The sequence below is a fragment of the Symphodus melops genome (genome assembly GCF_947650265.1).
Source record: "Symphodus melops genome assembly, chromosome: 3".
In the NCBI taxonomy this organism is placed as follows: Eukaryota; Metazoa; Chordata; class Actinopteri; order Labriformes; family Labridae; genus Symphodus; species Symphodus melops.
Window position 1 is genome coordinate 1,126,718 of NC_136693.1, and position 72,089 is coordinate 1,198,806.

At 41.5% G+C, this 72,089-nt stretch overlaps 1 protein-coding gene across 1 annotated transcript; it reads left to right on the forward strand.

Moving 5' to 3' along the window:
- Positions 1–33,263: 33,263 nt before the first annotated feature.
- LOC306821755 (uncharacterized protein) lies at positions 33,264–52,389 on the forward strand (the record flags this gene model as incomplete). Its single annotated transcript, XM_079340329.1, has 6 exons — positions 33,264–33,333; positions 33,638–33,694; positions 33,837–33,905; positions 51,951–52,019; positions 52,144–52,188; positions 52,313–52,389. Exons 1-6 carry the CDS (start codon positions 33,297–33,299, stop codon positions 52,387–52,389), a joined length of 354 nt encoding a protein of 117 aa, XP_079196455.1. The 5' UTR covers positions 33,264–33,296.
- Positions 52,390–72,089: the final 19,700 nt, after the last annotated feature.

Below are 72,089 nucleotides of genomic sequence, written 5' to 3' on the forward strand. Positions count from 1 at the left end.
AATTTCAGATTCCGATCTAGAAAGGGCATTGGCGGTTCCTCAGATTGCATTGGGAAGCAGGACATAATTTCAGGTCTGTCCATTTGGGCTCCCACTGGCTCCCCACACCTTACCTGGTGCATGGAAGTAAAGTAAATTATTTGGATGACTGGCTCGGGGGTGCATATTGTGACGACCCTGTGGCCATGGCCACTGGTCTCTGTCAGGTTGCTGTCTGTCTGTTGCAGGAGGTGTGTCCTGGCTGTCATCAGCGGGATCAGAGGCACCTGGGTCTGGTTCACTCTGGCCTACAAAGAGCTGCTGCAGCCTTCATTCACTCTCTCTCTGATCTCTCAGCTGGACCGATGCTTGTTTATGATCTAGTTTTCTTTGTTAGTACATTTCAACATCTCCCACCACATAACCCTCTCACACACCCACATTCTCACTACTGATTATACAGATTAACACACATCATAACTTTGGTCCTTTGTTAATTAGCACGTTTTTGTCAATAAATTATTCATTTTCTTTGGCAAAACTGATTGTCATCTGTTGTTTGTCACTTCCTATGAGCCGGGTTGTGACAAATGGGGGCTCGTTCAGCCGTTTTGTTCCTGTTGAGTGACATAGGTTTGAAATTTGTTTGCTTGGTAAGTTTTTTTCTTTTGTTAAATTATTTGAACTCATCAAGTTGTTTGTCTGGCTGCTGTTTGAAGTCAAAATTAGTAATTTGGTGTGTCTGTGCTCAGGTGAGTGCTTCAAGTTTTTAGGCAGACATCAGTTCTCTGTTTTTGGGATGGCTGTTTGTGGTCATCTTTTGTTCACTCTTGCTTGAGTGGTTCAAATTAATTTGTTCTGTTTTGTGGAAGAATTGTTTGTTTATTCCTAGTGGCGGTGTTGTCTTTTGTATTCGGTCTTGTTTGAGCTCGTATCAGGTGAGTCAGGTAACAAGCAGAAGGTGCTTGTGCGCATAAGTTTATCTGTGAGGTGTGGCATTTTCCCTTGTAGGCGGTAGTGACGTACTCCTTTGGGTGCGTTGAGCTGGGATTTCTGTAGTGCTGGGGTGAAAGTGGTTAAAGCTTTGCTTGGGAGCATGTCCGTGGTTCTGGGAAGGTTGCTAGCCTGCTAGTCGCTCAACCAGGCCAGCGGTCTCTAGTGCGTAAATACCCACCACCAGTAACCACATGAAGACTAGGGGGAGTTAGATCAGGGGATTTCTTTTGAGTAGGTAGCGGGGAATCTTCACACTGACAGGGTTTGTCCTTAGGGTGCGCACAATAAATCTTTATCTGCTTGATCCTGTTTGTGCAAAAAGTGTTTGCATATGTTAAAATGTCTGAAGTTGAAGCATTTGTTGCTGCTCCATCCGAGGAAGCTTTGGAGAAGTTCACAAAAGAACAATTAATTAAACTCGCTGAACATTATTCTGTAACTTTGGGTGAGAAACGTCTGAAAGATCACGTTAAGTTTGCTTTGAAAGCAAAGTTAATTGAGTTGGGAGTAATGACTGCATGCCATGATGAGCGTCCTCCAGTTGCTGCTACCTTTACTGTACAAACACAGGGTCTTACATTTGAGCAACAGAAAGAGCTTCTCTGTTTGCAGATGGAACATCAGAAGATGAAACATGAATTGGAGCTTCAGATGCAAATTGAAGTTGAGCGTATCCGTCAACAAACAGAAACTGCTAAATTAGAGTTTAAAAGATATCAACTGTCTTTTGGTCATGATGGTATGGAAGAGGGGTCTCGGTCTGTTCGTCCCTTTGACATTAACAATCTGTGTTTGTTGCCACCGTTTAATGAGAGAGACCCTGATTCATTTTTTGTCTTGTTTGATCGGGTTGCTAAAGCTAGGGACTGGCCTGATGCAGACTGTGCTGTCCTGCTGCAGTGTGTCCTTACAGGGAAAGCGCAGGCAGTCTATTCGTCTTTGAGTATGGAAGACAGTTCTAGCTATGCAAAAGTTAAAGCTGCAGTACTGAAAGCATATGAACTTGTTCCAGAGGCTTATCGGCAGCGTTTCAGGTCTTGGGAGAGGGGTCAAAGCCAAACGTACGTTGAATTTGTCCGAGATTTGTCTACACATTTTAAATGTTGGTTGACAGCACTGAATGTGACCCATTTTGAAAGCTTGTGTGATTTAATCATTTTGGAGCAGTTTAAGAATGTGCTTCCAAGTCGTGTGGCTAAATTTTTGAATGAAAAGAAGGTAACAACTGCGGGTGAAGCTGCTGCATCAGCAGATGAATATGAGTTGCTCCATAAGAGTAATTTCAGGGAGTGTGTGGCTGTGCATGAGGATGTTGGCTGGAGAGAAGAACATTTCGAGGCAGTTTCGGATGATGCGAGGCGTTCAGGTGAAGTTGGTACATTCAAGTCTCGAGGTCACTTGGACAAAGCAAGCATTTGTAACTACTGTCATGAATCAGGCCACTGGAAGGAAGATTGTCCTGTGTTACAGGCAAGAAATAAATGGGTAAGACCAAATGTCAAGCCTGCTGCTACTGTAACTCCTGTTGTTGCTGTCGATGGCTCTGATGCTTTTGTCCCTGGTGTTTGTGATCCAGAGGTTATGGCTGCTTACCTGCCATTCATTCGTGGTGGTTTTGTCTCTGTACCAGGAAGTGTTATTAGGGTGCCTGTGAAAATCCTGAGGGATACTGGGGCACTGGACTCGTACGTTCTGAGTTCTGTTCTGCCGTTTTCTAAGTTTACGGACACTGGTAGTTTGACCCTGATGCGGGGAATGGGCTTAAAAGTGTTGCCTGTTCCACTGCACAAACTCCACATTGAATGTGAATTGGTTCAGGGAGAGGTCAAAATGGCTGTGCGTCCTGCACTACCAATCCAAGGTGTGCACATTGTTCTGGGGAATGACTTGACTGGTGGTAGGGTTTGGGTTGATTATCCTCCAGTTGTTTCTCCATCTGTTTCAGTGATGTTAGGAGTGCAGAGTGTCTCTGCGGGTTCTGTCCCTCAGACTTTGGGTACTGTTAAGTCAGGGCCTGAACCTGAGCAGTTACGTTCCGGACAGTGTGGAAATATTGCTTTGGCTATACCTGAACCTTGTCATGTGTCTCACAGTGAGCTGATGGATGTGCAGCGAATTGATCCCATGCTTGGTAAGCTGGTTGATGGGGTGCACAGGCAGAACTTTGTTGGTGGTCCTGTGTTTTTGCTTGGAAATCAGCGTTTTAACAGTGAACCAATGAAACGGCATAAAGTAAAAAAGAAAAAGGTTAACTTGATGCAAATTTCTGGCTGCAAGTCTCCTTTCGTAGACAGATTTGTATGCTAATCCATGTTTTGTTTTTACCTGGTCTTCTTAATACTCATCCTATACTCTTAAAAGTGCTTCTCCAGACACCAGGGGTTGCTGAGTAGACTGTGGAAAGTATGAGATGATTTGGTGTGTGACTCGGATTTGGTGAGTATGATTGGAAATGACGGCAACATGGAATATGAATCGGATTAACGGTAAAAATGTGTAATTGTTCATATTTTGTACTAAAGTCACTTTTTGATTGAAGTATTTTGTGGTTTGTCATTGGGACTCCAAAGGGAGAGCCCAATTCTTTATGGGGGGGAGTGTGACGACCCTGTGGCCATGGCCACTGGTCTCTGTCAGGTTGCTGTCTGTCTGTTGCAGGAGGTGTGTCCTGGCTGTCATCAGCGGGATCAGAGGCACCTGGGTCTGGTTCACTCTGGCCTACAAAGAGCTGCTGCAGCCTTCATTCACTCTCTCTCTGATCTCTCAGCTGGACCGATGCTTGTTTATGATCTAGTTTTCTTTGTTAGTACATTTCAACATCTCCCACCACATAGCCCTCTCACACACCCACATTCTCACTACTGATTATACAGATTAACACACATCATAACTTTGGTCCTTTGTTAATTAGCACGTTTTTGTCAATAAATTATTCATTTTCTTTGGCAAAACTGATTGTCATCTGTTGTTTGTCACTTCCTATGAGCCGGGTTGTGACAATATTCAGTGGAGCAATATCAGGCTCCTTTGTCCTCACTCCGGGATCACATACAGTACCCAGGTCTGCATCTTAACTGGAGAATTAGAGCAGACTGAAGCCATCTCACATAATGCAGTTCTGGGCCTAATGGTGGTTCCCCAGACTGCATAACTAACATTGACTCAGGAGAGAGAGGTGACCCTCGGGGGAATGTTTCTCACTTTTCAGACCGGGAGCCGGGGTCATGTGGGTGTCCCCGCCTCCTGGGGTTTATGACATCGTCGGTCAGGCTGTGCTATTGGCCCTTTTTCCTAGGTGCCCAGTGCAGCGGTGTCTCCTGGTGCTAGGATTGAGCCCAGGAGGCTGTCTGCAAAGCCCCGTGCTTATCATCAGATGGCTGCAGGTGGTCCTCCAATGGTCAGCATGTGCTGCTGAGGACAGACAGTGTGACCACAGCCACCTACATCAACCGACAGAGGAAACTTTGTCCCCACGCCTGTGCATACTTGCACACTGGCTGTGGCTTTGGGCGTACCCCAGGGGTCAGTCCCTGGGGGGCAGCTCATGTGCCAGGGGTAACACTCTGGCAGGGGATCGGCTGTCCCAGGGTGTGGCCTCCAGCCTCCGGACCGAAAAGAAGAGAAGCCGGAGGCTGGAGGCTACACCCTCTCGTGGTGGCAGTATCTGGCACCACTTCGGACAAGCAGCAGTCGATCTGTTAGATCGGCCCACTATCTCCTGTTCTTCTCGGTTGGGAAGACAGGCCTCCCCTCAAAGTGGACGCCCAGGCTCATACATGGCCAAGGGCCCTGCTTTAGGCTTTCCCCTCGTCTTTATGCTCCTTCCACCTCTGAGTGTGAATGGAGGAGATGAGGCTTGGCCTAGTGGCCCCCTTAGTGGCCCTACATGACATGGTTCGCGGATATCCCTCCACTGCAGGACGGGACTCCGTGGGAGGTTCCAGTGCGACAGGATTTGCTGTCACAGGCACAGAGAACTCTGTTCCATCCCTGAGAGGACCAAGCTGTTTGCCATGGGGCTGTCACAGTCGACGGTCCAAAGTCTGCAGGGTGCTCGTGCGCCATCATCTAGGACACTCTATCGTAACAGAGGGGTCCTTATGGCAGGGTGCAGGGGACAGCAGGTGGATCCTCAGGCATGCTCGGCACCAGTGAGTCTGCAGTTTGCAGGAGTTCCTGGAGGCAGGGAAGTCGCCCTCCACCCTAGCGAGGAATGGTGGCGGCTATCAAGACAACCCGTATAGGTTGATGCCAATTGGAGGAAGCTGGTGGCTTTGTCCCAATTCCTCATTGGGGCCGGAAGTCATATGGGCTGTTATTGTAGACCGGCTCTCCCGGCTTGGGTTAGAGCTGGTTGTAAAGGCTCTGGAACGGACTCCGTTCAAGGCCCTTGATTCGATCAACTGAGGTGGCTAGCCCTTCAGACTGCTCTGTCATGGCGCTGGCCACCGACGGGCGAAGTGAGGAGCTTCAGGCTCTCTCCCTTCTTGCGGACTTCGGCAGGTCCAGATGGTGCAGGCAGTATCCAGCATTTCTTCCCAAGGTTCTTTCTGACTCTCTGTCGAGTCAATGGTTTGAGCTCCGGCTCTCTACTCCAAAAGAAGAGGGGGCAGAGAGGAAAAGAGGAGCACAGAAACTCGCTGGTGTGTACTGTGCTGGCACTATAGGTGTTGTGCACAGGGCACAGAGGAACCGATGGGCAGCTAATTTGTTTACGGCAGAGTATTCGGTAAACCCTTGTCAAATGCCGGTCTTCCCACTGGATTGTAGAGGCTATCCAGCAGACATATGTGGGCACAGGGGATCCCTGTGGGTGCCGGCACACTTTACCAGGGGCATGGCAGCTTCCTGGGCATTGTGGCAGGGAGCATCTCTGAGTGAGATCAGCACAACTGCTACTTGGTCCGGTCCGTCTACATTTGCTTGGTTCTACCAGATTAATGAGGCTGCAAGCAGTCATTCAGCGGACAGATGCTGGTCAAGCCCAGCGATAGCGTCATGTTTTACTTTCCCTTCTCCGTTAGCCTGGCATGGCTGTTCGGAGTGGCGACTTCACCTCTCTAATCGAGCCTCAGCATCTTGCAGGGCAGGCTAGCCTTGGTGGCATTAGGCACCTTGGCATCAGGCAATGACTGGCAGTCAGCGGTGCTTGCTGGCCTGGGGGGTGTGTATATTTGAATATTTTTATATAGTTCATTGACATCCACGTGGTGGTTCTTTTGCTTGGAGCACTGGTAGTGGCTACGTCTCGTTCAATGGACACACAGTTCATGTTTTGGGCGGGTGCTGCTCTATCCCCTTGTGGTGTGTCTTACAGAGCCCCATACATATGAAATATGTAGTGGAGAGATAGTCTCGATACGATAGAGAACGTAGGTTACAAGGTGTAACCATGGTTCTCTGAGTGAAGAGACTATCTCTCCAGCTCGAGGCCACACATGGGATATGTTCCATCAAAAATGTAATCAGTGACAGTGTGGTGCACAGGTGCTCTTATACTGTCATTAGCCACCTCACAGGTGGAGTGTCTTAAAGTTAATTGTCCACAACGTCACCTGACCCTGTGGGTCAGCCCCATACATATGAAATATGTAGTGGAGAGATAGTCTCTCACTCAGAGAACCATGGTTACACCTTGTAACCTACGTTCTCTGTGCGTTTACTTGCTGCGGCTCGATGTGCTCGTGAAATTTTCTGTTGCGCATGAAGTCCCAGTTTGTCCTTAACCCTCTATGGCATGGTGTTGCCCTCAGGCAACAAACCACTATTTTTGCTCACAAACTGCCCCTTTGATTTTTTAAATAAAAGATCACATAACAACCCTAATGACAAGTCTGTGACCAATGAAATTTGAGGTGGGCGAGGGTTTGACCTTCCGTCTGGGGTCTGGATAGTCCTTTTGGGACCATAGCCAGCTTGGACACACTGCTACCAGAAGGTAAGATAAAGTTAGCTTTTTAACATGTAGCAGTATACAGACAGGCGTGACACAAGACATTAGTTACAATACTAATGAAGATAAAAATGAAAGAATTAGCAAGAATTAAACCATTAAAAATAACTTATGATAGGGGGCATTAAGATAACTTCACTTAATGTGAATGGTTTGAACAATCCAATAAAAAGGAAAAAAGTGTTAACAAAGATGAAGAGAGAGGGAGGAAATGTTATGTTCCTCCAGGAAACTCACCTCTCTAGAGAAGAACACAAGAAACTAGAAAGATTGGTAAATGCTCAAGTACACTCATCCTCCTTTTACTCACTCTGCAAGGAGGGGAGTAGCGATACTGATTACGAACAACACCCTCTTCCATACTGAGAAAACGGTAGCAGATAAAGATGGGAGATATACACTGGTTAATGGAAGAATAGACAATGCAGAAATAACATTTTTAAATGTATACAAGCCACCGGAACAAGGACCAGACTTTATATCCAAAATAATTGACTTGATCACCTTAGAGGCAAAAGGAACAGTGGTTCTGGGGGGTGATCTAAACCTTGTCATGAACCCCAACCCAGACAGCCAATACAATGTAAAGCATAGAGCAGAAAAGGCTTCACAAATACTAAAAGCAGCAGAGACTGAGACTGGTTTTATAGACATCTGGAGAAAATTAAATCCATACAAGAGAGACTACACTTACTACTCCGCAGCCCACAACAAAAATTCAAGACTGGAAAAAATAGAAAAAGCATGAACTTTCACCAAACAAAGGTACTATGATAGCGGACCAAAAGCTCAAAAGCTACTGGCATTCCGGCTGAAAAAACAACATTTTTCCAGGAACAGGAAAAACTCCAGCTGAAGTCTGAGTGAAAAATGTGTCTATTTGCGTTCACACATGCAGCTCCTTCTGGAAATTTCTCCATCATGAAACAATTTATCGATATGAATACTGAAGTTATCTGATCGTATTAAGACTGTTTGAATATAGACTTTTTGTCAACCATCTTAACTTTCCACATGATTTCACAGATCAAGATAAAGAGGCAGTCAATGCTCTATATCCTCAACTTCATTCTGCCCATCCTGTTCTTCTTGTGTCTGGACTTGGCCTCCTTCCTGATCTCAGAAAACGGAGGCGAGAAGCTCAGCTTCAAGGTGACTGTGCTGCTGGCTGTCACAGTGATGCAGCTGATTCTGAATGACATCCTGCCTTCCTCCTCAGACAGGATCCCCCTCATAGGTAAAGACATTCAATGGCTGCCTTTGTTGATTAATCATTTAACAGCAACTTCTTAATCAATGTGTCGTCATCTTTAGACTTTAGATCTTTCGTAATGCTGCTTTCTCCTCAGCGGTCTTTTGTATCGGGACTTTCATTTTGATGATGATGAGCCTCTTGGAGACTATTTTGGTGATGTATCTGATGGAAAGAGATTCTGTATCACAAGACAAAGAGGCAGAAAAAGACCAAAGCCTGAAAGAGGACTGCACTGACAAGCATGGGAAACTCCAAAACTGCTTTAGAGGTGACAATTTAAAAAATGTGTAAATATACATCATTAAAAAAGGGTCACAGCTGGTTACTTTGAGGAGCTGCAAAGATGTTACTCCAGATATTCAGCATGTTCAATACGTTTGATCCAATGAAGTAGTCCTGATGTCAAACATTCCCTAACCTGTCTCATATATCTTCACAGACATTAACAAATGGGTTCACTCGACCTGTGTCAGTGATGTTTCCCTCAGTGAGACGCCATCTGAACTGCTGCCGGTGGCAAAAGAGGTAAAGATGAAGCTGTATGTTAACATTAACAGAGATTGTTCCATGGTGTATGTACTCCACAGGAGATGAGAAACTCTGTTGTTAAAATCATATTTGGTGGTTACCATAGTTAATTTGAGGCTGACTTTGTAATTTGTAGTTCTCTGATATCATAGTGGTGCCCCTGGGTTTAGTAAGCCCAGGTTAATAATAGTGTTGATTTATATCATTAATTAATTAAGAATAATTATTGATGTTAATTTGATAACCACATTTTAAAACCCAATGTGATGATAATTCCGCACTTTCGTTACTGTATTACGAGTTGGTCACAGGCATGTAAAACAGCACTAAGGCCCCTGGAATCATTATACAAAAGCTCTCTTAAGGTCCATGACAAGAAATCGCGGCTATATCACCACTGTCATATTCTTAAAAAATATAGTATGTGTAGTTTTGAAAATATAATCATATATTCAAATCTTTGCCTGTTGTTCAAGATAGTTAATGGTATGGTAGCTCCTCCGTTAAAAAAGTTTATCTCACTCCGCTCAGAAATCACATCTCGAACCACTCGGTCGACGGTTCGAGGCCAGTGTAGGATTCCTTAGTGTAAAACAGCATTCGGCAGCTCAGCTTTCTCCAGTGTGGCCATCAGACAGTGGAATAAGTTGCCAACAGAGCTGACCACATGTGCACATTTCAACACTTTTTCACACCAGGCCAAAAAATGGCTTCTTTTAAAACAAGCCTGCTCTCACAATGTAGTGTAATTAGTGTGTATGTGAAAGTTAGTTCCTCTTTTTATCCAGTATGTAATTAGTGTGTATGTAATAGTTTTAAATGCAATGTAATGCTTTGGAGTGTACATACTTTGTATGTTAACAACAGCCTGCCCAGAGACTGCAGGTGGAAATTAGCTACAACCTGGTACAATGCATCTCTCCTTTTTGAGGTTATTGTAAATTGTACACTGCCCCTGTTCAAATAAAAAAATAAGTTAAAAAAATAAAAATAAAATAAAAACATATTGACCGCATATTGGCTCTGCAAAATCTCAACATTATTGTGCCCCGTGTGAGGCCCTAAATAAACCCGCTTTGCTGCGTTGTTTATACACAGTAATCCAATTTTTGATCCTTAAAGGGATTTTTCTGAGAGAAATTCTTTTTTCTTTGGGAGAAAACTAAAGCCTGTAGAACCATGTTCAAACCCTGCAGGATGAGGTCCAATCCCTGCAGGCAGAAATCAGATTTATACAAAACTACAGCTAATTTTAGCTAGGTTTTATGCCTAGCGTTGGATATTTAGACAGTCTGTCCAGTCTTTGTCTCACTATCATGATGTCTATAAATGTTTTTAACTTTTAGGGTAGCAGCAGCCGATTGAGCGAGGAATGCCAGGAGAAGCTATCTGAAGAACTGCTGAAGCTGCTGCTCAACATCAGGAAGGATGAAGACAAGCCCGGCTACTGGACCAGAATGACTAAAACGATCAACAGAATCTATATGATTGTTTATGTCATAACTGCCAGTTTGTTTTTAGGTGTTCTGTTTTCACGTTGGGTCGATGAGGAAAACAATTAGTGTGATCAATAAAGTCAAGTAACCAAGAATGTGCTGAGAAGTAGGCACTCACAAAAAGTAAAGAGCTGGGATAATTCCTTTGTTAAGATATGATGTGGTAAGTGTTTATATGCATGCAGGATGCATGATGGGACAGTAGTTAGCGTTGATACCTCACAGGGAGGTTCAATTCCCCCGTCTGTCAGGAGCCTCTCTGTGTGGAGTCTGCATGTTCTCCACGTATATCCGTGGGTTCTCTCCGGCTTCCTCCCACAGTCTAAACACATGCTCTTTAGGTTAACTGGTGACTCTAAATGACCAGTAGGTGTGAATGTGGCTGGTTTTCTGTCTCTATATGTCAGCTCTGTGATTGACTGGGGAACCGTCCAATGAGAGCTAGGATGGGCTCCTGGCCCCTGCAGCCCTTAACAGCAAGAAGCTGTATAGATAATGCATGGATGGATATAGGCATGCATATAAATGTGTCTTAACACCCATCCATATAATATAACAAAAAAACACAGGGGTTTTAAATAAATGTGAAATGTAAAAACAAAATATATGTAGCGTGCCATTAAGTGCATGAAAGGTTTTAGCATGCATCTTCATAAGGCTTTGTTTTGTTCAACCAGAAATCTGACTCAAGCAATCAAATGAGCAGAGAAAACATTAACCCATGCAGTTTATGATGCAAACGTTTTGGATTGTTTTGTCTATAATCATGTATGAAATGAATCTTGATATCTTCTGTCACTACAGGCTCTGTAGACGTGTATCAAACTCTTCATAAAGCAAAACAAACATGACAAGTAAAATATTCTCTGGTGCTCATTTCAGTGTTCTTGAGAGCGGTACCTCCTTACTTCCATCAGGTGTGTGTTTGATCCTTCACCACTCCGCCAAGGCAGTGGAGCAGAGGTTTTCAATTTAGTCGATGTGTGTGCTTCCTGTGTTAGGCTTCTATTGCTGCCGGATGCCGGAGAACGATTCATCAATTTACCAAAGAGCAGATTGAGCTGGACAGGAAGTCAAACACTGGGTTTATTTTCTAAATAAAACCCATTTCTGTCGTTTGTCGGTTGACAACAAGAAGTTTGTTGTCGTGTTTGTACAAGTTTTTTTCTACGGTTTCATACCAAATATAAGGTATTATCTCAGGATGTCATGAGTGATTCAGTAATCACCACAGGAACTCCTTGGTCTCGTGACTCCAGCTGTCCACTGCTCTGTATTGCACACTCAGAACACAGCCTGTGGGTGTTGACGGATGATGGAGAAAAATGTCCTATAATAAACATTCTCCAGAGATTTGACTTTTAATATATTAAAGTTGGAAGATTTATTTTTACAGTTGAAGGATAAAAGTTGCTATTTAATCCTTTTCCTATGTTGTTCATAGAAATCTGACTCCTCTAAAAAATTACCTCAAATCTCTGCGCATTCTTTTGATGGGATGAGAGGAATGACTGGAGGCGTCTCTCAACACTACATGTCCCTGACAACAGACAGATACCTGGTCAGTTCATGAAGTCTGAGCCCCGACTATCTTTCCCTGAACCCTTTTATAGATCAGATCAACCCAGGTCACAGAGTCAACAAGCACACAGACCAGAGCCCCACTCTTCCAATCAACAGCCAAAACCCAAAACAAATCTTCTCGCAGTTAAAAAGGAACAACTCCTCATAACTATGCAAATGTATAGTTCATCTATTATAAACCTTAAGAAGAATTTTAAAAGATCTACTCCTCTCCTTCAGGAAATGTTCCACTATTATTGCCTAACACTAAAATTCTATTTATCAATCACACTCAAACAAAATAATTACACAGGCCTTCACACACATGATTTACCACACAGCACACAAACCAACACATCAACAGACATCAACAGCACACACACACACACACACACACACACACACACACATCTACTCAGGCTGTACAGCACTCACTCACACATCCAAAGACTCCACCAGCACACACACAGCTCCTCACAAGTTTACCAGGTAGAGCTAAAGGTGTTGCTCAAAATACCGGTAACAGGGTAGAAGAAAAAACAACTACTTTTCCCCTTTCCACTCTCTGAACCAGTGAGATAAAAGAGAAAGGAGGTGCGATGGACGAAAAAATATATATATTTCTAAATATTTATACTTAAGGAGCAGAACTTAAGTTCAAATTAACACACAACAGAAAACACTATATACACGTGAACAGTAGAAAATGTATGGACGCAATGCCCTATTTGAAGTCCTGACTGGCAAGCTTCTACGGCAGTCCTAATGACAACTGCGGCCAGTCACTGGGGGTTCTATCCCAGACTCACAAACAGTTTTAATACACTTCTGCTGATTCACCGCCTCCCCAATGATCCCACACACAGTTCTCTGTCGACTGAAATGACCAGCGCTCAACCTGTTGCCTTCTTTACATTGTCATTCAGCGTCAGAAGAAAAGACCCAGCCCAACATTTATCCCAGCCAGTCTCTCGCCCCTGGCTTTCTAACCAGTCTCTCGCCCCTGGCTTTCTAACCAGTCTCTCGCCCCTGGTTTCCTAGTCAGTCTCTCGCCCCTGGTTTCACAGCCAGTCTCTCACCCCTGACTTCTCTTCGTACGGCCTTCTGTTCGATCGCTTACTTGTATTCTTGATTCAATTTTCTAAATGTAGACATTAACACCATCTATACCCAAAAGAGACAACGATAATTTAGATTTTCCAATGTGCACAATTTTATGGAAAAGGTTTGTGTTCACCTTTGGTTTTTGTGAGGCCTCTCGATGTCTGGATAGGTCTGGACGTTGTACCATAGACTTCAATGCAGTCGTTCTACCACCTCAAGAAATTAATAAATTTGAATCAAACATATTTCAAAAAATTTTCATAAATTAATCAATACTTACGTCCTCCATCAAACCTCATCCCCCATCGTCGGGGGCACCAAGTGAAGGATAAAAGTTGCTATTTAATCCTTTTCCTATGTTGTTAATAGAAATCTGACTCCTCTAAATAATTACCTCAAATCTCTGTGCATTCTTTTGATGGGATGAGAGGAATGACTGGAGGTCAACAGAGTTTATTAACCCGATGAATCAAGAATAGAAGTTACAGAGTCTCTGGGTTCAACACTATGTGTCCCTGACAACAGACAGATACCTGGTCAGTTCATGAAGTCTGAGCCCCGACTATCTTTCCCTGAACCCTTTTATACATTAGACAGAGATTATCTAACCAAATTATGCATTTGAGAATATGCGGTGTCCTTCCTCCGATTGGGCAGCTTTCCAAATTATGCGCCTCCTGATGTTTGGTTCCGCTTCTCTCATTGGTGCATCATACTCCCGAATCCTTTCACCTTCTGTAGGGGAAGACACTTCCTACCTGGCCTGTTTCTAATCACAAGAAGGCATCTAGTCTAGTAATCATTTCCTTTTAAGCAACAAACCATTTAGGTGATTAACTATCAAGGCCCACTGAACCTATCAATGTGGATGAGTGATTAACTGTTCAGGGCCTTAAACTGAACCTATGTTTCATTTGGTGAGTGATTCAGTTTAAAGGGCCACATCAAACACATGTTGGAATGTGCACTCACTCCTGCACATCCTCTTCACAGAATACCTTTAACCTCTGAACTAAAATCTCAATCAATTAGATTAAAACACTTAGAGTAAAACATGATATAACATAAATGTGAACAACAATGATTCATACAATGGATATCTAATCATTCCTTTGTATTTGGTGAGCAAACCTTTATTCAACAATACATTATTGCATTAAACACTTTGATTATAAGTAGAAAGAGGCCTATTATTCTAATACAGTACTGAATATTGTAGGCGCTGCCAGTCCAAAAGAATGGAGCTGTTGTCAGAAAGGATCCCTGCAGGGCCAGGTGTGTCTGTGGGCCGACGCATTGCTAGTTACACAACAGATTTCTGTCTTTAGAAGATTTACTTCATTGATCCCCGAAGGGAAACTTTACACTCTATGAATCATGCAACATGCACATAATGTGATATATACAGCACATATGCACAATCAGGATCCGGACATGCATTAATGGAGAGATGTCAGAGTGAGTGAGCGGCCCCCGACAGGCGCTCCTGAGCTGGTTGGTGCAAGGACATCTCAGCAAAGTGTATAAAGTGATGTTGTCTGGCATCTCTGCAGCTATCAGACCAATTTCCAGATTTTTGATCCGCACCGGGACTTGAACCGGCGACCCTCCCAACCAAAACCCTCTTAAATAGACACAAGGCAACGTTTCAATGTGAAGGAGCAGCAGCTCTACTCTGAGCGCCCCATGAATGTCTGAGCTCCTCACCCTATCGTCCAGCCACCCTACAGAGGAAACTAATTTATCTATTAAGCAGCAAATGCTAAGAAATATATTTAACTGAGCAGTCCTTTATGAACTAAAGTATGTATGTCAGTCCTTCTACTTTACTCTGAATAGCAGGGACTTTCTGTGCTGTTGACTTTAAACCAAGTTTTTATGTGGTCTGAGGTGCAGTCGATTTGCATGTCCTCCAGGCTGACCTCACATCATTTTAAGACCAACACACCTGTAGGTGCTAACAGTGACATTTGCCTTCAAACAATGTGAGCACTGAGCTTAAATAAGTCAGCTGCATCAGGTGGAATATAGGAGAGACACCTGCACCAAGACCCTTTGAGCTGGGCGTAGGACAAAGTGTTGTGCTGAAGTTCTGAGTTCTTTCTAAATGGGGAACAAAACTTGAAGAAGAAGCAGCTCTTTTAACACTGCAGCTAATTGTTTCTTGGACGTGTTGGGTTAAAGCTCTTATATGTTAAAGTGCTTTTTTCCAGGAAATCTTACCAGCCTCAATGGATGAAGTGAGACGTAAACATGTTTTTGTTTCATAAAACAGTTGAGGTTAAAACCACTTCCCTGTTGGATTAGTCGAGTTTCTATCATTAGGCAAATGAGAGATGAAATAAAGTGTCCTGCCCTCTTTCAGCACAGAGCACTGATGTATAAAGTCCAACAAACATTTACAGACAACATAAAGGAGAGGGATTGTTACAGGCTGTGCAGACGCTGCTCAGTCAGGATGCTCGCAGGTTTCCTCCTGTTGCTCCTCCTCACAGGTAAGCCGGGACATTTCTTTTAGATGCATGCGATTGCAAAGGTCTGATATGAAGGAGAAGAATACAGTTTGGTTTGTGTTTCAGCTTGGAAAACAAAAGTCAAATATCTACCATCTGTCTGCTCCTTAAAAGACGTGCCACTGTTGTAGTGGTTTTTAAAATTGTTTCTTTGTATCAAACTAATGTTGTCGCCTTCTTGACTGGTACTCTGTAGAAGGAGAACGTGTCTCTCAGTGGGATTTTGCAAGTAGTTCTTCATTTTATTTATTTTCTATTTTACCGTGACGGTGGCTCAGTTGGTATAGTCAGTCATCTCTCAAACAGAATGTCAGGGTTTCCGAAGTGTCCCTTGGCAAGGCACTTAACTCGAAGTTGCTCCTGCAGCTTTGGTGCTTTTATTGAATCAGTTTTTGAACGTTTACTTTCTTTCGTTATTTCTGTACACAACCTATTTTGACATTGCCTTAAAGAGCATATTGCAGGTTAAAAAAAGTTTAAATGAACACTTCATGTTGTCTGATAAGGGCTGTAGAATAAGTACATCAATGTTCTGTATGTTCTTCAACACATAAGAGCTCTAATTTAATTTAGAGGAGAAAGTGGCTGTTTTTAGCGTAGCTGTTTAGAACTCGCTTTTTTTCAACAATGCGTCACATGACGTTCTGCTACTCTGCTTTGATGGGCTTTATGCGTACGTGCATGAATGAATGAATGAAGCCTTTATTGCCCCTGGGGGAACTTGTCTTGCACCGAGAGCATGAAACACTTTACAAACAAGAAGGCAGCACAAAAGAATTAAACTCACATCGCTGTGAACTCACATCAGGAGAATCCTGCACCATACACTGTATTTTCTATAACAGCATCAGGAATAAACAATAAAGACATAGTGCTGCATTTCCACAGGCCGTGTAATCGGGTTTTATGTCTCTCTCTCTCTCTCTCTCTCTCTCTCTGTCTCTCTCTCTCTCTCTCTCTCTCTCGCACAGCGCGGCACCGTAATACGTTGTACAGATTTGTTTTTACGAGTAACTCCCATACAATGTAAAGGTGAATGATCGGCACTTGCCCCTTCTACAAATTGTTTTTTAATTGATTGAATGGGATTCAAACTTTACATATGCTGATGTGTACACAGCACTCGCCCATATATGGCGAGCTGACACCTGTCACTCAGCAGGACGCCTGCTCCGGGTCTCTCCTCACACCACAGCTTCTCTCCTGAGGCCGTTATTCCTCTAATCCTGTCTGTTTCTGCTCTCTATCACATCTAACAGGTTCACAATAATAAGCCAGTGGACCATCATATGTAAAGGAATACATATTTTCTTCCTCTATATTGACGGGAGTGACACTCAGATCCATGATTTCTATGTTAAACAAATGGGGATTCAGCGGGACTCCCTTATGTTACGTCACAGCTGAATGTGGAAGTAAAGAGCAAAGACTAAAACATCTCCAGGAGACCCTGTGGGTTATTCATTTCAGAATTTCTTTAAAAACAGTATTGTTAACGTATTTTCCTATGATTAGTTAAGTTTTGTCTTTAACCTGCAATATGCTCTTTAAGACATTATTTAGTTGTGGATTAAATTGAATGAAATTATTGATTAAGCTTCCACTCAGATTGGTTGAACCTTAATCAATGTGATTATTTCTGTGATTATTTTTTTCGGTTTTTACCATGTTTTAGTGGGTTAAATAGTAGTCCCTTTTCTTGTGTTTTCTAATGTTGTAGTATTGGAAATATTTAAGTTAAGTTTAATAACAATTGTTTATTTATATTAATAATGAACAATTATTCTTTTAACTTTTTTTAACCACATTTTAAAACACAACATAAATGTTGACCACGTATTAGCTCTGCGAAACCCCAACGTAATTGGTGCCCCCTGTGAGGCCCTTAATAAACCAGCTTTGTCGCATTGTTTATACACAGTAATTCAAAAATGTTAATCCCTAAAGGAATTCTGCTGAAGGAAATTATCTTTTCTTTTGGAGAAAACTAAAGCCTGCAGAACCATATCCAAACCCTGAAGGATGAGGTCCAATCTTTGCAGGCAGAAAACACATATATCCTTCAGCACTACAAAACTAGCAAGCAGCTAATGCAGGTTTTATGCCTAGTGTTAGACATTTAGACAGTCTGTCCAAACTTTGCCTTAGTTTATCCCCAGACCAAATGCCTACTGATATTGTAATATTTGGTTGTTCTCTAATATCAGAGTGGTGCCCTTGGTATATTAAACTCAGTTAAATAATTATGTTGATTTATATTAAGAATTAAATACAGATATTTATTACTGTTAATTAGATTTGCCAAATTGTACTTTATTTTAAAGATTTATTTTTGGCCTTTATGCCTTTATCACAGAGAGGAAAGTGGATAGAGGCGGAAATCAGGGCGAGAGAGTGGGGAGAGACATGTGGGAAATGAGCCACAGGCCGGACACGAACCCGGGCCGCCCGCGCGAGGACTGAGCATCAACGCATCAACGCGTGCGCTACCGCTGCGTCACCAGCGCGCCCTTAAATTGTACTTTATAAAATAAAAATGCTTTTCATTTGTAGAGAACTTTACATTTGAGAATCTCAAAGTGCTTCAGAGTTTAAAGGAATAAACCCAACATAAATGTTGTGCTGTGTTGGCCGTATATTGGCTTCTGCAAAACCCAAACATTATGGTGCCCCGTGTGAGACCTTCAACACCATCATGACATTGAGTCAACTTTTTGAGGTCTCAGTTGAGCTCAGCACTGATTTTTCCACATGATTACTTTGATTTGATTTGAAAATAACAATTTTACTGACACCCCACGGTTTCAGAGACAACCTTTCCAGTGTCACAGTCTAAATGAGACATGACTGCTACCCAAGATGGTGATTTTTAATTGATATTTACGGTCTTGGTTTTGTCTCTATCACTAAATTTCGTTGTCTGGTTTGTTTGGGTTCTCGGTTAGTGTTTTTTTGACAACAACACTAGTGATGTCCCTTGTTGTTACACCTGTTTTGTAATCTGTGTCATGATGGATGTCGATCTTGCCGGGTGCAAACAAATCTATGGTCATAAATGAAGTCATGAAGATATATTACTTAGATATAAACTTGGGCAATAAAATAGTGAAATTAGAAAGATCTATATTCTTTTGTGTCAGGTGGAAGTTCCTCTGATGTCACAGAGCCTCCTGGTGATCAACAGACGTACAATGAGAGCTCTACAGGAGGTACGTAAAAATGCACCAGTGCTTTGTTTTAAAACTATATCAGAGGTCTTTGTTGGTGGGAGTAATTGGAGTGAATTTGCAAGAAAATATTGTAATTAGAAACATGTATATTCTTTTGTGTCAGATGGAAGTACCTATAATGATCCAACACCTGATTACAATCGGAGAGGTATGTAAAAATGCACCAGCCCTTTGTTTTAAAACTATTTCAGAGGTTCTTGCTGGGGGGAGGTACTGCAGTACATTTGCAAGAAAATATTAAAATTAGAAAGACGTATAATCTTTTGTGTCAGGTGGAAATTCCTCTGGTGTCACAGACCCTCCTGGTGATCAACAAACGTACAATGAGAGCTCTACAGGAGGTATGTAAAAATTCACCAGCCCAATGTTTTAAAACTCCTGGTTGTTCCAAAGTCGAGACTAAAATCTAAAGGTGACCTTTAGATTGACCTTTTCAGTCACTCCGGACCTTCAGGCATACGGCCTAAATGCTGTTCGGGAGGACGGCCCAAAGACCGACCAGACATGGGAATCAGTTCAGGGGGACGGCCAAGTGGCAGACCAACAAGGGGGATAAGTTCAGAGGGGCAGCCAGGTGGGCAGCCGGGAGGCCAATCAGCGAAAGGCAGGACCTCCGCCAAAGGGCCAGCCGGACCATTGACGTGGGGGCAGGAGCCGCCGGAAAATCCGACAAGAATGTAGCAGCTGCTGGAACTCCAAATGAGAGCCCTGGAGTGGCCGGTGGTGCCACCCATGGAGATACAATAGTGTGCAGGACGTCCAGCCAGGAAACGGGAGCTGGCAGAACCTCCCACGGAGAGACAGTGGGCAAATACTCCTACAAAGAAACAGAAGGGGACAGATCCACCAACGGAGACACTGAAGTGGGCAGAATCTCCCACGGAGGATCCCAAGAGTCGGCCGGACCGCTAACAGAGAAACAGGATGGACCTTCCAATCCAAAACAAGGGGTCGAAGGTTCTCAGCAAGCCAGGAACACAGACGCAGCTAAAGGTTGGTTCACACGGCAGGATTTTCAAATTGCCGGCCGATTTCCCAAACCTTAGAGACCACACACATGGCGATAAATAATCCGAGATTTTACAGTTTTGGTCGTACAGTGTGTGGTAACACGGCAACATCAACACACACGAACCACTTGCGAACGTCAGACGGGAAATCTCGCAAAACCTCTCGAGATCAAACGTGATTCCAGAGTCCACAAACGGGTGATGTAATAGGGATCGTTTGTGCTGTTTTTATCTGAAAAACACGTTTTAAAAAGAGGCATCGGTCAAAGGAGAGGAGACAACGGGAGCATGAGCTGTACTTGCTACATGATGATATGGAGGTGAGTTGTTGTTGTTTTGCTACCAGTGTTTTCGCTACACTGTCACCTCGCTGTCTGATTGGCTACGCGTCACAGTCAACAGCCCCGTGCTTGTTTCCTCTTGGGGGGGAACACCACACATGATGAAAACAATCCAACATGTTGAATATCCCTGATTTGAGATCGGAGCGGTCCCGACATTCTTCCGACCAGAGGAGAGTAGTCTGAACACACCACACACGGCAGGATGATCTTATAAGATTATTTTATGATGATCGGGGCGTCCTTACGATTTTTAGAAGGGTAGAATTGAGGCCAAAATCGGCATAATTATCCTGCCGTATGAACCAGGCTTAAGCAGTCCCAGGAACAGGGACAGAGTGCTCTGCAGGTACAAAAACAGGATGCAGTTGACGCTCTGCTGGAACTAGGGGCAGACAGCGCTCTGTTTGACCAGGATCAGGAAGCAGGAGGCACTCTGAAGGATCAGGAAGCAGGAGGCACTCTGAAGGATCAGGAAGCAGGAGGCACTCTGAAGGATCAGGAAGCAGGGGGCGCTCAGTGGGACCAGGAAGCAGGAAGCTCTGAGGCTTGAATTGAGGCGTGGGCTGCAGCATAAGCCGAGGCCTTAGTTGTGGCCTGGGTTAAGGCTTGAGTTCAGGTCTTTGTTAAGGCTTGAGTTCAGGCCTGGGCTCCGAAGCCTGAGGTGAAGCTTTGTGGAGCCTTTACTCCAAATAAAGGTCCATCAGAAAATCTACTAAGGAGCTTGAGGAGATTGAATCTGGACATCTTGAGGAATTTTGGCGTCTTCTCCTTCCTTGTGTGCCGAAAATAGAACCACTGCAAGGGAGACGGCTCTGAGTAACAACAAAAATAATCTGCTGGGTCTATACTTGGTCAGTTCATTTTGTCACGATCACTGGTTGAAAAACAGGTAGGAGGACCCAAAACGATTTATTTACACAAAAGGTTTAACACGAGGAAACATCTGACTGGTACAACACACACACGCAAAACTAAATCATGACAGTTCCTGCTGTTGTTTATGTTTTTGTATATTTGATTTTTTCATGTATTGATGATTGTAAAGCACTTTGTAAATCTGGTTTTTTAAAGGTGCTATATAAATAAAGTTATTAATATTATTTCCTCATGTCCTCCTGAGGACGAGAAACCTGTCTAACAAAGTGACGTGTCTTTATGTTTCCTCTGAAGCTCAACGGCCTCCTGAGTGCAGTCATGCGACTCTTGTGAACCACTTGAATTTGACCGACAAAGTCAAGTTTGCTATGACCCGGCCAGTTTACAACCATACAAAGGAGACAAAAGTACTGATGATTCTTCAAATAAAAGCCATTCTAGATGTGGTAAGTGAATTTAATGAGTTCTGTCTTCTGTCAAAGAGCGTGTGATGGTTAAACTTTTCATTTTGTTTATGAAAGGAACTCTTAAAACTTCTGAATGTTCATTTAAAGACTTTTCTTCATGTTAGAAAGAATGTATTCAGAAACCACTTTAATACGACCCCCCCCCCCCCCCGCACACACACACACACACACACACACACACACACACTACTAATGACTGCACTCTACTCACCTTCAGTGTTGTGTTTTTAAATGTATTTCTTCACAATATGTGGAATTTAATGTAAATGATGTGCATGTATCAGTATCTGACCTGTTGCTTGTTGAAAGCTTGTACTTAAAAGACATTTTAAAACACCTTAAATCTTTTTACTTTTCCCTAGATTGAGAAGGAGCAGAAACTTGTTTCTTATGTTGTTTTAGTAAGGGTGAGTTCTCTTTGAGGAGCACATTTTGATTGGCCGAATGCTCATCTCTTCTTCTGTTGTTTCAATGCTGTTCTCCCCTTTGTTCATTTTAGTCCTGGCAAAATGATTTCATCAAATGGGATCCATCTGAGTTCTGTGATATGCGTTTCATTTCTCTTCCAAGAGAACTCTTGTGGAGGCCGGATATATTCATCCAAGAAATGTTAGTTTGACTTCATGTGCATGGTCTTCAGTGTTGGGGTTGTTACTCGTAAAAGTAATACATCACTTAGTTTGTCATTGCTGAACATAATTAGTTACACTTCACTGGCAATTAAATATATAAAGTGAACCCTTACATAATCCCACATTTTTATAATGAGCACAAACATAAAAACCCACCTTAATGCTCTTTAATATAAAAAAGGCTACAGCACTGGCAGCATGCTAAATGTCTGAAAACAACATTGTGATGGAAACTTTCAGTGTGTGGCATGGAGGGGGGATTTTGGTTTGGTGGAAACTAATTATGTTAAACAATAGCCGACAATGCCACCTAGGGGCGTGCACCCCAGGAAATACACAACAGGTAAATACTAAGGACACTCAGGTTCGAAGCTGAAGAGACGTGTTTCACAAGAATGTAAAAGAATTTATAGAAATACTGTTAATCAAAGAAGAACAAATGCAAGACAAAAAGTAAGGTGAATTATTTGGAGAAGGAAAACTGCTTAGACAGCAGAATGCAAATACTATTAGGGGAATTAAAATATAAATATAATAATATAGTACTTTATTTTATTACAGAATCTAAAATAGTCTAAAAGAGATCAAATGTAAAGTTGGGCTTTAAAATACTAACAAACCAGAAATTAACTACGGGTGTATTCACACCAGGAAAGTCCTTTAGTCCGCTTTCTTTGGTTCGGACCAAATACAATGTTTCTTTTTTGGTTTGGTGCGGTTTGTATGAGGCCCAGAATTCATAAACAAAACCACGTGTGTGAAGATCGTTCAATCATTGGATAAAAAGGTTGAGGGCGGGGTAAAGCCGTAATCGCAAGATGAAAGTAAACATGGAGAATAATGGAGAACTTGCATGCTGCACTCACTCTCCTGGTATTAAACATTTTAGCAACAATTTCATCCATTTAGTACAGGTACGAAAATATTTAATTGTGTAAAAAATGTAGATCTATGTGTGGGCAATCAACCGGTGTTATGATGAATGTGGCCGAGGTTATAAATGACGTATGTGGCGCAGGGAAAGGAGGAGGATCAGACTGCTGCTGTTCTGTTCATAGTCTGTGTGATTTAAATGTTTTGGATAATAAAAGAACAGAGTGATGAAACACTAGTGAAAGTGTCTGAAAGATAGACTAAAGATTACCTCCGCGTCTTATATCAAAGAAGTAGGCAATAGAAACCAAACAATGATTTCCCTTAATGCGCGAGGCTACGGGAACCTGTTATGTCCAAAATGCAATGCACACCTGAAGGGAGGGGGGAGAGAAAACTGTCCCTCTGCTACTTTTTGTAGCAGTGTTGGAAATACGTTGATTCTACTGCTGAAACAGGCATCATTTCTCTCATGATGTACAAGGCTATTAATCTCTGCTTTTGTCGACACTTGTTGAAAGTGAAGCATCGGCTGCTGTGTAATCTTTTCTTGAGCGTCTCTCAGGGGTCAGGGGTCTCCTTGAGCTACTAGCTTGTGTTAGCATGTTGCCTTTGCAGGTGCCTGGAAAGATTTGATGTTGAGTTCGCAGCAGTTAAGAGTTGTTTCTGGCCGTGATACACTTCACACTTTACTCACATGTTTTTTTTTACACAGGACAGGAAAGGGCAGGAGCTCTATAATCTCTAGCATCTTTGTTGGTTCCAGTGGTCTTGCAACTATATATGATCCCATGGTTCTGGAAAGCACCTGCAGGATGAGATTTTACAAATTTCCTCTGGACACTCAAATCTGCAACTTCACCTTCATGGCAGTCTCACCCTATGGTAAGCTTTTATAGTGTATGTATAGTTCCTATCATTTATTTTCCCTCCTGTCTCAGTTTAAATGCATGCGTGCACTTCAATGACTTTGTCACCTGAAATAAAATACTTGACTTTTCCATCTGATTAAATCTGGAGAAAACCCTGATGAGTTTATATTTTTCTCAAATTGTAGGTGGAGATATTGAACTTCAAGGATTTCAAGGTCTTCGTGACTTGGATGAGAGCATGTCTGAGTGGCATCTGATGAACGTAAAAATAGATCACTACAGTGATGGCTTTTCAATAATCGTTTACTCAGTAAGTACCGTCTGTGACTGAATATTCATGACTTTAGTTGGTAAACGTTTCTGTGGCTTCAAATTAAACCATCAATAATACACAGAATGATTATACATAAGACATTCATGACTTTGAGTAGTCAGAAAACTAGAAAATAAAAATATGATCATGATGATAAATGATCTTAAAAATAATCAAACACAAAATCACTGCATGAAGCAGGAAGGAAGACTAAGAGAAACACACACTTATCAATAAGCTATTACTTTTCAAAATAAAACATGAAATTCACAAGACAGACAAAACATGACAAGACACCCCCCACCGCTGTGTGACAGAAACAGAATAACGTCTTCATAGATGTCTATTCAGTCTTTTCCAAACACCTTGAGCCTTGCTGGGTAGATGATGTGGGATTTCACCTGTGTTTTCTAAGTGGGTGCACTTGGTTTCGTTCCTGTTGGATTTTAGATGTAAAGTCTTGCTCAAACAAGATTCTTGATCCCTGCAGAAGGATTTCTCTTTTCCCCCATGCCGATTTCAGAACTTGCTGTCTCATGCCCCAATCAACAAAAGAAACAATATCAAACGTGGTCGAGGGCTCTTGTTCTCTGCGCGTTTACTTGCTGCGGCTCGGTGTGCTCGTGAAATTTTCTGTTGCGCATGAAGTCCCAGTTTGTCCTTAACCCTCAGGCAACAAACCACTATTTTGGCTCACAAACTGCCCCCTTGATTTTAAAAAAAATAAAAGATCACATAACAACCCTAATGACAAGTCTGTGACCAATGAAATTTGAGGTGGGCGAGGGTTTGACCTTCCGTCTGGGGTCTAGATAGTCCTTTTGGGACCATAGCCGGCTTGGACACACTGCTACCAGAAGGTAAGATAAAGTTAGCTTTTTAACATGTAGCAGTATACAGACAGACAGGACACAAGACATTAGTTACAATACTAATGAAGATAAAAATGAAAGAATTAGCAAGAATTAAACCATTAAAAATAACTTATGATAGGGGGCATTAAGATAACTTCATTTAATGTGAATGGTTTGAACAATCCAATAAAAAGGAATAAAGTGTTAACAAAGATGAAGAGAGAGGGAGGAAATGTTATGTTCCTCCAGGAAACTCACCTCTCTAGAGAAGAACACAAGAAACTAGAAAGATTGGTAAATGCTCAAGTACACTCATCCTCCTTTCACTCACTCTGCAAGGAGGGGAGTAGCGATACTGATTACGAACAACACCCTCTTCCATACTGAGAAAACGGTAGCAGATAAAGATGGGAGATGTACACTGGTTAATGGAAGAATAGACAATGCAGATATAACATTTTTAAATGTATACAAGCCACCGGAACAAGGACCAGACTTTATATCCAAAATAATTGACTTGATCACCTTAGAGGCAAAAGGAACAGTGGTTCTGGGGGATGATCTAAACCTTGTCACGAACCCCAACCCAGACAGCCAATACAATGTAAAGCATAGAGCAGAAAAGGCTTCACAAATACTAAAAGCAGCAGAGACTGAGTTTGGTTTTATAGACATCTGGAGAAAATTAAATCCATACAAGAGAGACTACACTTACTACTCCGCATCCCACAACAAAAATTCAAGACTGAAAAAAATAGAAAAAGCATGAACTTTCACCAAACAAAGGTACTATGATAGCAGACCAAAAGCTCAAAAGCTACTGGCATTCCGGCTGAAAAAACAACATTTTTCCAGGAACAGGAAAAACTCCAGCTGAAGTCCGAGTGAAAAATGTGTCTATTTGCGTTCACACATGCAGCTCCTTCTGGAAATTTCTCCATCATGAAACAATTTATTGATATGAAATCTGAAGTTATATGATCGTATATAGACTGTTTGAATAAAGCCTTTTTGTCAACCATCTTAACTTTCCACATGATTTCACAGCTCAAGATAAAGAGGCAGTCAATGCTCTATATCCTCAACTTCATTCTGCCCATCCTGTTCTTCTTGTGTCTGGACTTGGCCTCCTTCCTGATCTCAGAAAACGGAGGCGAGAAGCTCAGCTTCAAGGTGACTGTGCTGCTGGCTGTCACAGTGATGCAGCTGATTCTGAATGACATCCTGCCTTCCTCCTCAGACAGGATCCCCCTCATAGGTAAAGACATTCAATGGCTGCCTTTGTTGATTAATCATTTAACAGCAACTTCTTAATCAATGTGTCGTCATCTTTAGACTTTAGATCTTTCGTAATGCTGCTTTCTCCTCAGCGGTCTTTTGTATCGGGACTTTCATTTTGATGATGATGAGCCTCTTGGAGACTATTTTGGTGATGTATCTGATGGAAAGAGATTCTGTATCACAAGACAAAGAGGCAGAAAAAGACCAAAGCCTGAAAGAGGACTGCACTGACAAGCATGGGAAACTCCAAAACTGCTTTAGAGGTGACAATTTAAAAAATGTGTAAATATACATCATTAAAAAAGGGTCACAGCTGGTTACTTTGAGGAGCTGCAAAGATGTTACTCCAGATATTCAGCATGTTCAATACGTTTGATCCAATGAAGTCTAACCTGTCTCATATATCTTCACAGACATTAACAAATGGGTTCACTCGACCTGTGTCAGTGATGTTTCCCTCAGTGAGACGGCATCTGAACTGCTGCCGGTGGCAAAAGAGGTAAAGATGAAGCTGTATGTTAACATTAACAGAGATTGTTCCATGGTGTATATACTCCACAGGAGATGAGAAACTCTGTTGTTAAAATCATATTTGGTGGTTACCATAGTTAATTTGAGGCTGACTTTGTAATTTGTAGTTCTCTGATATCATAGTGGTGCCCCTGGGTTTAGTAAGCCCAGTTTATTAATAGTGTTGATTTATATTATTAATTAATTAAGAATAATTATTGATGTTAATTTGATAACCACATTTTAAAACCCAATGCGATGATAATTCCGCACTTTCGTTACTGTATTACGAGTTGGTCACAGGCAAGTAAAACAGCACTAAGGCCCCTGGAATCATTATACAAAAGCTCTCTTAAAGTCCATGACAAGAAATCGCGGCTATATCACCACTGTCATATTCTTAAAAAATATAGTATGTGTAGTTTTGAAAATATAATCATATATTCAGATCTTTGCCTGTTGTTCAAGATAGTTAATGGTATGGTATTTCCTCCGTTAAAAAAGTTTATCTCACTCAGCTCAGAAATCACATCTCGAACCACTCGGTCGACGGTTCGAGGCCAGTGTAGGATTCCTCAGTGTAAGACAGCATTCGGCAGCTCAGCTTTCTCCAGTGTGGCCATCAGACAGTGGAATAAGTTGCCAACAGAGCTGACCACATGTGTACATTTCAACACTTTTTCACACCAGGCCAAAAAATGGCTTCTTTTAAAACAAGCCTGCTCCCACAATGTAATGTAATTAGTGTGTATGTGAAAGTTAGTTCCTCTTTTTATCCAGTATGTAACTGGTGTGTATGTGAAAGTTTTAAATGCGATGTAATGCTTTGGAGTGTACATACTTTGTATGTTAACAACAGCCTGCCCAGGGACTGCAGGTGGAAATTAGCACAAGTGCTACAACCTGGTACAATGCATCTCTCCTTTCTGAGGTTAATGTATAGTGTACACTGACCCTGTTCAAATAAAAAAATAAGTAAAAAAAATAAAAATAAAATAAAATATAAAAATATTGACCGCATATTGGCTTAACATTGGGGAGCCCCGTGTGAGGCCCTAAATAAACCCGCTTTGCTGCATTGTTTATACACAGTAATCCAATTTTTGATCCTTAAAGGGATTCTTCTGACAGAAATTCTTTTTTCTTTGGGAGAAAACTAAAGCCTGTAGAACCATGTTCAAACCCTGCAGGATGAGGTCCAATCCCTGCAGTCAGAAATCAGATTTATTCATCAGCACTACAAAACTACCAAACAGCTAATTTTAGCAAGGTTTTTCAGCTAGGTTTTATGCCTAGCATTGGACATTTAGACAGTCTGTCCAGTCTTTGCCTCACTATCATGATGTCTATAAATGTTTATAAACTTTTAGGGTAGCAGCAGCCGAGTGAGCGAGGAATGCCAGCTGGAGAAGCTATCTGAAGAACTGAGGGAGGTGAAGCTGCTGCTCAGCATCAGGAAGGATGAAGACAAGCCCGGCTACTGGACCAGAATGACTAAAACGATCAACAGAATCTATATGATTGTTTATGTCATAACTGCCAGTTTGTTTTTCGGTGTTCTGTTTTCACGTTGGTTCGCTGAGGAAAACAATTAGTGTGATCAATAAAGTCAAGTAACCAAGAATGTGCTGAGAAGTAGGCACTCACAAAAAGTAAAGAGCTGGGATAATGCCTTTGTTAAGATATGATGTGGTAAGTGTTTATATGCATGCAGGATGCATGATGGGACAGTAGTTAGCGTTGATACCTCACAGGGAGGTTCAATTCCCCCGTCTGTCAGGAGCCTCTCTGTGTGGAGTCTGCATGTTCTCCACGTATATCCGTGGGTTCTCTCTGGCTTCCTCCCACAGTCTAAACACATGCTCTTTAGGTTAACTGGTGACTCTAAATGACCAGTAGGTGTGAATGTGGCTGGTTTTCTGTCTCTATATGTCAGCTCTGTGATTGACTGGGGAACCGTCCAATGAGAGCTAGGATGGGCTCCTGGCCCCTGCAGCCCTTAACAGCAAGAAGCTGTATAGATAATGCATGGATGGATATATGCATGCATATAAATGTGTCTTAACACCCATCCATATAATATAACAAAAAAACACAGGGGTTTTAAATAAATGTGAAATGTAAAAACAAAATATATGTAGCGTGCCATTAAGTGCATGAAAGGTTTTAGCATGCATCTTCATAAGGCTTTGTTTTGTTCAACCAGAAATCTGACTCAAGCAATCAAATGAGCAGAGAAAACATTAACCCATGCAGTTTATGATGCAAACGTTTTGGATTGTTTTGTGTATAATCATGTATGAAATGAATCTTGATATCTTCTGTCACTACAGGCTCTGTAGACGTGTATCAAACTCTTTATAAAGCAAAACAAACATGACAAGTAAAATATTCTCTGGTGCTCATTTCAGTGTTCTTGAGAGTGGTACCTCCTTACTTCCATCAGGTGTGTGTTTGATCTGTTACCACTCCGCCAAGGCAGTGGAGCAGAGGTTTTCAATTTAGTCGATGTGTGTGCTTCCTGTGTTAGGCTTCTATTGCTGCCGGATGCCGGAGAACGATTCATCAATTTACCAAAGAGCAGATTGAGCTGGACAGGAAGTCAGACACTGGGTTTATTTTCAAAATTAAACCCATTTCTGTCGTTTGTCGGTTGACAACAAGAAGTTTGTTGTCGTGTTTGTACAAGTTTTTTTCTACGGTTTCATACCAAATATAAGGTGTTATCTCAGGATGTCATGAGTGATTCAGTAATCACCACAGGAACTCCTTGGTCTCGTGACTCCAGCTGTCCACTGCTCTGTACTGCACACTCAGAACACAGCCTGTGGGTGTTGACGGATGATGGAGAAAAATGTCCTATAATAAACATTCTCCAGAGATTTGACTTTTAATATATTAAAGTTGGAAGATTTATTTTTACAGTTGAAGGATAAAAGTTGCTATTTAATCCTTTTCCTATGTTGTTCATAGAAATCTGACTCCTCTAAAAAATTACCTCAAATCTCTGCGCATTCTTTTGATGGGATGAGAGGAATGACTGGAGGCGTCTCTCAACACTACATGTCCCTGACAACAGACAGATACCTGGTCAGTTCATGAAGTCTGAGCCCCGACTATCTTTCCCTGAACCCTTTTATAGATCAGATCAACCCAGGTCACAGAGTCAACAAGCACACAGACCAGAGCCCCACTCTTCCAATCAACAGCCAAAACCCAAAACAAATCTTCTCGCAGTTAAAAAGGAACAACTCCTCATAACTATGCAAATGTATAGTTCATCTATTATAAACCTTAAGAAGAATTTTAAAAGATCTACTCCTCTCCTTCAGGAAATGTTCCACTATTATTGCCTAACACTAAAATTCTATTTATCAATCACACGCAAACAAAATAATTACACATTTACCACACAGCACACAAACAAACACATCAACAGACATCAACAGCACACACACACACACACACACACACATCTACTCAGGCTGTACAGCACTCACTCACACATCCAAAGACTCCACCAGCACACACACAGCTCCTCACAAGTTTACCAGGTAGAGCTAAAGGTGTTGCTCAAAATACCGGTAACAGGGTAGAAGAAAAAACAACTACTTTTCCCCTTTCCACTCTCTGAACCAGTGAGATAAAAGAGAAAGGAGGTGCGATGGACGAAAAAATAAATATATTTCTAAATATTTATACTTAAGGAGCAGAACTTAAGTTCAAATTAACACACAACAGAAAACACTATATACACGTGAACAGTAGAAAATGTATGGACGCAATGCCCTATTTGAAGTCCTGACTGGCAAGCTTCTACGGCAGTCCTAATGACAACTGCGGCCAGTCACTGGGGGTTCTATCCCAGACTCACAAACAGTTTTAATACACTTCTGCTGATTCACCGCCTCCCCAATGATCCCACACACAGTTCTCTGTCGACTGAAATGACCAGCGCTCAACCTGTTGCCTTCTTTACATTGTCATTCAGCGTCAGAAGAAAAGACCCAGCCCAACATTTATCCCAGCCAGTCTCTCGCCCCTGGCTTTCTAACCAGTCTCTCGCCCCTGGCTTTCTAACCAGTCTCTCGCCCCTGGTTTCCTAGTCAGTCTCTCGCCCCTGGTTTCACAGCCAGTCTCTCACCCCTGACTTCTCTTCGTACGGCCTTCTGTTCGATCGCTTACTTGTATTCTTGATTCAATTTTCTAAATGTAGACATTAACACCATCTATACCCAAAAGAGACAACGATAATTTAGATTTTCCAATGTGCACAATTTTATGGAAAAGGTTTGTGTTCACCTTTGGTTTTTGTGAGGCCTCTCGATGTCTGGATAGGTCTGGACGTTGTACCATAGACTTCAATGCAGTCGTTCTACCACCTCAAGAAATTAATAAATTTGAATCAAACATATTTCAAAACATTTTCATAAATTAATCAATACTTACGTCCTCCATCAAACCTCATCCCCCATCGTCGGGGGCACCAAGTGAAGGATAAAAGTTGCTATTTAATCCTTTTCCTATGTTGTTAATAGAAATCTGACTCCTCTAAATAATTACCTCAAATCTCTGTGCATTCTTTTGATGGGATGAGAGGAATGACTGGAGGCGTCTCTTTCAGGTCAACAGAGTTTATTAACCCGATGAATCAAGAATAGAAGTTACAGAGTCTCTGGGTTCAACACTATGTGTCCCTGACAACAGACAGATACCTGGTCAGTTCATGAAGTCTGAGCCCCGACTATCTTTCCCTGAACCCTTTTATACATTAGACAGAGATTATCTAACCAAATTATGCATTTGAGAATGTGCGGTGTCCTTCCTCCGATTGGGCAGCTTTCCAAATTATGCGCCTCCTGATGTTTGGTTCCGCTTCTCTCATTGGTGCATCATACTCCCGAATCCTTTCACCTTCTGTAGGGGAAGACACATCCTACCTGTTTCTTATCACAAGAAGGCATCTAGTCTAGTAATCATTTCCTTTTAAGCAACAAACCATTTAGGTGATTAACTATCAAGGCCCACTGAACCTATCAATGTGGATGAGTGATTAACTGTTCAGGGCCTTAAACTGAACCTATGTTTCATTTGGTGAGTGATTCAGTTTAAAGGGCCACATCAAACACATGTTGGAATGTGCACTCACTCCTGCACATCCTCTTCACAGAATACCTTTAACCTCTGAACTAAAATCTCAATCAATTAGATTAAAACACTTAGAGTAAAACATGATATAATATAAATGTGAACAACAATGATTCATACAATGGATATCTAATCATTCCTTTGTATTTGGTGAGCAAACCTTTATTAAACAATACATTATTGCATTAAACACTTTGATTATAAGTAGAAAGAGGCCTATTATTCTAATACAGTACTGAATATTGTAGGCGCTGCCAGTCCAAAAGAATGGAGCTGTTGTCAGAAAGGATCCCTGCAGGGCCAGGTGTGTCTGTGGGCCGACGCATTGCTAGTTACACAACAGATTTCTGTCTTTAGAAGATTTACTTCATTGATCCCCGAAGGGAAACTTTACACTCTATGAATCATGCAACATGCACATAATGTGATATATACAGCACATATGCACAATCAGGATCCGGACATGCATTAATGGAGAGATGTCAGAGTGAGTGAGCGGCGACCGACAGGCGCTCCTGAGCTGGTTGGTGCAAGGACATCTCAGCAAAGTGTATAAAGTGATGTTGTCTGGCATCTCTGCAGCTATCAGACCAATTTCCAGATTATTGATCCGCACCGGGACTTGAACCGGTGACCCTCCCAACCAAAACCCTCTTAAATAGACACAAGGCAATATTTCAATGTGAAGGAGCAGCAGCTCTACTCTGAGCGCCCCACGAATGTCTGAGCTCCTCACCCTATCGTCCAGCCTCCCTACAGAGGAAACTAATTTATCTATTATGCAGCAAGTGCTATGAAATATATTTAACCGAGCAGTCCTTTATGAACTAAAGTATGTATGTCAGTCCTTCTACTTTACTCTGAATAGCAGGGACTTTCTGTGCTGTTGACTTTAAACCAAGTTTTTATGTGGTCTGAGGTGCAGTCGATTTGCATGTCCTCCAGGCTGACCTCACATCATTTTAAGACCAACACACCTGTAGATGCTAACAGTGACATTTACCTTCAAACAATTTGAGCACTGAGCTTAAATAAGTCAGCTGCATCAGGTGGAATATAGGAGAGACACCTGCACCAAGACCCTTTGAGCTGGGCGTAGGACAAAGTGTTGTGCTGAAGTTCTGAGTTCTTTCTAAATGGGGAACAAAACTTGAAGAAGAAGCAGCTCTTTTAACACTGCAGCTAATTGTTTCTTGGATGTGTTGGGTTAAAGCTCTTATATGTTAAAGTGCTTTTTTACAGGAAGTCTTACCAGCCTCAATGGATGAAGTGAGACGTATACATCTTTTGGTTTCATAAAACAGTTGAAGAAACAGTTGAGGTTAAAACCACTTCCTTGTTGGATTAGTTGAGTTTCTATCATTAGGCAAATGAGATATGGAATAAAGTGTCCTGCCCTCTTTCAGCACAGAGCACTGATATATAAAGTCCAACAAACATTTACAGACAACATAAAGGAGAGGGATTGTTACAGGCTGTGCAGACGCTGCTCAGTCAGGATGCTCGCAGGTTTCCTCCTGTTGCTCCTCCTCACAGGTAAGCCGGGACATTTCTTATAGATGCATGCGATTGCAAAGGTCTGATATGAAGGAGAAGAATACAGTTTGGTTTGTGTTTCAGCTTGGAAAACAAAAGTCAAATATCTACCATCTGTCTGCTCCTTAAAAGACATGCTGTGTGTTTTTATCCACTGAAGCATTTTCTTGATTTGAGTTTGTCTGTTGGAAAAAAAATGAAATTCAGGTTGTCAGCTCTTCTGTCTGCGGTGTAGGAGAGGAAGAGAGGTGTGTGCATGGAAACAATATTGAAAAAAATATTTCTGTCAACTCTTTTATATCAGATGGAAGTACCTTCATTCTCGCAGATCCTCTTGATGATGAACTGACGACCGATGACAGTATGTGCAAGAAATAGATCAACAGTCAGAGGACAAGTCTTGGACTAGTGAACAGATCAGGCTCCAGATTTCTATGAGATTATCTGCTTTCCTATTGACCTGAAGACTATGACAAAAAATATGGTATTTTCTTTTGTGTCAGGTGGAAGTTCCTCTGATGTCACAGAGCCTCCTGATGATCAACATATGTACATTCAGAGCTCTATCAAAGGTTAGTAAAAATGCACCATCCTTTATTTTAAAACTACTTTTAAAACCTCCCCCTAACTTCTTGTTGTCATGTTCAGCTTCCTCCCTCTGGACCGAGGCTTGTAATCCAGATAGGTACCAAACAAGGCGACACAAAACCCCTGAACTGAACAAGCTGCAGTCACATTCACACAGGCATTTTCTGGGTTTCAGTTTCTCTGTTGTTGTTGTTGTTGTTGGCTGTTGTTTCATTGTTGTTTCATTGTTGTTGTTGGCTGTTGTTTTGTTGTCGTTGTTGTTGTTGGCTGTTGTTTCGTTGTTGTTTCATTGTTGTTGTTGTTGTTGTTGGCTGTTGTTTCATTGTTGTTTCATTGTTGTTGTTGGCTGTTGCTTTGTTGTCGTTGTTGTTGTTGGCTGTTGTTTCGTAGTTGTTTCATTGTTGTTGTTGTTGTTGTTGTTGATGAGACTATGCTGTCTCAGAGGTTCCAACAGTAACAGGAACCTTTTTTAAACAGGATCTATTACACTCAGCTTCACCATTAAGTGTGTCAGTCTGAAACACCTCCTGCTGTTTTTTTATTTATCTGATATTTCAGCTGCTGTCTCTTTAAGGACCATGGGCATGAACATACTGAACTTCGAAACATGTTTCTTCAGGTGGAAGAATCGACATGGACTCAATATTTGGGGATGTTTCCAAGACGGATGGTGACAGTTATACAGCAAAAAGTATGTAAAAACTGGGCCTGAGCATGATTACCTCTTGCATATAATGTGATAGTACAGCACATGCATGCTTTATGTTACTGTGTAGCATGCTCAGTTTACAAACAGGCGGAAAAAAATTAAATTATCTGCACACTGGAGAAGAACACAGAGAGCATGGCAGCTGCTTTACAGACGTTGTGTCTGATTTTGAGTCACTTTAATCATCTATATTCGTATGTTTATTTAAAAAATAAAAAAGACGAGTTTTGCATCAGCACAACACAGAGAACATGACTGCAACTCTGTGAAGTATTTTGCATAATGTAATTTTGATGCAGCCATAAAACTCTGGATTTCTCCAGAATGAAGGCCGTCAGTGCTGCGTTCCCACGTGCTCGTGCATGAAATGTACCACGCCTGAGCACACGTCTCCGCTGTGTGTCAAAGTCAAGGAAGTGGATCGTGCCTGAGATTCCAGGCCCTGGATAGATTTCAGGCCCTGGAAACGGCAGATCCACTGTCCATGATGAGCTTAGCCTTATGCGACAGTGTCTCTCTTGTCTTTTCTGCTCCCTTCTCGCTCATTCACCACGTCCTGAGCGTATAAAACATGTCTTTGGAGCTCTCCATACCTTACACCATGACACCATCTTATGTACAACATGCATGTCTGCCCTGCAACATCCATAATGTGGTTGCAGAGGAGGCCTGAGTGACGGTTAAAGGCTTCCGTCAAGCAATGCAGGAAATCAGCAGCTTGCTTCTCTGGGCGCTGCGTAACACTCCTGATAGCGCCGGTGTCAGTGTTTCTGAAGAACTCGTTTCTCAGGTCTCGGGTCAGAGTAGCAACAGCAGCTTTGTATTCCAGTGTCTGTGTTATTCCAATCTGGATGCTTTGCTCTTTGGTCTGGAGCTGGCAGTGTTAGGGCTGTCATAACGTTGCGATGTTGGAGAACCGTCAGCTGGGCCATGTTGACCACGGGTAGGAGGCTGGTCATCTGGTTCCGGCTGGTCTGGTTCCAATGGTGGCAGGGACGGTGGCATGGGAGGGTAGGAGTCCAGGTCCGAGTTCGTCCCCCTGAGGGCCTGCAATGGTGCCTGCAATGGGGCATAAGGAGACAGGCGTGAGGTATCACTAGACCTATATGGAGGTGGGCTGAACTGGTTTTTTCTTCAAGTTACATCTCCACTTTAAACTCGTCCCTCTACCATTCTTTTACATGACCTTTTTTCTCTCTCTCTTTTGCAGCGAGAGTCTCACTGCAGTCTTCCACATTCTCATGCATTTGCTACGACTCCCATATCTTTCCAAATCCTTAACTTTCACCTTTACGTTTTCCTTTTATTTATACTGTCTTTATTATTTATATTTTGTTAATATTGTTATTATTATTTTAACTGATTTAAGCTCAACGAACCTCCTTCTGGAAATCCATATTCATTCATCCACTCATTCAGACATTCGAAACATTTTTCACCGTATTTGTTTTTTTGTTTGTTTTTTTTTTCCTTTTTTCCTGTTTTTTCTTTTTCTTTTTTTTTTTCATCCCATAATATTACACACTGGACTGTCGGGGAAAGGCACATGACACTTAGTGGATCCCCCTGTTACAGTCAAGACATCTCTTGCTGGTTTTCCTAATTTTATCGTGGCGAAATACTAAGGGCACTGACTTGCCACGAGAATATTCTCACACTTTGAATATTCCGTTGGAAAGTCCCCTGATTTTTCAGATTTTATAGAGCTCGAAATCATAAGAGCACAGAGTCCCCCGGAGAAAATCCAGAGCTCTTACCTTCATAAGTTTGAAGTACTAAGAGCACCTTGAATTTTCCCCTGGGAAGTCCTGATTCCTTTTAGATTTTTTAGTGCTCGAAATCATAAGAACACTGAGTCTCCAAGGAAAAATTCCTGATTTCTATACTTTATAGTGCTTGAAATCATAAGAGCACTTGATTTTCCCCCTGGAAAATCTCCTGATTTTCAGATTTTATTGTGCTTGAAATCATTAGAGCACTGATTTTTCCTTGGAAAGTCCCTGATTTTCCCTCTTTATAGTGCTTGAAATCATAAAAACACCCGTCTTCCCTTTCCCCGAGAGTCCATACTTATAATTTGAATAATATCTCACCCAGTATTCTCTCGGATCAAGTCCGTTTGAACCAGGCGGCCGTAGACGCAGGAAACGAGATTCCGGCTCCCCTGTTCAAACAGGTGGACTGAGTTTTTCTTTCCTCAGGCTGGCCAAGCACCGTTCTCCCGTTCCCCTCGTGTAGCAGCTCGCTGGATCCTGCCGACAACGCCAAATTGTTGTGGAATTTTTCCCCATTACCAAAGACTGAAAATAAAGAGTGAGAAGATCTATTCAAAAAGGAACCCAAAGATCGATCTGGTCTCAATGAACATTTATTCGAAGGAAAGATAAGCGTTGGAAGACCCCTCTCTCACACGGCGAGGAGAGAAAGAGGCCCCGAGAAAAGGCAAACATGAACACTTATACATTTCCATCACATTACACAGATCACTTCCTCATCATGCCACATAGAGCCACTGCCCACCTGGCAGGGCGCCATCTCTCCCCTAGTGTGAGAAAAGAGACAACATGACTATTTACCATCTCCCAAGAATAAAGGGAACAAAATGATGGGAAACAAAACACCCAATATGCTGTGCATGTAGTATTCTAAGACATTTCAGATATGAGACCTACTTACTCTACCTACCATACTCTACGAGACCTTCGTAGTAGAAATGGAGTAAAATTTTCCATAACACACGTTTTAAAAAGAGGCGACAACGGGAGCATGAGCTGTACTTGCTACATGATGATATGGAAGTGAGTTGTTGTTGTTTTGCTACCAGTGTTTTCGCGACACCGTCACCTCGCTTTCTGATTGGCTACACGTCACAGTCAACAGCCTCGCGCTTGTTTCCCCTCGGGGGTGGGGGGGGGGGTTGGGGGGGGGACACCACACGTGATGAGAAATCAGGCCAAAACAATCCAACATGTTGAATATCCCCGATTTGAGATCGGAGGAGAGTAGTCTGAACACACCACACACGGCAGGATGATCTTATAAGATTATTTTATGATGATCGGGGCGTCTTTAAGATTATCAGAAGGAGAGAATCGGGGCCAAGATTGGCGTAATTATCCTGCTGTGTGAACCAGACTTAAGCAGTCCCAGGAACAGGGACAGAGTGCTCTGCAGGTACAAAAACAGGATGCAGTTGATGCTCTGCTGGAACTAGGGGCAGACAGCGCTCTGTTTGACCAGGATCAGGAAGCAGGAGGCGCTCAGTGGGACCAGGAAGCAGGAGGCACTCTGAAGGATCAGGAAGCAGGGGGCGCTCTGTGGAATCAGGAACAGGAAGCTCTGAGGCTTGAATTGAGGTGTTGGCTGCAGCATAAGCCGAGGCCTTAGTTGTGGCCTGGGTTAAGGCTTGAGTTCAGGCCTTTGTTAAGGCTTGAGTTCAGGCCTGGGCTCCGAAGCCTGAGGTGAAGCTTTGTGGAGCCTTTACTTTACTTTAAAGGTCCATCAGAAAATCTACTAAGGAGCTTGAGGAGATTGAATCTGGACATCTTGAGGAATTTTTGCGTCTTCTCCTTCCTTGTGTGCCGAAAATAGAACCACTGCAAGGGAGACGGCTCTGAGTAACAACAAAAATAATCTGCTGGGTCTGTACTTGGTCAGTTGATTTTGTCACGATCACTGGTTCAAAAACAGGTAGGAGGACCCAAAATGATTTATTTAAACAAAAGGTTTAACACGAGGAAACATCTGAAATCTGACTGGTACAACACACACACAAGCAAAACTAAATCACGACAGTTCCTGCTGTTGTTTATGTTTTTGTAGATTAGATTTTTTCTTGTATTGATGAATGTAAAGCACTTTGTAAATCTGTTTTTTTAAAGGTGCTATATAAATAAAGTTATTACTATTATTTCCTCATGTCCTCCTGAGGACGAGAAACCTGTCTAACAAAGTGATGTGTCTTTATGTTTCCTCTGAAGCTCAACGGCCTCCTGAGTGCAGTCATGAGACTCTTGTGAACCACTTGAATTTGACCAACAAAGTCAAGTTCGCTATGATCCGGCCAGTTGAAGACCACAGAAATAAGACAGAAATAAGGATGTCTCTTCAAATAAATGCTATTCTAGATGTGGTAAGTGAATTTAATGAGTTCTGTCTTCTGTCAAAGAACTTGTGATGGTTAAACTTTTCATTTTGTTTATGAAAGGAACTCTTAAAACTTCTGAATGTTCATTTAAAGACTTTTCTTCATGTTAGAAAGAATGTATTCAGAAACCACTTTAATTCAATCAACCCCCCCCCCCGCAAACACACACACACACACACACACACACACACTACTAATGACTGCACTCTGCTCACCTTCAGTGTTGTTTTTAAATGTATTTCTTCACAATATGTGGAATTTAATGTAAATGATGTGCATGTATCAGTATCTGACCTGTTGCTTGTTGAAAGCTTGTACTTCAAAGACATTTTAAAACACCTTAAATCTTTTTTACTTTTCCCTAGATAGAGAAGGAGCAGAAACTTGTTTCTTATGTTACTGTAATAACGGTGAGTTCTCTTTGAGGAGCACATTTTGATTGGCCGAATTCTCATCTCTTCTTCTGTTGTTTCAATGCTGTTCTCCTCTTTGTTCATTTTAGGACTGGCGAAATGATTTCCTCAAATGGGATCCATCTGAGTTCTGTGATATGCATTCCATTTCTCTTCCAAGAGAACTCTTGTGGGAGCCGTATATATTCATCCAAGAAATGTGAGTTTGACTTCATGTGCATGGTCTTCAGTGTTGGGGTTGTTACTCGTAAAAGTAATACATCACATCACTTAGTTTCTCATTGCTGAACATAATTAGTTACATTTCATTGGCAATTAAATATATAAAGTTAACCCTTACATATTCCCACATTTTTATAATGAGCACAAACATAAAAACCCACCTTAATGCTCTTTAATATAAAAAAGGCTACAGCACTGGCAGCATGCTAAATGTCTGAAAACAACACTGTGATGGAAACTTTCAGTGTGTGGCATGGAGGGGGGATTTTGGTTTGGTGGAAATTAATTATGTTAAACAATAGCCGACAATGCCACCTAGGGGCGTGCACCCCAGGAAATACACAACAGGTAAATACTAAGGACACTCAGGTTCAAAGCTGAAGAGACGTGTTTCACAAGAATGTAAAAGAATTTATTGAAAATACTGTAAATCAAAAAGGAAAAATGCAAAGTAAGGTGAATTATGTGGAGAAGGAAAACTAGTTAAAAAGCAGAACACAAATACTATTAAAGGGGAATTAAAATAAATCTTTAAATGTTTATATTACAGAATCTAAAAGAGATCAGATGTAAAGTTGAGCTTTAAAATGCTAACAAACTAGAAATAATCCAAAACGGAGTTTAAGCCACTAAGTGAAGAGGCAGAGTACACTGAGGAAGGTGTGGGGGGTGCGACCACACACTCACCTTCTTGCAGCACAGCAAATCTCACAGCAATCTTGAGCTCAATGGGTTATTTACCTGGTTAAATTAAAAAATTTAAAATATCAATAGTAGAAATCAATTTCAGGGTATGCAATGCACACCTGAAGGGAGGGGGGAGAGAAAACTGTCCCTCTGCTACTTTTTGTAGCAGTGTTGGAAATACGTTGATTCTACTGCTGAAACAGGCATCGTTTCTCTCACGATGTACAAGGCTATTGATCTCTGCTTTTGTCGATACTTGTTGAAAGTCAAGCATCGGCTGCTGCGTTATCTTTTCTTGAGTGTCTCTCAGGGGCCAGGGGTCTCCTTGAGCTACTAGCTTGTGTTAGCATGTTGCCTTTGCAGGTGCCTGGAAAGATTTGATGTCGAGTTCACAGCAGTTAAGAGTTGTTTTTGGCCATGATACACTTCACACTTTACTCACATGTTTGTCCTTTCCTCCAACAAATTCAAAGTAGTGTGCATATTTCTAATCCAACACTTCACAAGCTACTCAAGGCAGAGATTAACATTTTCAATTTTAAACTGAAAGGTTCTGGGTACCCTGACTTTGAACAGCTCGATCAGATTTTCCTACAGGAGTTGAATTTAAATCTTTTTATACAGGTTATGAGACCTTTATGGAGACATTTGTAAAGAAATCCCCTCCTAGTTCACTGTAGGGGAACAAATGTAGAAAGAAGTCTAATCCAAAATCTTTTTTTTTTTTTAAACAGGACAGGAAAAGACAAGACCTCTCGAATGCCTTGGATCTTTGTTGGTTCCGAGGGTTTTGCAGTTATAATGGATCACATGGTTCTGGAAACCACATGCAGGATGAGATTTTACAAATTTCCTCTGGACACTCAAATCTGCAACTTCACCTTCACGACATTCACAACCGGGGGTGAGCCTTTAGCATGTATAGTTCCTATCATTTATTTTTCCTCCAGTTTAAATGCATGTGTGTACTTCAATGACTTTGTCACCTGAAATAAAATACTTGACTTTTTTTTCTCAAATTGTAGGTGGAGATATTGAACTTCAAGGATCTAAAGATCCTCATGACTTGGATAAGAGCATGTCTGAGTGGAATCTGATGAACACTACAATACATCACAACAGTCATTCTAACTTTCTGATGGTCGTTTACTCAGTAAGTACCGTCTGTGACTGAATATTCATGACTTTAGTTGGTAAACGTTTCTGTTGCTTCAAATGAAACCATCAATAATACACAGAATGATTATATATTAGACATTCCTGACTTTGAGTAGTCAGAAAACTAGAAAATAAAAATACAAGTCTATTAACCTTCATATTTGATTTACTGTTATAACACAACGTGATGATAACACTGTCCATAAGCAGAGCAGGAAGAAGAATACTTGTAATATAACTAAAGATACTATTGAAACTGTCAGGCCTGGACAAAGGGGACGACTCAAATGCAGAGAACGTATTCAAAAAAAATCTTTATTTTTCAAGCACGCAAATGACCACAAGACAGAGCGATAAAATAAGTAGGCTACGAAAACCTGAATCCTAAAATAAAGCAAAACTCTAGAGAGAACAAAATCACTGCAATAAAGGCAGGCTAAAAAGGCTATGATAAATGATCTTAAAAATAATCAAACACAAAATCACTGCATGAAGCAGGAAGGAAGACAAAGAGAAATACACACTTATCAATAAGCTATTACTTTTCAAAATAAAACATGAAATTCACAAGACAGACAAAACATGACAAGACACCCCCCACCGCTGTGTGACAGAAACAGAATAACGTCTTCATAGATGTCTATTCAGTCTTTTCCAAACACCTTGAGCCTTGCTGGGTAGATGATGTGGGATTTCACCTGTGTTTTCTAAGTGGGTGCACTTGGTTTCGTTCCTGTTGGATTTTAGGTGTAAAGTCTTGCTCGAAAAAGATTCTTGATCCCTGCAGAAGGATTTCTCTTTTCCCCCATGCCGATTTCAGAACTTGCTGTCTCATGCCCCAATCAATCAATGAAAAATGTGTCTATTTGCGTTCACACATGCAGCTCCTTCTGGAAATATCTCCATCATGAAACAATTTATCGATATGAAATCTGAAGTTATGTGATCGTATTTAGACATACGTGTTTGAATATAGACTTTCTGTCAACCATCTTAACTTTCCACATGATTTCACAGATCACGATACAGAGGCAGTCAATGCTCTATATCCTCAACTTCATTCTGCCCATCCTGTTCTTCTTGTGTCTGGACTTGGCCTCCTTCCTGATCTCAGACAGCGGAGGTGAGAAGCTCAGCTTCAAGGTGACTGTGCTGCTGGCTGTCACAGTGATGCAGCTGATTCTGAATGATATCCTGCCTTCCTCCTCAGACAGGATCCCCCTCATAGGTAAAGACGTTCAATGGCTGCCTTTGTTGATTAATCATTTAACAGCAAATTCTTACTCAATGTGTCGTCATCTTTAGACTTTAGATCTTTCGTAATGCTGCTTTCTCCTCAGCGGTCTATTGTATCGGGACTTTCATTTTGATGATGATGAGCCTCTTGGAGACTATTTTGGTGATGTATCTGATGGAAAGAGATTCTGTATCACAAGACAAAGACGCAGAAAAAGACCAAAAACTGAAAGAAGACTGCACTGACAAGCATGGGAAACTCCAAAACTGCTTTAGAGGTGACAATTTAAAAAATGTGTAAATATACATGATTAAAAAAGGGTCACAGCTGGTTACTTTGAGGAGCTGCAAAGATGTTACTCCAGATATTCAGCATGTTCAATACGTTTGATCAAATGAAGTAGTCCTGATGTCAAACATTCCCTAACCTGTCTCGTATATCTTCACAGACATTAACAAATGGGTTCACTCGACCTGTGTCCGTGATGTTTCCCTCAGTGAGACGGCATCTGAACTGCTGCCGGTGGCAAAAGAGGTAAAGAGGAAGCTGTATGTTAACATTAACAGAGATTGTTCCATGGTGTATATACTCCACAGGAGATGAGAAACCCTGTTGTTTAAATCATATTTGGTGGTTACCATAGTTAATTTGAGGCTGACATTGTAATTTGTAGTTCTCTGATATCACAGTGGTGCCCCTGGGTTTAGTAAGCCCAGTTTATTAATAGTGTTGATTTATATTATTAATTAATTAAGGATAATTGTTAATGTTAATTTGAAGAACCATGTTCAAACCCTGCAGGATGAGGTCCAATCCCTGCAGGCAGAAATCAGATTTATTCATCAGCACTACAAAACTACCAAACAGCTAATTTTAGCTAGGTTTTTCAGCTAGGTTTTATGCCTAGCGTTGGATATTTAGACAGTCTGTCCAGTCTTTGCCTCACTATCATGATGTCTATAAATGTTTATAAACTTTTAGGGTAGCAGCAGCCGAGTGAGCGAGGAATGCCAGGAGAAGATATCTGAAGAACTGCTGAAGCTGCTGCTCAGCATCAGGAAGGACGAAGACAAGCCCGGCTACTGGACCAGAATGACTAAAACGATCAACAGAATCTACATGATTGTTTATGTCATAACTGCCAGTTTGTTTTTAGGTGTTCTGTTTTCACGTTGGTTCGCTGAGGAAAACAAGTAGTGTGATCAATAAAGTCAAGTAATCAAGAATGTGCTGAGAAGTAGGCACTCACAAAAAGTAAAGAGCTGGGATAATGCCTTTGTTAAGATATGATGTGGTAAGTGTTTATATGCATGCAGGATGCATGATGGGACAGTAGTTAGCGTTGATACCTCACAGGGAGGTTCAATTCCCCCGTCTGTCAGGAGCCTCTCTGTGTGGAGTCTGCATGTTCTCCACGTATATCCGTGGGTTCTCTCCGGCTTCCCACAGTCTAAACACATGCTCTTTAGGTTAACTGGTGACTCTAAATGACCAGTAGGTGTGAATGTGGCTGGTTTTCTGTCTCTATATGTCAGCTCTGTGATTGACTGGGGAACCGTCCAATGAGAGCTAGGATGGGCTCCTGGCCCCTGCAGCCCTTAACAGCAAGAAGCTGTATAGATAATGCATGGATGGATATAGGCATGCATATAAATGTGTCTTAACACCCATCCATATAATATAACAAAAAAACACAGGGGTTTTAAATAAATGTGAAATGTAAAAACAAAATATATGTAGCGTGCCATTAAGTGCATGAAAGGTTTTAGCATGCATCTTCATAAGGCTTTGTTTTGTTCAACCAGAAATCTGACTCAAGCAATCAAATGAGCAGAGAAAACATTAACCCATGCAGTTTATGATGCAAACGTTTTGGATTGTTTTGTGTATAATCATGTATGAAATGAATCTTGATATCTTCTGTCACTACAGGCTCTGTAGACGTGTATCAAACTCTTCATAAAGCAAAACAAACATGACAAGTAAAATATTCTCTGGTGCTCATTTCAGTGTTCTTGAGAGTGGTACCTCCTTACTTCCATCAGGTGTGTGTTTGATCTGTTACCACTCCGCCAAGGCAGTGGAGCAGAGGTTTTCAATTTAGTCGATGTGTGTGCTTCCTGTGTTAGGCTTCTATTGCTGCCGGATGCCGGAGAACGATTCATCAATTTACCAAAGAGCAGATTGAGCTGGACAGGAAGTCAGACACTGGGTTTATTTTCAAAATAAAACCCATTTCTGTCGTTTGTCGGTTGACAACAAGAAGTTTGTTGTCGTGTTTGTACAAGTTTTTTTCTACGGTTTCATACCAAATATAAGGTGTTATCTCAGGATGTCATGAGTGATTCAGTAATCACCACAGGAACTCCTTGGTCTCGTGACTCCAGCTGTCCACTGCTCTGTACTGCACACTCAGAACACAGCCTGTGGGTGTTGACGGATGATGGAGAAAAATGTCCTATAATAAACATTCTCCAGAGATTTGACTTTTAATATATTAAAGTTGGAAGATTTATTTTTACAGTTGAAGGATAAAAGTTGCTATTTAATCCTTTTCCTATGTTGTTCATAGAAATCTGACTCCTCTAAAAAATTACCTCAAATCTCTGCGCATTCTTTTGATGGGATGAGAGGAATGACTGGAGGCGTCTCTCAACACTACATGTCCCTGACAACAGACAGATACCTGGTCAGTTCATGAAGTCTGAGCCCCGACTATCTTTCCCTGAACCCTTTTATAGATCAGATCAACCCAGGTCACAGAGTCAACAAGCACACAGACCAGAGCCCCACTCTTCCAATAAACAGCCAAAACCCAAAACAAATCTTCTCGCAGTTAAAAAGGAACAACTCCTCTTAACTATGCAAATGTATAGTTCATCTATTATAAACCTTAAGAAGAATTTTAAAAGATCTACTCCTCTCCTTCAGGAAATGTTCCACTATTATTGCCTAACACTAAAATTCTATTTATCAATCACACTCAAACAAAATAATTACACATTTACCACACAGCACACAAACAAACACATCAACAGACATCAACAGCACACACACACACACACACACACACACACACACACACACACATCTACTCAGGCTGTACAGCACTCACTCACACATCCAAAGACTCCACCAGCACACACACAGCTCCTCACAAGTTTACCAGGTAGAGCTAAAGGTGTTGCTCAAAATACCGGTAACAGGGTAGAAGAAAAAACAACTACTTTTCCCCTTTCCACTCTCTGAACCAGTGAGATAAAAGAGAAAGGAGGTGCGATGGACGAAAAAATATATATATTTCTAAATATTTATACTTAAGGAGCAGAACTTAAGTTCAAATTAACACACAACAGAAAACACTATATACACGTGAACAGTAGAAAATGTATGGACGCAATGCCCTATTTGAAGTCCTGACTGGCAAGCTTCTACGGCAGTCCTAATGACAACTGCGGCCAGTCACTGGGGGTTCTATCCCAGACTCACAAACAGTTTTAATACACTTCTGCTGATTCACCGCCTCCCCAATGATCCCACACACAGTTCTCTGTCGACTGAAATGACCAGCGCTCAACCTGTTGCCTTCTTTACATTGTCATTCAGCGTCAGAAGAAAAGACCCAGCCCAACATTTATCCCAGCCAGTCTCTCGCCCCTGGCTTTCTAACCAGTCTCTCGCCCCTGGCTTTCTAACCAGTCTCTCGCCCCTGGTTTCCTAGTCAGTCTCTCGCCCCTGGTTTCACAGCCAGTCTCTCACCCCTGACTTCTCTTCGTACGGCCTTCTGTTCGATCGCTTACTTGTATTCTTGATTCAATTTTCTAAATGTAGACATTAACACCATCTATACCCAAAAGAGACAACGATAATTTAGATTTTCCAATGTGCACAATTTTATGGAAAAGGTTTGTGTTCACCTTTGGTTTTTGTGAGGCCTCTCGATGTCTGGATAGGTCTGGACGTTGTACCATAGACTTCAATGCAGTCGTTCTACCACCTCAAGAAATTAATAAATTTGAATCAAACATATTTCAAAAAATGTTCATAAATTAATCAATACTTACGTCCTCCATCAAACCTCATCCCCCATCGTCGGGGGCACCAAGTGAAGGATAAAAGTTGCTATTTAATCCTTTTCCTATGTTGTTAATAGAAATCTGACTCCTCTAAATAATTACCTCAAATCTCTGTGCATTCTTTTGATGGGATGAGAGGAATGACTGGAAGCGTCTCTTTCAGGTCAACAGAGTTTATTAACCCGATGAATCAAGAATAGAAGTTACAGAGTCTCTGGGTTCAACACTATGTGTCCCTGACAACAGACAGATACCTGGTCAGTTCATGAAGTCTGAGCCCCGACTATCTTTCCCTGAACCCTTTTATACATTAGACAGAGATTATCTAACCAAATTATGCATTTGAGAATATGCGGTGTCCTTCCTCCGATTGGGCAGCTTTCCAAATTATGCGCCTCCTGATGTTTGGTTCCGCTTCTCTCATTGGTGCATCATACTCCCGAATCCTTTCACCTTCTGTAGGGGAAGACACTTCCTACCTGGCCTGTTTCTAATCACAAGAAGACATCTAGTCTAGTAATCATTTCCTTTTAAGCAACAAACCATTTAGGTGATTAACTATCAAGGCCCACTGAACCTATCAATGTGGATGAGTGATTAACTGTTCAGGGCCTTAAACTGAACCTATGTTTCATTTGGTGAGTGATTCAGTTTAAAGGGCCGCATCAAACACATGTTGGAATGTGCACTCACTCCTGCACATCCTCTTCACAGAATACCTTTAACCTCTGAACTAAAATCTCAATCAATTAGATTAAAACACTTAGAGTAAAACATGATATAATATAAATGTGAACAACAATGATTCATACAATGGATATCTAATCATTCCTTTGTATTTGGTGAGCAAACCTTTATTCAACAATACATTATTGCATTAAACACTTTGATTATAAGTAGAAAGAGGCCTATTATTCTAATACAGTACTGAATATTGTAGGCGCTGCCAGTCCAAAAGAATGGAGCTGTTGTCAGAAAGGATCCCTGCAGGGCCAGGTGTGTCTGTGGGCCGACGCATTGCTAGTTACACAACAGATTTCTGTCTTTAGAAGATTTACTTCATTGATCCCCGAAGGGAAACTTTACACTCTATGAATCATGCAACATGCACATAATGTGATATATACAGCACATATGCACAATCAGGATCCGGACATGCATTAATGGAGAGATGTCAGAGTGAGTGAGCGGCCCCCGACAGGCGCTCCTGAGCTGGTTGGTGCAAGGACATCTCAGCAAAGTGTATAAAGTGATGTTGTCTGGCATCTCTGCAGCTATCAGACCAATTTCCAGATTTTTGATCCGCACCGGGACTTGAACCGGCGACCCTCCCAACCAAAACCCTCTTAAATAGACACAAGGCAACGTTTCAATGTGAAGGAGCAGCAGCTCTACTCTGAGCGCCCCATGAATGTCTGAGCTCCTCACCCTATCGTCCAGCCACCCTACAGAGGAAACTAATTTATCTATTAAGCAGCAAATGCTAAGAAATATATTTAACTGAGCAGTCCTTTATGAACTAAAGTATGTATGTCAGTCCTTCTACTTTACTCTGAATAGCAGGGACTTTCTGTGCTGTTGACTTTAAACCAAGTTTTTATGTGGTCTGAGGTGCAGTCGATTTGCATGTCCTCCAGGCTGACCTCACATCATTTTAAGACCAACACACCTGTAGGTGCTAACAGTGACATTTGCCTTCAAACAATGTGAGCACTGAGCTTAAATAAGTCAGCTGCATCAGGTGGAATATAGGAGAGACACCTGCACCAAGACCCTTTGAGCTGGGCGTAGGACAAAGTGTTGTGCTGAAGTTCTGAGTTCTTTCTAAATGGGGAACAAAACTTGAAGAAGAAGCAGCTCTTTTAACACTGCAGCTAATTGTTTCTTGGACGTGTTGGGTTAAAGCTCTTATATGTTAAAGTGCTTTTTTCCAGGAAATCTTACCAGCCTCAATGGATGAAGTGAGACGTAAACATGTTTTTGTTTCATAAAACAGTTGAGGTTAAAACCACTTCCCTGTTGGATTAGTCGAGTTTCTATCATTAGGCAAATGAGAGATGAAATAAAGTGTCCTGCCCTCTTTCAGCACAGAGCACTGATGTATAAAGTCCAACAAACATTTACAGACAACATAAAGGAGAGGGATTGTTACAGGCTGTGCAGACGCTGCTCAGTCAGGATGCTCGCAGGTTTCCTCCTGTTGCTCCTCCTCACAGGTAAGCCGGGACATTTCTTTTAGATGCATGCGATTGCAAAGGTCTGATATGAAGGAGAAGAATACAGTTTGGTTTGTGTTTCAGCTTGGAAAACAAAAGTCAAATATCTACCATCTGTCTGCTCCTTAAAAGACGTGCCACTGTTGTAGTGGTTTTTAAAATTGTTTCTTTGTATCAAACTAATGTTGTCGCCTTCTTGACTGGTACTCTGTAGAAGGAGAACGTGTCTCTCAGTGGGATTTTGCAAGTAGTTCTTCATTTTATTTATTTTCTATTTTACCGTGACGGTGGCTCAGTTGGTATAGTCAGTCATCTCTCAAACAGAATGTCAGGGTTTCCGAAGTGTCCCTTGGCAAGGCACTTAACTCGAAGTTGCTCCTGCAGCTTTGGTGCTTTTATTGAATCAGTTTTTGAACGTTTACTTTCTTTCGTTATTTCTGTACACAACCTATTTTGACATTGCCTTAAAGAGCATATTGCAGGTTAAAAAAAGTTTAAATGAACACTTCATGTTGTCTGATAAGGGCTGTAGAATAAGTACATCAATGTTCTGTATGTTCTTCAACACATAAGAGCTCTAATTTAATTTAGAGGAGAAAGTGGCTGTTTTTAGCGTAGCTGTTTAGAACTCGCTTTTTTTCAACAATGCGTCACATGACGTTCTGCTACTCTGCTTTGATGGGCTTTATGCGTACGTGCATGAATGAATGAATGAAGCCTTTATTGCCCCTGGGGGAACTTGTCTTGCACCGAGAGCATGAAACACTTTACAAACAAGAAGGCAGCACAAAAGAATTAAACTCACATCGCTGTGAACTCACATCAGGAGAATCCTGCACCATGCACTGTATTTTCTATAACAACGTGAGCACTGGGCTGCATCAGGAATAAACAATAAAGACATAGTGCTGCATTTCCACAGGCCGTGTAATCGGGTTTTATGTCTCTCTCTCTCTCTCTCTCTCTCTCTCTGTCTCTCTCTCTCTCTCTCTCTCTCTCGCACAGCGCGGCACCGTAATACGTTGTACAGATTTGTTTTTACGAGTAACTCCCATACAATGTAAAGGTGAATGATCGGCACTTGCCCCTTCTACAAATTGTTTTTTAATTGATTGAATGGGATTCAAACTTTACATATGCTGATGTATACACAGCACTCGCCCATATATGGCGAGCTGACACCTGTCACTCAGCAGGACGCCTGCTCCGGGTCTCTCCTCACACCACAGCTTCTCTCCTGAGGCCGTTATTCCTTTAATCCTGCCTGTTTCTGCTCTCTATCACATCTAACAGGTTCACAATAATAAGCCAGTGGACCATCATATGTAAAGGAATACATATTTTCTTCCTCTATATTGACGGGAGTGACACTCAGATCCATGATTTTCTATGTTAAACAAATGGGGATTCAGCGGGACTCCCTTATGTTACGTCACAGCTGAATGTGGAAGTAAAGAGCAAAGACTAAAACATCTCCAGGAGACCCTGTGGGTTATTCATTTCAGAATTTCTTTAAAAACAGTATTGTTAACGTATTTTCCTATGATTAGTTAAGTTTTGTCTTTAACCTGCAATATGCTCTTTAAGACATTATTTAGTTGTGGATTAAATTGAATGAAATTATTGATTAAGCTTCCACTCAGATTGGTTGAACCTTAATCAATGTGATTATTTCTGTGATTATTTTTTTCGGTTTTTACCATGTTTTAGTGGGTTAAATAGTAGTCCCTTTTCTTGTGTTTTCTAATGTTGTAGTATTGGAAATATTTAAGTTAAGTTTAATAACAATTGTTTATTTATATTAATAATGAACAATTATTCTTTTAACTTTTTTTAACCACATTTTAAAACACAACATAAATGTTGACCACGTATTAGCTCTGCGAAACCCCAACGTAATTGGTGCCCCCTGTGAGGCCCTTAATAAACCAGCTTTGTCGCATTGTTTATACACAGTAATTCAAAAATGTTAATCCCTAAAGGAATTCTGCTGAAGGAAATTATCTTTTCTTTTGGAGAAAACTAAAGCCTGCAGAACCATATCCAAACCCTGAAGGATGAGGTCCAATCTTTGCAGGCAGAAAACACATATATCCTTCAGCACTACAAAACTAGCAAGCAGCTAATTCAGGTTTTATGCCTAGTGTTAGACATTTAGACAGTCTGTCCAAACTTTGCCTTAGTTTATCCCCAGACCAAATGCCTACTGATATTGTAATATTTGGTTGTTCTCTAATATCAGAGTGGTGCCCTTGGTATATTAAACTCAGTTAAATAATTATGTTGATTTATATTAAGAATTAAATACAGATATTTATTACTGTTAATTAGATTTGCCAAATTGTACTTTATTTTAAAGATTTATTTTTGGCCTTTATGCCTTCATCACAGAGAGGAAAGTGGATAGAGGCGGAAATCAGGGCGAGAGACATGCGGGAAATGAGCCACAGGCCGGACACGAACCCGGGCCGCCCGCGCGAGGACTGAGCATCAACGCATCAACGCGTGCGCTACCGCTGCGTCACCAGCGCGCCCTTAAATTGTACTTTATAAAATAAAAATGCTTTTCATTTGTAGAGAACTTTACATTTGAGAATCTCAAAGTGCTTCAGAGTTTAAAGGAATAAACCCAACATAAATGTTGTGCTGTGTTGGCCGTATATTGGCTTCTGCAAAACCCAAACATTATGGTGCCCTGTGTGAGACCTTCAACACCATCATGACATTGAGTCAACTTTTTGAGGTCTCAGTTGAGCTCAGCACTGATTTTTCCACATGATTACTTTGATTTGATTTGAAAATAACAATTTTACTGACACCCCACGGTTTCAGAGGCAACCTTTCCAGTGTCACAGTCTAAATGAGACATGACTGCTACCCAAGATGGTGATTTTTAATTGATATTTACGGTCTTGGTTTTGTCTCTATCACTAAATTTCGTTGTCTGGTTTGTTTGGGTTCTCGGTTAGTGTTTTTTTGACAACAACACTAGTGATGTCCCTTGTTGTTACACCTGTTTTGTAATCTGTGTCATGATGGATGTCGATCTTGCCGGGTGCAAACAAATCTATGGTCATAAATGAAGTCATGAAGATATATTACTTAGATATAAACTTGGGCAATAAAATAGTGAAATTAGAAAGATCTATATTCTTTTGTGTCAGGTGGAAGTTCCTCTGATGTCACAGAGCCTCCTGGTGATCAACAGACGTACAATGAGAGCTCTACAGGAGGTATGTAAAAATGCACCAGTGCTTTGTTTTAAAACTATATCAGAGGTCTTTGTTGGTGGGAGTAATTGGAGTGAATTTGCAAGAAAATATTGTAATTAGAAACATGTATATTCTTTTGTGTCAGATGGAAGTACCTATAATGATCCAACACCTGATTACAATCGGAGAGGTATGTAAAAATGCACCAGCCCTTTGTTTTAAAACTATTTCAGAGGTTCTTGCTGGGGGGAGGTACTGCAGTACATTTGCAAGAAAATATTAAAATTAGAAAGACGTATAATCTTTTGTTTCAGGTGGAAATTCCTCTGGTGTCACAGACCCTCCTGGTGATCAACAAACGTACAATGAGAGCTCTACAGGAGGTATGTAAAAATTCACCAGCCCAATGTTTTAAAACTCCTGGTTGTTCCAAAGTCGAGACTAAAATCTAAAGGTGACCTTTAGATTGACCTTTTCAGTCACTCCGGACCTTCAGGCATACGGCCTAAATGCTGTTCGGGAGGACGGCCCAAAGACCGACCAGACATGGGAATCAGTTCAGGGGGACGGCCAAGTGGCAGACCAACAAGGGGGATAAGTTCAGAGGGGCAGCCAGGTGGGCAGCCGGGAGGCCAATCAGCGAAAGGCAGGACCTCCGCCAAAGGGCCAGCCGGACCATTGACGTGGGGGCAGGAGCCGCCGGAAAATCCGACAAGAATGTAGCAGCTGCTGGAACTCCAAATGAGAGCCCTGGAGTGGCCGGTGGTGCCACCCATGGAGATACAATAGTGTGCAGGACGTCCAGCCAGGAAACGGGAGCTGGCAGAACCTCCCACGGAGAGACAGTGGGCAAATACTCCTACAAAGAAACAGAAGGGGACAGATCCACCAACGGAGACACTGAAGTGGGCAGAATCTCCCACGGAGGATCCCAAGAGTCGGCCGGACCGCTAACAGAGAAACAGGATGGACCTTCCAATCCAAAACAAGGGGTCGAAGGTTCTCAGCAAGCCAGGAACACAGACGCAGATAAAGGTTGGTTCACACGGCAGGATTTTAAAATTGCCGGCCGATTTCCCAAACCTTAGAGACCACACACATGGCGATAAATAATCCGAGATTTTACAGTTTTGGTCGTACAGTGTGTGGTAACACGGCAACATCAACACACACGAACCACTCGCGAACGTCAGACGGGAAATCTCGCAAAACCTCTCGAGATCAAACGTGATTCCAGAGTCCACAAACGGGTGATGTAATAGGGATCGTTTGTGCTGTTTTTATCTGAAAAACACGTTTTAAAAAGAGGCATCGGTCAAAGGAGAGGAGACAACGGGAGCATGAGCTGTACTTGCTACATGATAATATGGAGGTGAGTTGTTGTTGTTTTGCTACCAGTGTTTTCGCTACACTGTCACCTCGCTGTCTGATTGGCTACGCGTCACAGTCAACAGCCCCGTGCTTGTTTCCTCTTGGGGGGGAACACCACACATGATGAAAACAATCCAACATGTTGAATATCCCTGATTTGAGATCGGAGCGGTCCCGACATTCTTCCGACCAGAGGAGAGTAGTCTGAACACACCACACACGGCAGGATGATCTTATAAGATTATTTTATGATGATCGGGGCGTCCTTACGATTTTTAGAAGGGTAGAATTGAGGCCAAAATCGGCATAATTATCCTGCCGTATGAACCAGGCTTAAGCAGTCCCAGGAACAGGGACAGAGTGCTCTGCAGGTACAAAAACAGGATGCAGTTGACGCTCTGCTGGAACTAGGGGCAGACAGCGCTCTGTTTGACCAGGATCAGGAAGCAGGAGGCACTCTGAAGGATCAGGAAGCAGGAGGCGCTCAGTGGGACCAGGAAGCAGGAAGCTCTGAGGCTTGAATTGAGGCGTGGGCTGCAGCATAAGCCGAGGCCTTAGTTGTGGCCTGGGTTAAGGCTTGAGTTCAGGTCTTTGTTAAGGCTTGAGTTCAGGCCTGGGCTCCGAAGCCTGAGGTGAAGCTTTGTGGAGCCTTTACTCCAAATAAAGGTCCATCAGAAAATCTACTAAGGAGCTTGAGGAGATTGAATCTGGACATCTTGAGGAATTTTGGCATCTTCTCCTTCCTTGTGTGCCGAAAATAGAACCACTGCAAGGGAGACGGCTCTGAGTAACAACAAAAATAATCTGCTGGGTCTATACTTGGTCAGTTCATTTTGTCACGATCACTGGTTGAAAAACAGGTAGGAGGACCCAAAACGATTTATTTACACAAAAGGTTTAACACGAGGAAACATCTGACTGGTACAACACACACACGCAAAACTAAATCATGACAGTTCCTGCTGTTGTTTATGTTTTTGTATATTTGATTTTTTCATGTATTGATGATTGTAAAGCACTTTGTAAATCTGGTTTTTTAAAGGTGCTATATAAATAAAGTTATTAATATTATTTCCTCATGTCCTCCTGAGGACGAGAAACCTGTCTAACAAAGTGACGTGTCTTTATGTTTCCTCTGAAGCTCAACGGCCTCCTGAGTGCAGTCATGCGACTCTTGTGAACCACTTGAATTTGACCGACAAAGTCAAGTTTGCTATGACCCGGCCAGTTTACAACCATACAAAGGAGACAAAAGTACTGATGATTCTTCAAATAAAAGCCATTCTAGATGTGGTAAGTGAATTTAATGAGTTCTGTCTTCTGTCAAAGAACTTGTGATGGTTAAACTTTTCATTTTGTTTATGAAAGGAACTCTTAAAACTTCTGAATGTTCATTTAAAGACTTTTCTTCATGTTAGAAAGAATGTATTCAGAAACCACTTTAATACGACCCCCCCCCCCCCGCACACACACACACACACACACACACACACACACTACTAATGACTGCACTCTACTCACCTTCAGTGTTGTGTTTTTAAATGTATTTCTTCACAATATGTGGAATTTAATGTAAATGATGTGCATGTATCAGTATCTGACCTGTTGCTTGTTGAAAGCTTGTACTTAAAAGACATTTTAAAACACCTTAAATCTTTTTACTTTTCCCTAGATAGAGAAGGAGCAGAAACTTGTTTCTTATGTTGTTTTAGTAAGGGTGAGTTCTCTTTGAGGAGCACATTTTGATTGGCCGAATGCTCATCTCTTCTTCTGTTGTTTCAATGCTGTTCTCCCCTTTGTTCATTTTAGTCCTGGCAAAATGATTTCATCAAATGGGATCCATCTGAGTTCTGTGATATGCGTTTCATTTCTCTTCCAAGAGAACTCTTGTGGAGGCCGGATATATTCATCCAAGAAATGTTAGTTTGACTTCATGTGCATGGTCTTCAGTGTTGGGGTTGTTACTCGTAAAAGTAATACATCACTTAGTTTGTCATTGCTGAACATAATTAGTTACACTTCACTGGCAATTAAATATATAAAGTGAACCCTTACATAATCCCACATTTTTATAATGAGCACAAACATAAAAACCCACCTTAATGCTCTTTAATATAAAAAAGGCTACAGCACTGGCAGCATGCTAAATGTCTGAAAACAACATTGTGATGGAAACTTTCAGTGTGTGGCATGGAGGGGGGATTTTGGTTTGGTGGAAACTAATTATGTTAAACAATAGCCGACAATGCCACCTAGGGGCGTGCACCCCAGGAAATACACAACAGGTAAATACTAAGGACACTCAGGTTCGAAGCTGAAGAGACGTGTTTCACAAGAATGTAAAAGAATTTATTGAAATACTGTAAATCAAAAAGGAAAAATGCAAGACAAAAAGTAAGGTGAATTATTTGGAGAAGGAAAACTGCTGAGACAGCAGAATGCAAATACTATTAGGGGAATTAAAATATAAATATAATAATATAGTACTTTATTTTATTACAGAATCTAAAATAGTCTAAAAGAGATCAAATGTAAAGTTGGGCTTTAAAATACTAACAAACCAGAAATTAACTACGGGTGTATTCACACCAGGAAAGTCCTTTAGTCCGCTTTCTTTGGTTCGGACCAAATACAATGTTTCTTTTTTGGTTTGGTGCGGTTTGTATGAGGCCCAGAATTCATAAACAAAACCATGTGTGTGAAGATCGTTCAATCATTGGATAAAAAGGTTTAGGGCGGGGTAAAGCCGTAATCGCAAGATGAAAGTAAACATGGAGAATAATGGAGAACTTGCATGCTGCACTCACTCTCCTGGTATTAAACATTTTAGCAACAATTTCATCCATTTAGTACAGGTACGAAAATATTTAATTGTGTAAAAAATGTAGATCTATGTGTGGGCAATCAACCGGTGTTATGATGAATGTGGCCGAGGTTATAAATGACGTATGTGGCGCAGGGGAAAGGAGGAGGATCAGACTGCTGCTGTTCTGTTCATAGTCTGTGTGATTTAAATGTTTTGGATAATAAAAGAACAGAGTGATGAAAGTGTCTGAAAGATAGACTAAAGATTACCTCCGCGTCTTATATCAAAGAAGTAGGCAATAGAAACCAAACAATTATTTCCCTTAATGCGCGAGGCTACGGGAGCCTGTTATGTCCAAAAAGCCGTACGATTTTTAGAGCTGGGTCGGACTGAGGTCTGGTTGCTTTCACACCTCAAACGAACCGTACCAGGGTTTGTTTGGAAGCGAACCGAGACCACCTCTTCGGCTGGGTCCCGGTCCGTTTGTTGCGCACCTGAGTTCGATGGTTTGTATTCACACCGACTCAAAAGGTCTGCGCCGGGGTTTTAGTTCGTTTCAAGCAAACCAAACAAGGTAGGTCTGAATACACCCTTAAACGGAGCTTAAGCCACTGAGTTAATGCAATCTCACAGCAATCTTGAGCTATTTACCTGGTTAAATAAAAAAAAATATATATCAATAGTAGAAATCAATTTCAGGGTATGCAATGCACACCTGAAGGGAGGGGGGAGAGAAAACTGTCCCTCTGCTACTTTTTGTAGCAGTGTTGGAAATACGTTGATTCTACTGCTGAAACAAGCATCGTTTCTCTCATGATGTACAAGGCTATTAATCTCTGCTTTTGTCGACACTTGTTGAAAGTGAAGCATCGGCTGCTGCGTAATCTTTTCTTGAGCGTCTCTCAGGGGTCAGGGGTCTCCTTGAGCTACTAGCTTGTGTTAGCATGTTGCCTTTGCAGGTGCCTGGAAAGATTTGATGTTGAGTTCGCAGCAGTTAAGAGTTGTTTCTGGCCGTGATACACTTCACACTTTACTCACATGTTTTTTTTTACACAGGACAGGAAAGGGCAGGAGCTCTATAATCTCTAGCATCTTTGTTGGTTCCAGTGGTCTTGCAACTATATATGATCCCATGGTTCTGGAAAGCACCTGCAGGATGAGATTTTACAAATTTCCTCTGGACACTCAAATCTGCAACTTCACCTTCATGGCAGTCTCACCCTATGGTAAGCTTTTATAGTGTATGTATAGTTCCTATCATTTATTTTCCCTCCTGTCTCAGTTTAAATGCATGTGTGTACTTCAATGACTTTGTCACCTGAAATAAAATACTTGACTTTTCCATCTGATTAAATCTGGAGAAAACCCTGATGAGTTTATATTTTTCTCAAATTGTAGGTGGAGATATTGAACTTCAAGGATTTCAAGGTCTTCGTGACTTGGATGAGAGCATGTCTGAGTGGCATCTGATGAACGTAAAAATAGATCACTACAGTGATGGCTTTTCAATAATCGTTTACTCAGTAAGTAACGTCTGTGACTGAATATTCATGACTTTAGTTGGTAAACGTTTCTGTGGCTTCAAATTAAACCATCAATAATACACAGAATGATTATACATTAGACATTCATGACTTTGAGTAGTCAGAAAACTAGAAAATAAAAATATGATCATGATGATAAATGATCTTAAAAATAATCAAACACAAAATCACTGCATGAAGCAGGAAGGAAGACAAAGAGAAACCCACTTATCAATAAGCTATTACTTTTCAAAATAAAACATGAAATTCACAAGACAGACAAAACATGACAAGACACCCCCCACCGCTGTGTGACAGAAACAGAATAACGTCTTCATAGATGTCTATTCTGTCTTTTCCAAACACCTTGAGCCTTGCTGGGTAGATGATGTGGGATTTCACCTGTGTTTTCTAAGTGGGTGCACTTGGTTTCGTTCCTGTTGGATTTTAGATGTAAAGTCTTGCTCAAACAAGATTCTTGATCCCTGCAGAAGGATTTCTCTTTTCCCCCATGCCGATTTCAGAACTTGCTGTCTCATGCCCCAATCAACAAAAGAAACAATATCAAACGTGGTCGAGGGCTCTTGTTCTCTGCGCGTTTACTTGCTGCGGCTCGGTGTGCTCGTGAAATTTTCTGTTGCGCATGAAGTCCCAGTTTGTCCTTAACCCTCAGGCAACAAACCACTATTTTGGCTCACAAACTGCCCCCTTGATTTTTTTAAATAAAAGATCACATAACAACCCTAATGACAAGTCTGTGACCAATGAAATTTGAGGTGGGCGAGGGTTTGACCTTCCGTCTGGGGTCTAGATAGTCCTTTTGGGACCATAGCCGGCTTGGACACACTGCTACCAGAAGGTAAGATAAAGTTAGCTTTTTAACATGTAGCAGTATACAGACAGACAGGACACAAGACATTAGTTACAATACTAATGAAGATAAAAATGAAAGAATTAGCAAGAATTAAACCATTAAAAATAACTTATGATAGGGGGCATTAAGATAACTTCATTTAATGTGAATGGTTTGAACAATCCAATAAAAAGGAATAAAGTGTTAACAAAGATGAAGAGAGAGGGAGGAAATGTTATGTTCCTCCAGGAAACTCACCTCTCTAGAGAAGAACACAAGAAACTAGAAAGATTGGTAAATGCTCAAGTACACTCATCCTCCTTTCACTCACTCTGCAAGGAGGGGAGTAGCGATACTGATTACGAACAACACCCTCTTCCAGACTGAGAAAACGGTAGCAGATAAAGATGGGAGATATACACTGGTTAATGGAAGAATAGACAATGCAGATATAACATTTTTAAATGTATACAAGCCACCGGAACAAGGACCAGACTTTATATCCAAAATAATTGACTTGATCACCTTAGAGGCAAAAGGAACAGTGGTTCTGGGGGATGATCTAAACCTTGTCACGAACCCCAACCCAGACAGCCAATACAATGTAAAGCATAGAGCAGAAAAGGCTTCACAAATACTAAAAGCAGCAGAGACTGAGTTTGGTTTTATAGACATCTGGAGAAAATTAAATCCATACAAGAGAGACTACACTTACTACTCCGCATCCCACAACAAAAATTCAAGACTGAAAAAAATAGAAAAAGCATGAACTTTCACCAAACAAAGGTACTATGATAGCAGACCAAAAGCTCAAAAGCTACTGGCATTCCGGCTGAAAAAACAACATTTTTCCAGGAACAGGAAAAACTCCAGCTGAAGTCCGAGTGAAAAATGTGTCTATTTTCGTTCACACATGCAGCTCCTTCTGGAAATTTCTCCATCATGAAACAATTTATTGATATGAAATCTGAAGTTATATGATCGTATATAGACTGTTTGAATATAGCCTTTTTGTCAACCATCTTAACTTTCCACATGATTTCACAGCTCAAGATAAAGAGGCAGTCAATGCTCTATATCCTCAACTTCATTCTGCCCATCCTGTTCTTCTTGTGTCTGGACTTGGCCTCCTTCCTGATCTCAGAAAACGGAGGCGAGAAGCTCAGCTTCAAGGTGACTGTGCTGCTGGCTGTCACAGTGATGCAGCTGATTCTGAATGACATCCTGCCTTCCTCCTCAGACAGGATCCCCCTCATAGGTAAAGACGTTCAATGGCTGCCTTTGTTGATTAATCATTTAACAGCAACTTCTTAATCAATGTGTCGTCATCTTTAGACTTTAGATCTTTCGTAATGCTGCTTTCTCCTCAGCGGTCTTTTGTATCGGGACTTTCATTTTGATGATGATGAGCCTCTTGGAGACTATTTTGGTGATGTATCTGATGGAAAGAGATTCTGTATCACAAGACAAAGAGGCAGAAAAAGACCAAAGCCTGAAAGAGGACTGCACTGACAAGCATGGGAAACTCCAAAACTGCTTTAGAGGTGACAATTTAAAAAATGTGTAAATATACATCATTAAAAAAGGGTCACAGCTGGTTACTTTGAGGAGCTGCAAAGATGTTACTCCAGATATTCAGCATGTTCAATACGTTTGATCCAATGAAGTCTAACCTGTCTCATATATCTTCACAGACATTAACAAATGGGTTCACTCGACCTGTGTCAGTGATGTTTCCCTCAGTGAGACGGCATCTGAACTGCTGCCGGTGGCAAAAGAGGTAAAGATGAAGCTGTATGTTAACATTAACAGAGATTGTTCCATGGTGTATGTACTCCACAGGAGATGAGAAACTCTGTTGTTAAAATCATATTTGGTGGTTACCATAGTTAATTTGAGGCTGACTTTGTAATTTGTAGTTCTCTGATATCATAGTGGTGCCCCTGGGTTTAGTAAGCCCAGTTTATTAATAGTGTTGATTTATATTATTAATTAATTAAGAATAATTATTGATGTTAATTTGATAACCACATTTTAAAACCCAATGCGATGATAATTCCGCACTTTCGTTACTGTATTACGAGTTGGTCACAGGCATGTAAAACAGCACTAAGGCCCCTGGAATCATTATACAAAAGCTCTCTTAAAGTCCATGACAAGAAATCGCGGCTATATCACCACTGTCATATTCTTAAAAAATATAGTATGTGTAGTTTTGAAAATATAATCATATATTCAGATCTTTGCCTGTTGTTCAAGATAGTTAATGGTATGGTATTTCCTCCGTTAAAAAAGTTTATCTCACTCAGCTCAGAAATCACATCTCGAACCACTCGGTCGACGGTTCGAGGCCAGTGTAGGATTCCTCAGTGTAAGACAGCATTCGGCAGCTCAGCTTTCTCCAGTGTGGCCATCAGACAGTGGAATAAGTTGCCAACAGAGCTGACCACATGTGTACATTTCAACACTTTTTCACACCAGGCCAAAAAAAATGGCTTCTTTTAAAACAAGCCTGCTCCCACAATGTAATGTAATTAGTGTGTATGTGAAAGTTAGTTCCTCTTTTTATCCAGTATGTAACTGGTGTGTATGTGAAAGTTTTAAATGCGATGTAATGCTTTGGAGTGTACATACTTTGTATGTTAACAACAGCCTGCCCAGGGACTGCAGGTGGAAATTAGCACAAGTGCTACAACCTGGTACAATGCATCTCTCCTTTCTGAGGTTAATGTATAGTGTACACTGACCCTGTTCAAATAAAAAAATAAGTAAAAAAAATAAAAATAAAATAAAATATAAAAATATTGACCGCATATTGGCTTAACATTGGGGAGCCCCGTGTGAGGCCCTAAATAAACCCGCTTTGCTGCATTGTTTATACACAGTAATCCAATTTTTGATCCTTAAAGGGATTCTTCTGACAGAAATTCTTTTTTCTTTGGGAGAAAACTAAAGCCTGTAGAACCATGTTCAAACCCTGCAGGATGAGGTCCAATCCCTGCAGTCAGAAATCAGATTTATTCATCAGCACTACAAAACTACCAAACAGCTAATTTTAGCAAGGTTTTTCAGCTAGGTTTTATGCCTAGCATTGGACATTTAGACAGTCTGTCCAGTCTTTGCCTCACTATCATGATGTCTATAAATGTTTATAAACTTTTAGGGTAGCAGCAGCCGAGTGAGCGAGGAATGCCAGCTGGAGAAGCTATCTGAAGAACTGAGGGAGGTGAAGCTGCTGCTCAGCATCAGGAAGGATGAAGACAAGCCCGGCTACTGGACCAGAATGACTAAAACGATCAACAGAATCTATATGATTGTTTATGTCATAACTGCCAGTTTGTTTTTCGGTGTTCTGTTTTCACGTTGGTTCGCTGAGGAAAACAATTAGTGTGATCAATAAAGTCAAGTAACCAAGAATGTGCTGAGAAGTAGGCACTCACAAAAAGTAAAGAGCTGGGATAATGCCTTTGTTAAGATATGATGTGGTAAGTGTTTATATGCATGCAGGATGCATGATGGGACAGTAGTTAGCGTTGATACCTCACAGGGAGGTTCAATTCCCCCGTCTGTCAGGAGCCTCTCTGTGTGGAGTCTGCATGTTCTCCACGTATATCCGTGGGTTCTCTCCGGCTTCCTCCCACAGTCTAAACACATGCTCTTTAGGTTAACTGGTGACTCTAAATGACCAGTAGGTGTGAATGTGGCTGGTTTTCTGTCTCTATATGTCAGCTCTGTGATTGACTGGGGAACCGTCCAATGAGAGCTAGGATGGGCTCCTGGCCCCTGCAGCCCTTAACAGCAAGAAGCTGTATAGATAATGCATGGATGGATATATGCATGCATATAAATGTGTCTTAACACCCATCCATATAATATAACAAAAAAACACAGGGGTTTTAAATAAATGTGAAATGTAAAAACAAAATATATGTAGTGTGCCATTAAGTGCATGAAAAGTTTCAGCATGCATCTTCATAAGGCTTTGTTTTGTTCAACCAGAAATCTGACTCAAGCAATCAAATGAGCAGAGAAAACATTAACCCATGCAGTTTATGATGCAAACGTTTTGGATTGTTTTGTCTATAATCATGTATGAAATGAATCTTGATATCTTCTGTCACTACAGGCTCTGTAGACGTGTATCAAACTCTTTATGAAGCAAAAATAAACAAAATATTCTCTGGTGCTCATTTCAGTGTTCTTGAGAGCGGTACCTCCTTACTTCCATCAGGTGTGTGTTTGATCTGTTACCACTCCGCCAAGGCAGTGGAGCAGAGGTTTTCAATTTAGTCGATGTGTGTGCTTCCTGTGTTAGGCTTCTATTGCTGCCGGATGCCGGAGAACGATTCATCAATTTACCAAAGAGCAGATTGAGCTGGACAGGAAGTCAAACACTGGGTTTATTTTCTAAATAAAACCCATTTCTGTCGTTTGTCGGTTGACAACAAGAAGTTTGTTGTCGTGTTTGTACAAGTTTTTTTCTACGGTTTCATACCAAATATAAGGTATTATCTCAGGATGTCATGAGTGATTCAGTAATCACCACAGGAACTCCTTAGTCTCGTGACTCCAGCTGTCCACTGCTCTGTATTGCACACTCAGAACACAGCCTGTGGGTGTTGACGGATGATGGAGAAAAATGTCCTATAATAAACATTCTCCAGAGATTTGACTTTTAATATATTAAAGTTGGAAGATTTATTTTTACAGTTGAAGGATAAAAGTTGCTATTTAATCCTTTTCCTATGTTGTTCATAGAAATCTGACTCCTCTAAAAAATTACCTCAAATCTCTGCCTATTCTTTTGATGGGATGAGAGGAATGACTGGAGGCGTCTCTCAACACTACATGTCCCTGACAACAGACAGATACCTGGTCAGTTCATGAAGTCTGAGCCCCGACTATCTTTCCCTGAACCCTTTTATAGATCAGATCAACCCAGGTCACAGAGTCAACAAGCACACAGACCAGAGCCCCACTCTTCCAATAAACAGCCAAAACCCAAAACAAATCTTCTCGCAGTTAAAAAGGAACAACTCCTCTTAACTATGCAAATGTATAGTTCATCTATTATAAACCTTAAGAAGAATTTTAAAAGATCTACTCCTCTCCTTCAGGAAATGTTCCACTATTATTGCCTAACACTAAAATTCTATTTATCAATCACACTCAAACAAAATAATTACACAGGCCTTCACACACATGATTTACCACACAGCACACAAACCAACACATCAACAGACATCAACAGCACACACACACACACACACACACACACACACACACACACACACACACATCTACTCAGGCTGTACAGCACTCACTCACACATCCAAAGACTCCACCAGCACACACACAGCTCCTCACAAGTTTACCAGGTAGAGCTAAAGGTGTTGCTCAAAATACCGGTAACAGGGTAGAAGAAAAAACAACTACTTTTCCCCTTTCCACTCTCTGAACCAGTGAGATAAAAGAGAAAGGAGGTGCGATGGACGAAAAAATATATATATTTCTAAATATTTATACTTAAGGAGCAGAACTTAAGTTCAAATTAACACACAACAGAAAACACTATATACACGTGAACAGTAGAAAATGTATGGACGCAATGCCCTATTTGAAGTCCTGACTGGCAAGCTTCTACGGCAGTCCTAATGACAACTGCGGCCAGTCACTGGGGGTTCTATCCCAGACTCACAAACAGTTTTAATACACTTCTGCTGATTCACCGCCTCCCCAATGATCCCACACACAGTTCTCTGTCGACTGAAATGACCAGCGCTCAACCTGTTGCCTTCTTTACATTGTCATTCAGCGTCAGAAGAAAAGACCCAGCCCAACATTTATCCCAGCCAGTCTCTCGCCCCTGGCTTTCTAACCAGTCTCTCGCCCCTGGCTTTCTAACCAGTCTCTCGCCCCTGGTTTCCTAGTCAGTCTCTCGCCCCTGGTTTCACAGCCAGTCTCTCACCCCTGACTTCTCTTCGTACGGCCTTCTGTTCGATCGCTTACTTGTATTCTTGATTCAATTTTCTAAATGTAGACATTAACACCATCTATACCCAAAAGAGACAACGATAATTTAGATTTTCCAATGTGCACAATTTTATGGAAAAGGTTTGTGTTCACCTTTGGTTTTTGTGAGGCCTCTCGATGTCTGGATAGGTCTGGACATTGTACCATAGACTTCAATGCAGTCGTTCTACCACCTCAAGAAATTAATAAATTTGAATCAAACATATTTCAAAAAATTTTCATAAATTAATCAATACTTACGTCCTCCATCAAACCTCATCCCCCATCGTCGGGGGCACCAAGTGAAGGATAAAAGTTGCTATTTAATCCTTTTCCTATGTTGTTAATAGAAATCTGACTCCTCTAAATAATTACCTCAAATCTCTGTGCATTCTTTTGATGGGATGAGAGGAATGACTGGAGGCGTCTCTTTCAGGTCAACAGAGTTTATTAACCCGATGAATCAAGAATAGAAGTTACAGAGTCTCTGGGTTCAACACTATGTGTCCCTGACAACAGACAGATACCTGGTCAGTTCATGAAGTCTGAGCCCCGACTATCTTTCCCTGAACCCTTTTATACATTAGACAGAGATTATCTAACCAAATTATGCATTTGAGAATGTGCGGTGTCCTTCCTCCGATTGGGCAGCTTTCCAAATTATGCGCCTCCTGATGTTTGGTTCCGCTTCTCTCATTGGTGCATGATACTCCCGAATCCTTTCACCTTCTGTAGGGGAAGACACATCCTACCTGTTTCTTATCACAAGAAGGCATCTAGTCTAGTAATCATTTCCTTTTAAGCAACAAACCATTTAGGTGATTAACTATCAAGGCCCACTGAACCTATCAATGTGGATGAGTGATTAACTGTTCAGGGCCTTAAACTGAACCTATGTTTCATTTGGTGAGTGATTCAGTTTAAAGGGCCACATCAAACACATGTTGGAATGTGCACTCACTCCTGCACATCCTCTTCACAGAATACCTTTAACCTCTGAACTAAAATCTCAATCAATTAGATTAAAACACTTAGAGTAAAACATGATATAATATAAATGTGAACAACAATGATTCATACAATGGATATCTAATCATTCCTTTGTATTTGGTGAGCAAACCTTTATTAAACAATACATTATTGCATTAAACACTTTGATTATAAGTAGAAAGAGGCCTATTATTCTAATACAGTACTGAATATTGTAGGCGCTGCCAGTCCAAAAGAATGGAGCTGTTGTCAGAAAGGATCCCTGCAGGGCCAGGTGTGTCTGTGGGCCGACGCATTGCTAGTTACACAACAGATTTCTGTCTTTAGAAGATTTACTTCATTGATCCCCGAAGGGAAACTTTACACTCTATGAATCATGCAACATGCACATAATGTGATATATACAGCACATATGCACAATCAGGATCCGGACATGCATTAATGGAGAGATGTCAGAGTGAGTGAGCGGCGACCGACAGGCGCTCCTGAGCTGGTTGGTGCAAGGACATCTCAGCAAAGTGTATAAAGTGATGTTGTCTGGCATCTCTGCAGCTATCAGACCAATTTCCAGATTATTGATCCGCACCGGGACTTGAACCGGTGACCCTCCCAACCAAAACCCTCTTAAATAGACACAAGGCAATATTTCAATGTGAAGGAGCAGCAGCTCTACTCTGAGCGCCCCACGAATGTCTGAGCTCCTCACCCTATCGTCCAGCCTCCCTACAGAGGAAACTAATTTATCTATTATGCAGCAAGTGCTATGAAATATATTTAACCGAGCAGTCCTTTATGAACTAAAGTATGTATGTCAGTCCTTCTACTTTACTCTGAATAGCAGGGACTTTCTGTGCTGTTGACTTTAAACCAAGTTTTTATGTGGTCTGAGGTGCAGTCGATTTGCATGTCCTCCAGGCTGACCTCACATCATTTTAAGACCAACACACCTGTAGATGCTAACAGTGACATTTACCTTCAAACAATTTGAGCACTGAGCTTAAATAAGTCAGCTGCATCAGGTGGAATATAGGAGAGACACCTGCACCAAGACCCTTTGAGCTGGGCGTAGGACAAAGTGTTGTGCTGAAGTTCTGAGTTCTTTCTAAATGGGGAACAAAACTTGAAGAAGAAGCAGCTCTTTTAACACTGCAGCTAATTGTTTCTTGGATGTGTTGGGTTAAAGCTCTTATATGTTAAAGTGCTTTTTTACAGGAAGTCTTACCAGCCTCAATGGATGAAGTGAGACGTATACATCTTTTGGTTTCATAAAACAGTTGAAGAAACAGTTGAGGTTAAAACCACTTCCTTGTTGGATTAGTTGAGTTTCTATCATTAGGCAAATGAGATATGGAATAAAGTGTCCTGCCCTCTTTCAGCACAGAGCACTGATATATAAAGTCCAACAAACATTTACAGACAACATAAAGGAGAGGGATTGTTACAGGCTGTGCAGACGCTGCTCAGTCAGGATGCTCGCAGGTTTCCTCCTGTTGCTCCTCCTCACAGGTAAGCCGGGACATTTCTTATAGATGCATGCGATTGCAAAGGTCTGATATGAAGGAGAAGAATACAGTTTGGTTTGTGTTTCAGCTTGGAAAACAAAAGTCAAATATCTACCATCTGTCTGCTCCTTAAAAGACATGCTGTGTGTTTTTATCCACTGAAGCATTTTCTTGATTTGAGTTTGTCTGTTGGAAAAAAAATGAAATTCAGGTTGTCAGCTCTTCTGTCTGCGGTGTAGGAGAGGAAGAGAGGTGTGTGCATGGAAACAATATTGAAAAAAATATTTCTGTCAACTCTTTTATATCAGATGGAAGTACCTTCATTCTCGCAGATCCTCTTGATGATGAACTGACGACCGATGACAGTATGTGCAAGAAATAGATCAACAGTCAGAGGACAAGTCTTGGACTAGTGAACAGATCAGGCTCCAGATTTCTATGAGATTATCTGCTTTCCTATTGACCTGAAGACTATGACAAAAAATATGGTATTTTCTTTTGTGTCAGGTGGAAGTTCCTCTGATGTCACAGAGCCTCCTGATGATCAACATATGTACATTCAGAGCTCTATCAAAGGTTAGTAAAAATGCACCATCCTTTATTTTAAAACTACTTTTAAAACCTCCCCCTAACTTCTTGTTGTCATGTTCAGCTTCCTCCCTCTGGACCGAGGCTTGTAATCCAGATAGGTACCAAACAAGGCGACACAAAACCCCTGAACTGAACAAGCTGCAGTCACATTCACACAGGCATTTTCTGGGTTTCAGTTTCTCTGTTGTTGTTGTTGTTGTTGGCTGTTGTTTCATTGTTGTTTCATTGTTGTTGTTGGCTGTTGTTTTGTTGTCGTTGTTGTTGTTGGCTGTTGTTTCGTTGTTGTTTCATTGTTGTTGTTGTTGTTGTTGGCTGTTGTTTCATTGTTGTTTCATTGTTGTTGTTGGCTGTTGCTTTGTTGTCGTTGTTGTTGTTGGCTGTTGTTTCGTAGTTGTTTCATTGTTGTTGTTGTTGTTGTTGTTGATGAGACTATGCTGTCTCAGAGGTTCCAACAGTAACAGGAACCTTTTTTAAACAGGATCTATTACACTCAGCTTCACCATTAAGTGTGTCAGTCTGAAACACCTCCTGCTGTTTTTTTATTTATCTGATATTTCAGCTGCTGTCTCTTTAAGGACCATGGGCATGAACATACTGAACTTCGAAACATGTTTCTTCAGGTGGAAGAATCGACATGGACTCAATATTTGGGGATGTTTCCAAGACGGATGGTGACAGTTATACAGCAAAAAGTATGTAAAAACTGGGCCTGAGCATGATTACCTCTTGCATATAATGTGATAGTACAGCACATGCATGCTTTATGTTACTGTGTAGCATGCTCAGTTTACAAACAGGCGGAAAAAAATTAAATTATCTGCACACTGGAGAAGAACACAGAGAGCATGGCAGCTGCTTTACAGACGTTGTGTCTGATTTTGAGTCACTTTAATCATCTATATTCGTATGTTTATTTAAAAAATAAAAAAGACGAGTTTTGCATCAGCACAACACAGAGAACATGACTGCAACTCTGTGAAGTATTTTGCATTATGTAATTTTGATGCAGCCATAAAACTCTGGATTTCTCCAGAATGAAGGCCGTCAGTGCTGCGTTCCCACGTGCTCGTGCATGAAATGTACCACGCCTGAGCACACGTCTCCGCTGTGTGTCAAAGTCAAGGAAGTGGATCGTGCCTGAGATTCCAGGCCCTGGATAGATTTCAGGCCCTGGAAACGGCAGATCCACTGTCCATGATGAGCTTAGCCTTATGCGACAGTGTCTCTCTTGTCTTTTCTGCTCCCTTCTCGCTCATTCACCACGTCCTGAGCGTATAAAACATGTCTTTGGAGCTCTCCATACCTTACACCATGACACCATCTTATGTACAACATGCATGTCTGCCCTGCAACATCCATAATGTGGTTGCAGAGGAGGCCTGAGTGACGGTTAAAGGCTTCCGTCAAGCAATGCAGGAAATCAGCAGCTTGCTTCTCTGGGCGCTGCGTAACACTCCTGATAGCGCCGGTGTCAGTGTTTCTGAAGAACTCGTTTCTCAGGTCTCGGGTCAGAGTAGCAACAGCAGCTTTGTATTCCAGTGTCTGTGTTATTCCAATCTGGATGCTTTGCTCTTTGGTCTGGAGCTGGCAGTGTTAGGGCTGTCATAACGTTGCGATGTTGGAGAACCGTCAGCTGGGCCATGTTGACCACGGGTAGGAGGCTGGTCATCTGGTTCCGGCTGGTCTGGTTCCAATGGTGGCAGGGACGGTGGCATGGGAGGGTAGGAGTCCAGGTCCGAGTTCGTCCCCCTGAGGGCCTGCAATGGTGCCTGCAATGGGGCATAAGGAGACAGGCGTGAGGTATCACTAGACCTATATGGAGGTGGGCTGAACTGGTTTTTTCTTCAAGTTACATCTCCACTTTAAACTCGTCCCTCTACCATTCTTTTACATGACCTTTTTTCTCTCTCTCTTTTGCAGCGAGAGTCTCACTGCAGTCTTCCACATTCTCATGCATTTGCTACGACTCCCATATCTTTCCAAATCCTTAACTTTCACCTTTACGTTTTCCTTTTATTTATACTGTCTTTATTATTTATATTTTGTTTATATTGTTATTATTATTTTAACTGATTTAAGCTCAACGAACCTCCTTCTGGAAATCCATATTCATTCATCCACTCATTCAGACATTCGAAACATTTTTCACCGTATCTGTTTTTTTGTTGTTTGTTTTTTTTTTCCTTTTTTCCTGTTTTTTCTTTTTCTTTTTTTTTTTTTTCATCCCATAATATTACACACTGGACTGTTGGGGAAAGGCACATGACACTTAGTGGATCCCCCTGTTACAGTCAAGACGTCTCTTGCTGGTTTTCCTAATTTTATTGTGCCGAAATACTAAGGGCACTGACTTGCCACGAGAATATTCTCACACTTTGAATATTCCGTTGGAAAGTCCCCTGATTTTTCAGATTTTATAGAGCTCGAAATCATAAGAGCACAGAGTCCCCCGGAGAAAATCCAGAGCTCTTACCTTCATAAGTTTGAAGTACTAAGAGCACCTTGAATTTTCCACTGGGAAGTCCTGATTCCTTTTAGATTTTTTAGTGCTCGAAATCATAAGAACACTGAGTCTCCAAGGAAAAATTCCTGATTTCTATACTTTATAGTGCATGAAATCATAAGAGCACTTGATTTTCCCCCTGGAAAATCTCCTGATTTTCAGATTTTATTGTGCTTGAAATCATTAGAGCACTGATTTTTCCTTGGAAAGTCCCTGATTTTCCCTCTTTATAGTGCTTGAAATCATAAAAACACCCGTCTTCCCTTTCCCCGAGAGTCCATACTTATAATTTGAATAATATCTCACCCAGTATTCTCTCGGATCAAGTCCGTTTGAACCAGGCGGCCGTAGACGCAGGAAACGAGATTCCGGCTCCCCTGTTCAAACAGGTGGACTGAGTTTTTTCTTTCCTCAGGCTGGCCAAGCACCGTTCTCCCGTTCCCCTCGTGTAGCAGCTCGCTGGATCCTGCCGACAACGCCAAATTGTTGTGGAATTTTTCCCCATTACCAAAGACTGAAAATAAAGAGTGAGAAGATCTATTCAAAAAGGAACCCAAAGATCGATCTGGTCTCAATGAACATTTATTTGAAGGAAAGATAAGCGTTGGAAGACCCCTCTCTCACACGGCGAGGAGAGAAAGAGGCCCCGAGAAAAGGCAAACATGAACACTTATACATTTCCATCACATTACACAGATCACTTCCTCATCATGCCACATAGAGCCCCTGCCCACCTGGCAGGGCGCCATCTATCCCCTAGTGTGAGAAAAGAGACTACATGACTATTTACCATCTCCCAAGAATAAAGGGAACAAAATGATGGGAAACAAAACACCCAATATGCTGTGCATGTAGTATTCTAAGACATTTCAGATATGAGACCTACTTACTCTACCTACCATACTCTACGAGACCTTCGTAGTAGAAATGGAGTAAAATTTTCCATAACACACGTTTTAAAAAGAGGCGACAACGGGAGCATGAGCTGTACTTGCTACATGATGATATGGAAGTGAGTTGTTGTTGTTTTGCTACCAGTGTTTTCGCGACACCGTCACCTCGCTTTCTGATTGGCTACACGTCACAGTCAACAGCCTCGCGCTTGTTTCCCCTCGGGGGTGGGGGGGGGGTTGGGGGGGGGACACCACACGTGATGAGAAATCGGGCCAAAACAATCCAACATGTTGAATATCCCCGATTTGAGATCGGAGGAGAGTAGTCTGAACACACCACACACGGCAGGATGATCTTATAAGATTATTTTATGATGATCGGGGCGTCTTTAAGATTATCAGAAGGAGAGAATCGGGGCCAAGATTGGCGTAATTATCCTGCTGTGTGAACCAGACTTAAGCAGTCCCAGGAACAGGGACAGAGTGCTCTGCAGGTACAAAAACAGGATGCAGTTGATGCTCTGCTGGAACTAGGGGCAGACAGCGCTCTGTTTGACCAGGATCAGGAAGCAGGAGGCGCTCAGTGGGACCAGGAAGCAGGAGGCACTCTGAAGGATCAGGAAGCAGGGGGCGCTCTGTGGAATCAGGAACAGGAAGCTCTGAGGCTTGAATTGAGGTGTTGGCTGCAGCATAAGCCGAGGCCTTAGTTGTGGCCTGGGTTAAGGCTTGAGTTCAGGCCTTTGTTAAGGCTTGAGTTCAGGCCTGGGCTCCGAAGCCTGAGGTGAAGCTTTGTGGAGCCTTTACTTTACTTTAAAGGTCCATCAGAAAATCTACTAAGGAGCTTGAGGAGATTGAATCTGGACATCTTGAGGAATTTTTGCGTCTTCTCCTTCCTTGTGTGCCGAAAATAGAACCACTGCAAGGGAGACGGCTCTGAGTAACAACAAAAATAATCTGCTGGGTCTATACTTGGTCAGTTCATTTTGTCACGATCACTGGTTCAAAAACAGGTAGGAGGACCCAAAATGATTTATTTAAACAAAAGGT